Here is a 72089-nt window from a genome sequence, read left to right as displayed (position 1 = left end):
GCTACGTTTTCAATGTTATGGAAAGATGCATATGCTATCCTTCGAGGGACACAAAATCCACATTGTATATATTTTTAAAAAGTCTTAATTTTTGGTGCATCCAAAATTATTATACAGCATTCCCACAAAGAGATAATAATAATGCATGCAGCTGATAATCGTAAATGTAACCTATAGTTTCTAACTCTTGTCTATATAAATGTTTAAAAATGACAAGTTACTAGTTGTCAAATGCACATCCAACAGATGCTAGTATAATTTGTTCTAAGAAATAAGGGATCTTGTGTTTAATAACTTATAATACCTACAATGATCAATTCAAAAATAGATGAAAAATGTGATGCTTTTGCTTAAAAACAAGCGAAGAAGAATGAATCAACATGAAAAATTAATTATTCTCATAACATTTAAACTTGAATGGATGTCATGAAACAAACATATTAGAGTCCCCAGTAAAATACAAGGGACAGTGAAGGTCTTGGAGCTTATATTTTCAATCATCATCTTCATCGTCGTCCTCCTCCTCCTCTTCTTCTTCTTCTTCCTCCTCCTCCTCTTCTTCTTCTTCCTCCTCTTGCACTACCACCTTCTTTGCCTTCTTCTGAGGTGATGCCCCACCAGTTTTCTTTCCAGTTGCTCCTCCTCCTCCTCCTCCACCACCACCACTCTTATATGAAGTCATTTCCTGTGATGATAAAATTAATTCATGAAACAAAAATGTTAAATGCAGATTTAAGTGCGATACAAAGAGAGCTTGTTGACATATTCCTGCAACATTCTCTAGTCCATGCCCAATTATTGCAGTCCTTATTGATAAGAGGATAAAAAATGTACCTATGGGACTCTGCTCTGTTGTCAAACAAAGAAATGCTGCTATTAGTGCCCATGCACCCACATTATGCAAAGTTAAATCAAACTGGGGCCAGAACTACATATCAGTTTCACTCGGACAAGGTGCAACTCAAACAATGCCCCAGTTTTAATCAATCCTTGTACCAAATTTGGCTCTATCCCATGGTGTCCTTCAAAAATTGTCAATGGTGGACTGGATACAAGATACAAGCTGATGAGGGCTATATTATTGGCCTCAATAAACATGATGGAATAAAATACATACAAGCTTTTGGGAATGCCACTTTATACAAATTACACGATACACTCGAGGACCTTGATGAATTTACTTCTAATGAAGCACAATGTTTAATTTCATGTTCACTGCAATGGACACATGATTTGAGATGGCAAGTACACGATATAATTAAAAGCCCATGGCAATGTGCTTAAATAAAAAGAGTTTAATATGGTACACTAGCATGCAGGACATGTTTTCTATGTTATAGCCATTACACTCTGTCTATTCCAAAAAGCGCACTCCTTCTGGATACAAAGAAATTGACATTATATACCTTATGAACTATTCTATTTGATTAGCACAACGAATTTTTTTCACCTACCTTCTCATATCTTAGCTTGTCTGCTCTTGCCATAACCTCATACTTGGATTTATCAGTGCATTTTCCCCATCTAAAGCCCAGTTCTTTTGCTACTTCAGAAACAGTCCAGTTGGGATTTGTTTTGCGCACCTTTTCTCGCTCCTCAGCAGAGAAAAAGAAGAAAGCTGACCTGAAATAACCAAGGAAAATTATTTAAAATCAATAACTGTAAAATATAACAGTAAAACACATTATCAGGGAAGCACACGACTAGTTTGCAAGTATCAATAGCTGCAAAATGTTTTTATTGTTATGCTCTGGTCCATCATACTGATGCAAAATAACAAACATGGTTAGCAAAACAAATTTTTGGGGGTGTTTTCTGCATGAAATGTGAGAAAGGGATATTCGGGCAATTCTTGTTGGAAAATATAAGGTTTTTAAAACAAGTCTGCAGAAGAGGAAAAGAATGGAAAAAAACCAGGGCTGAATGGTTAGGAATCTGTTCAGTATGTACCTGCTACCGTTCTTGATGGTTTAAAAAGTATTAATGCAATTGTTACAACTAAATCATTGATCATCAAATATCCAAATATTGCAACCACACCAGTATATCCGGTCTCCCAATAATGTTATTTTGGGTTGAACACCATTTTCTCAGTGGAATAGACTATAAATGGCCAAGATAACTGGGAAGAACCCACAAAAACAACAAACTCATGGGAAGCTACTAGGAAGCCTTCCCAATGACCCAATTTACCAAGCCAGACTCAAACCTAAACAGAAAGGTACGATGCATGTGCACTGTCCGTATAATGAAATTGTCACATTATTTTGAGCTGCGCAATAAGCATAGGTATTACAAATAATAACTGCACAATTTCAAAGTAAGAAACACTGCCTACAGAGCTCTCTTTGGTGCCCTTGGGTCCTTGGTCTTTTTCCTTTTCTTGCCACCTTCTGCACCCTTGGGAGGATCATAGGTGGACATCTCGGTCTCATATCTCTTCCTGTCTTTATCAGCCATCTCCTCAAACCTTTTCTTTTCACGATCTGACATTTGCTGTATAAAATGTAAATATAAGAACGCTGTGTAGTCCATATATTAAAATCCAGAATTAAAGCATGTATAAAAAGATGCATCTGCTTTTGCATTTCTTTTGAAGATCCATCTGCTGTAAAAAAAATCCATGATATAACATACACAACTTGCACCATAAAACACGGAGCAATTTTCTTAGAAGTATAGACTGGTCTGCTAGCTATCTTGTTAATATAATCAATATGTATAATTCAAATATGAAGAAACCCATCTTGGAAATTGGATCAATATACTCTAGCTATCCTTATGCAGCAATCATTTTAGAAAATTCTCGAGCATAAATGTTGGAAAGTGTCACGATTATGCCAAAAGTGCAATGGATTTTCACATTATGAAATGAAATACCAGTCAATGATAAAGGACAAGAGTCCCAAGTGAGATTGGCTGACAAACAATTACTGCTTCAACAACTAAATGCAACAGCAACTGCAAACCTGTGTTTAGCAGGATGAAATCTTAAAAGTAGACAGGATTTCAAGACATGTATATACTAGAAAAGGGGGTGGGGGTATTAATTCTGCAACTCTTATTTGGCCTTCTGCAAGCATTGAAATTATGTCAGGAACTATTTTGTCATATTTTCATTTCACCAGTTGTTCTTCTAATGGAAAAGTTTTATAAAAGTTTATACACATTAAAATTATTTTTCAACAATGTCTAGTGAGCTTTCTACTAACTGGCCAATAATACTGTACATTTAGCCACTTTTATATTATTATTGTTCAGGTTACAATTCAGGTGGAATTATTCATGCAATCTGTTAACTGTTTGCAATGATAAATAATTCATGGTAGACTTCTGTTCAAGTATGAATCAACAAGCTAATATACAGGGGTCACATTACCAGGCAAAGTGGGCAACTATGTTGCCTAAAAATGTAAACTTTGTTTTCTTCTGTTAGGAAAGCGAAAATAATTTCACCCTGTGATTTTTTTTATGACAGGTACATTGACTGACCATACAGTTGAGGCCAGGTTTGTTCTAGTCCTTGTTTTGTAACAAGACATCATGTAGCTTAGTTTTTATATCAATTACACTGGCAAACATTCACAGACGTGTCTAGATAGCTGATTGACCATTAACCTTTTCCTAAGTTAGCAACCTTCATTACATGATTTCCGTATATTATCCCTTGATAATAAAAACATACTAACTTTTGTTTTGAAATTTTAACAATAATATGTAAACAGCAATTTGTGCTTTAAGAACAGAAAGAGTGATCTGGTTATTGCAACCGCCTTGTACACTATTTCGTCATAAAGTTTGAAACTTTAAGGTAACCAGTAACTGGGAAATTTCTAATGGCAGACTTTTTGTAAATCATCTGGCAAATATATTCAGAAAAATATTCAATTCATTGAAAGCAAAGCCTATGTAATGTGTTATAAAACGAACTTTAAAATGTGCTGTAAGGTAAAAGTTGTTTTCTGACTTGACTCATATTTGGTAAAATATGGAAAAAGCAGATACTGTTTAACCAATGCCCAGAATTACATGAACTATGCAGACAAATGAATAAACCATAAATTGACAAACCTGTCAATGGACCGTTCTAATGAAGCGAGTGATTCAGTTGGAAAGAAGGGTTTAGTTCATATTATCAACTATAAAGGAGTCCTATATGTAATTTTACGCATTTTAGCTAATAAGTTACAGAAATGTTTATTCCGCAAAAAAGAAATTAGGATGAACAGTATCATCTGAAGACACGTGTACAGGGGTTGTTTAAAACGCATTCATAAATCTTTAAAAGTGCAATTATTGTCAACTTTTAGAAAGTATATATATAAAAAAAATTAAAAAATGGATTAAAGGCATTTTTGCTAACAATAATGTAATTCGGTTACTGAGTGAAAATTTGTTACAATGTAGTTTCTATTATTCTCGTTCAGAGTCAAATGGCCAAAAGAACTTTAATTTAATTTTCCACTTGAAAATAAAGTATGGCATAAATCCAATGTTAAATGCAAATATGAATATAGGGTACAATTCAAATATTAGAACACATGCATACACACACACATATTGCATTTCTTGCTTTGCGACCTTTTCTCCCTGTTGAACTCTCACTTCACCCTGTTCTGTCAAAAGGAGAAGTCACATTTGTAACTACACGCTCTGTTCAGGAGCAATGCAAAGATCATAGACATCTATGTGTCAAACTGAAGATGAAAGATACTGCTACCATGTGCTGGTGTGCTAATGAGTGATAAAATTTCAACTTCTTTAAGGGTTAACTGATAAGTAGCCTAAATATGAGGATTATTGTGGCCTCTTACAGACTAATCACCAGCACACTAATATGTACTAGGGATCATGATCATGCACTAATGATGAAATTAAGCTTTTGCTCAAGACAAATGTGGTTTGCAACAAATTGTGCAGTATTGAGACGATAGTAAACTTTTTTGTTGCTCAAACTCGTGTAGCAATACTTTCCAAATGCATAAATTACTCCATTTACAACATATTCATCTTCAAAAATGACCAACAACTTGTTCATGACGAAATGTACCTTCCAGGCTTCAGCACATTTCTTAGTGAACTCGGCAAAGACAACAGTCTCTCCTGGATGTTTCTTCTTGTGTTCCTCTCTGCATGTCTGCACAAAGAAAGCGTAGGAAGACATGCGTCCTCTTGGTTTTCCATCTTTCTTAGGCATGGTTAGAAAATTAAGCTGAAATGAAAGAAAATTAAGTTAAAACCTTTCAACACATTAGCAAAATTGCAAAGCAGTAACCTCACTGAATGCAACAGACAAGACAGAACTACATTGTTGACTAAATACGACGTACTTTCCACTTGCATTGCTGGTCACTTGACTAACAGATCTCCCAACTATTTGTCAATGATATCAGCCATGTGATAATAGTTAAAACCCTTTTCAAATGTATAAAAATGTCATGCAATGATTTGACATCTCTGTCATGGACAGATATTTGTAGTCATGTGACTAACAATGTGACTGGTGAGTACCAAGTCAAATTTCAAACACTAGTTTGGTCTGTTAGCTGATCAAGAAGGTAATGTTATAAAATAGCTATTTCTGTGAAAAGAACTAATTCTATATTGAATACATACCGATAAGACAAGCATCACTGAAATATGCTATGCCCGCTGCTGACAAGTGGTGATGGTTAATTCCACCTTTTGACAGGTTGCACACATGCCAAAGGTATATACATAACTTTTGTTAATGAAAGTGGCAAAAAAGGCATGATATGGACACAGTTGTAATCTACATAGTACAAATCCCTACTTCAGATCATTAAATATGTACATTTACCTTTACTAACATGGATCTGCAGATCAAAACAGACCCAACTTGCACACAATGAGTTCACAAATAGATTGCACTGTAAGGACATGACTGAATCCTAGTTTTACAATCACCTCCATAAGATTGTTACTGAAGAGCTTTTTCTAATGAAGCTGTTTGAGATTTTGTATAAATTCAGTTTATTTTCAAAATGTTAAACATGTGAAAGATCAAGATTAATCCAAGTGGTTCCCAATACAATAGCTGTATTATGTCACCGCTTTTCTTGTTTTGTTGATTAGTCTGGTTCATGTAGAGGTATTTAACATAGTACCGAGTAGGGAGTCACTGTAGCATGTTGATACACCAAACAATACAAATTCCATTTATGCTTTAGAAGAACTAAAACACAAATTTCACGTAATAAAGATTTTTAATTGCCATTAATGCTATGTCTACATTAGGTGTAATATTTTCATTAATAAAAATTTCCTTTCATATCTTTGATTTCAATGTCCTAAGAACGTCATTTGGAAAGCAAATGTTAACACATTACATTATTAAAAGTTGATAAATTTCATAATGTTTATTAAAATTTCCAGGTCATATCTACAGTTTTTGAAAAAAAATGAGCAACATCAGGGTTTCAGTTACCAATTTTGATCGAGAAGTTCAACAAATAAGAATAAATTTCTTGGGTACTTTCTGGTTTAAAAAAACTGGATCCATGCCTGACCAACGTGATAAGCAGGTTCAAGAGTTATCAGAACAAGAGTAATCAAGGGAGTGGAGTACTTGGAACATACTGAAAAATGTATATATTCAACAACAACTAATCAGCATGTCCAACCTTTTCTTGGAATGATCACAAAATCTGCAATGAGTGATGTTGTACTGAATGCAAGTGCAATACTGCATCACTCATTCTTCTTTACAAATCTGTAAGCCGTATCGAGTTGTCTTGTGACCAGTTATGCATGCATATTTAAAAAAAGACCCATATAATGCCCCTCCAAAAAGCCACATGGATCACTGCTGCTTTGTTTGAAAAAAGGTTTCAAAATAATCTGTACCAGTAGTTTGATCCCACTTTAGAAATCTGAAGATGGAACCAAAGGCATTATTATTGGACAATTGCCATGCACACCCACCCAAAGAATCTGGTTAGTAAGGATGAGAAAATGAAAGCCAGCTTCACCCTGAAGAATATACAACTTCCAGGATTCAGAAACTAGACCAGAGCATATCAGTCTTTAAAATGAATTACAGAAGAAAACTAGAGACTAACTGAAATAGGTAACAATGTACCTTTGTGGCAAATCCTGGGATGCCATTAAGCCAAGCTGCATAAAGAATGCTGGGAGAAGGAACTTGGGCAAGCATTTACTTTTACTCAGGATAACAGCTGCAATATCAGTGATGATCATTTTCCCTACTAGATTTTTCGAGAAGGATGCGTCTAAGGCCGAGAGGCATTCAGGAAGCTGATGTAGTTTTTGTATCAACAACGCAAAAATTCACGCACGCAGGAGCAGCAAATTCAAAGGTTTGCCAGTACTGCTTTAACCAAATGTCCTTATAACAGTGCATCAAAAGAACCAGAAAATAGATGTACAACAAATTCAAAGACACTGACAAGCTGCTGAGTGTTGGGAAAATGTGCATTCATGTCAGACCTGCCAGCCCTGAAGAGTCATTCTCAGTAAGGCAGTTTATTTTTTTCCGTAACATTGACCAGTTTTCAGTGTATCCCACAGGGGTGTAAAATTGGGAGGAGGGACCATTTGGTGTCAGAACTGGGGGTCAAAAATGTAGACAAATTTTCATCTCATCCATACCTTTTTCAGCTTGAAATAGATTTTGCAACTTGCACAACATACTCTGTCTCTCGTTAAACATACAAAAAAAAAACAACATGCATTGTCCATTCAAAGAATAAATTTATTGGTTCAATTTTCTTTTAGTTTAAAGTTGTACTTTTAACAGACTCCTTATTGCATCGGCAATAAACATTATGTTCAACTAAAAAAAGTTCGTGAAGTACAAAGACTTTATTTATCACTAGAACAGTTGCACAAACTCTAGTTCCAAACCATATGCAGCCCAATGGCTTGTTGCTTCTTTAAAGTTGACATAATTCATGGAAATTCTTTTCCATTCCACATGACAATGGCAATCGAATCTCCAGCCACAAGCCATTTCAAACTGGCACATGATGTTCAATAAAGGTGATCGTGTCCTTTAAAGCTTTTATTCACAAAAATCTGAATACCCCTTATTATTCTTCTGTGTTGATTATTAACACTTTGCTAGAAGCTTTTTTTCCCTTTCGAGTTAAACATGCATCGCTTTCTGGATGCCATCTTTAAACATTCTATAATCAACAGTTTGATCATGTAGATGCTTGGCATGAACAAATAGGTGCAGCTTAAAGTGTCTGGGGTGCAGCTTTAAAGTTAGTATGGTGCACTGACTAATTTGACTAATTCTAAGATAAACCCAGATCCAAATAAAACATGGATGAACCAATTATCCGGATTTTTTGGCAATGATGACTTATCAGTAGTTTTTTCTAGTAAGTCTGTATTCAAGGGTAATTTTCATAACACGGAAAAATCATAATAGTTGGCAGGTTTGCAATATGAGTGTCAAGATTGGCGGGTGTGTACACATTAATACTCCATGCTAGACATTAGACATGTGTATAGAAACAGTACACACGTGTATGTGTAATGTGTGGTTCTCTAAAATAAAAGAAAAATATTATATACATAATCTGTTTTCACTACAGGTGTATCTCCTCACATGATAAGCATTGATTTAAAATGGTAACTGTGCCAATCAAGCATGCATTTTTGCACCTGCTTTTATCACACACATATGCAAATTTGTTGGTACAGGCATCATTTTCATGATCTAGCTGACCTGGTTGCTTATAACAGTACTGCTTAAAACATGGTCAGGTTCTAAGGCCCCAAACTAGTGTTATAGTAGGATTACACAATGAAAAAGCTAGTGTGGAATTCCTCAAGTGCTGTAAGCAGGATTTACAAATTTAAACATTTCAGGTTTCCTTATCATTTTTCATTCTGTATTTTTAACCTTTTACCTCAGTGTATGGCATTTTAGCCCTCCGATACACATGAAACAAAGTTACCCAGTGCAGTGCGCTATAAATAGAACACCTGTTACTTATTCGACTCCATACAAATAGACCTGCCTGTTGACTGTTAAGCAGTGTAGTGTGTTACATTTAACAGCAATTTTAACCATTTTAAATTTTTTGATACACATCTATTAGGTGTGGAAAAATTTAAGAATAAAATCCAATCGTTATAGCTGTGTAATTATTTTTCATGTAAGAATTTTTTATGTGCTTTAAAATCCTGAGAGAACTTGTTCACCATAAAGTCAGTGAAGCCATGTGACCAACCGTAGCTGCCATCTCATACTTGAAATGTACAAGTTCTTTGTCTGCGTCTACATCACCGAGTCATCTGAATTTGATAATTTATAACAACTAATTGCTACCTAAATCAATATCAGCCTTTACCGAAGTTACTGAAGCTTTCATAGTTGTTATTCTAATTGTGAAAAGTATTGAACAAAATCCACGACCTCCATTTTGGAGAATACGACCCAGTTACTTTAAATAGCAGATTTTGACCATAGTATAAGTAGCGATCATGTGATATGATGTAACTGTCATTCACAGCAATAAATGAGGTATCTAATAGGGGGTTCCTGTAGGTGGCACTATGAAAACCCGCTAAAAATGACATGTTTAGAGCAGATGTCAAAAGGCGCTTCCATAAGGTAAAGGAATAATGTTCAAGCTAGCTAAGTTCAAAACAAGTTTTACTATTGACCATCTTTCTTAAGACCTAATACGTTTCTGGTACATTTCTTGTTCAATCAAGCAAGAATGAAATTTCTGGACATGTAAATCTTCTGCAATTACTTGTCCAGAAAAATGGGTGGAGACAACTTGATCAACTCCACAGAATATCAGCATACAAACCCATGGTAACGGTGGTATTATTAGGAATTTACCCAGCAACTCGGTCACTAGCAACTGCTTATATTCAGTAAATCAGTGTTTATGAAGCCCAAAAATACCACCACCCCCTTTGTGTCAAACCAATGTACTTGTAAAAATTAATGAACACATCAACATTAGCAAAAAATGTTTCAGTTCAACTCCTTGGCCTCTTGAATTTGTAGATTCCACTATTCAAAATGTCATTCACTGAGACAGCATTGTAGCTAACAAATGCAATGGTTCAGCATACAAAATTTAAGTCATGAAAAAAAAGTATTTTGTAATTTATGAATTGAAATTGCAACCGTGCTTAGTTTCAACATTATTTTTTTAGACATTATAATCAACTAAGCTTCTTTGATGGAAAAATGATCTTAAACTGAAACTCTTCTTAGCCTAATTTAAAAAATGTAATAAAAAAAACCAAAGTAAAATTTTTAATTACTGTGACCTATTCCACACAGATGTTCTAATTACATTTCAATAACTTCCTACTGGTACATTCTTTTCAAAATATGAAACTAATTAGTATTTTTTTAAATCTCAAATTTGTTCCAATTTAATTTTTTAAAGAATATTTTTTAATGTTTCAACAATTTTCCTTTTATCCTAAACAAATTCAAATATTATACTTTTATTAGAATAATCTTTATCAAGAACAAGTTTAATTTTCATCTCATATCCATGAAGAGTGAAGCCATTTTACCTCATTTCTTGCAAGTCGCTATTATTTGCATAAATTTGCAGCCTTCCAACAACAACCCGCCATTACTATATTCGCCGGTTCAAACATATTTTAAAAAGACAAAGGAAATCGATAAAATTACCAATGTTCAAAATAAATCAGATTTTCGACCCTAATTCGTGTCTTATATACTGTGGTACTATAACGTGCATTCCACCCATCAAAATCCCCATACCACTGTATTACATGGAATCTATGCATTTTTCAACAAGACGATATGGCCGCTGATCGACACGAAACAACGACCTCAAAATTCACCCCTGAATGTCAAATACCAACCCCATGAATTAAAGTCCCCTTAAAAATCATCCCTCTTTTACCGACAGTAAGGATATTTCACAATAAACTGGGTACAATATAAATCTTTGTTACTTTTCACACCCACTGTACAACTCTATGTTATATAGAGATCGCATAGAGTAAAGGCTTCAACGTTGAATCCATTGCAAACGGCTATGCTACAGCATTGGACTATGGCAGTACATTGAATCTATGTACAACAAAGGCGGCCTATTTTCATCGGCTCGTTCGTATCATCATAAGAAAATTACAAACAAAATATTAACAGTAATACTTTTTCAACGTCAATAAAAATCTAAAAAACGTGACAGAAATAAATGTTAATCAAAACTTACAACATAAAGGGAAAAAAATTGGATCGCCCAAGTCGGCCAATGATAAAGAATATGGCGCTGATAGCCTGTTTGTTTCGACCTACTTTGATCAGTTAAATCTGCTAAATACAATTTGCAGAAAAGATATTACACTATGCAAATAAAAGAAAGATGTATATTCTATTAAAATCCTAATTTCATCGTTATCATAAAATGTACGAAAAATGTGAAATATTTTCAAAACAGGTCTACTCACCACTCAACGTAGAAAGCAAAGGGAATATGCAAGCCCACGCTAACGCTACCAACGACAGTACAAGGAACTTAGGCGGGAATAGAGAGAGTTGATTGGATAGATTTCAGATAAACCGCATAAACTATCCAATCAAATAACAGCAATAGAGTGACGCACTTGCATAATTTGAGCAATAATACTGTCTTTACTGTGATTCGTCATTAGTAGGCACGTGGAAGTAGCACTTGTTTAACATTAGAAAAATACGGACCGTCTTTAATTTTAGTTATTAATTTTTGCATTAGAACATTTGCTTATATCAATTTCACACAGATTTGATTGGCTCTATACTTCATACGCTCGATCTTATATATTATTGTTTACTAGCTCTAGGGGGCGGAGCATAGTATCCTTATATGGTAATTAACGTCATTTGACCTTTGACCTAACATGCTGAAAATTGCAAGCCGCCATTTATTTTCGTTTCGATTTTAAATTACGCTCGCGCGAGTAAGATTTGCAAATATTGTGGTGTACATCAACATTGCTCGTAGACTAGAGGTTAAGGTCACGTCAGCTTGTCCGGTAAGATAGTTTTGTTTCCTGACTTCATGTATTTATTGAGTCATTTAAGACCAGATCAATGATGAACGAAGAGAATGGATCGTGAAGATAACTTGTTCGTAGGTTAACTTAATGTCATCATTTAAGGAACAGTAATCTCATGAGGGAGAAAGGGTGAATAATAAAAGTCCAGTTCAATAATTATACATGCAGCATCCACAGGTGCTTGACGCGTGCTTGATGTTGAGGTAAAAAAAAAAAACAATCTGATGGAAAATAAATCGTACAGTGACAAAAATACTATATCCATGCCCCGTTCTGACATAGGACCCTCTCTGTCATACTATATAACTTATAAGAGAGAAGGTACGTAACTTCATAATACTTGGTTCCACCCATGACCCTCGATTTCCTTCTGCTATTTCCGTCTTTAAAGGCACACGACCATACTCTAAGTTGTTTTACTCCTGAGATATTTTTCTATTCATCAAGCCATCATTGACTTTATGCGTTGTCCCAAACTGAAGTTACGGGCTCCAAAACGTGCGATTTGTGACTGCTGAGACAAGTCCGAGCTCATGTGACAACCCGTGAAAAGAGCTACATGTACCATGTTTGCAACTCTACACTACATCCCTGGTGTCAGGATAATGTGACTGGATGGGACATCATGTTACATATATGCAGCATGATGCCCGTGTGCTAAACTTTAAACTGCCACACTGCAAACATGTTAGCAATGTGACTGAAAAAATTGTGAAAGCTACGTTAAAAAATCCAAATCACACACGCACAGACATTTTAGGGCCAGTAACTCGATCATGATCTGTGCACATTTTACCTTGCTGAGGTATTTTAAACAGCTTGAAATCATTAGATGACTTACCCAACCCTATTTTGCCACTACCCTAAATTGGCATCAGATAGAACCTCCCAACATCAGGAGGCCTTTTCAGCATTAAAAGAGCAACAACAAAATTTGTTCTCATGACCCTTCACAACATGAGCTTGGGAACCAGTGATGTAAATGTGTATTTCCTGTTGGGTTGCAGAATAGAAAAAGGCGAAATGATAATAAATGAAATGATAGCAGTCAGAGAACTGAACTATCAAGATTTGTAAGCATTTATGATATTTCTTGAATATGGCAAGTAACAATGTAGTTGCAATGTAGTGAATTTAATATTTCATAAGAAGTGAATGTTGACTGTGCAGGCAGCTTGAGTGCCATGATCCTTTCAGCAGATTGGCTAGGAAGAGAACTTTTTTGTTGTACTGTAAAAGGTGCCATTCTCTAGGAAATAAGAAAAAGAGGGATAAAAGGGTACATTATACATACATGCCAAAATATATTCATCTGAAAGTCTTTTAATGTGGCCTGACAATAACTATTTGTCGCATTGCTAATAAATACCATGTTGTTTGCACAATAGTATACCATATTAAAATTGTAAAATGCACAAAGTAGGGTTAAGCTGTTTTTATTCTCGTACCTTACATTACGATCGAGGGTATTGCTTTATGTTAAAGTTTCTTGGTTCACAGTAAAATGTTCCCAATGGGGACATAATTTTGTAACATTAACATGATTGACATGTTGAAGGTTTTTTTGGTCTACCAGAAACTTTTTTGTTTGGGGGCTGCAAAGCAAGAATTCTTAAGGACAATCCTGGATAGTGTCTATAAAATAAAAAAGGTCTTTCTTACTAATGATTTTTACTAATCTTCATGCTGCATCTACATACCATTTATCATAACACTAGAGGCAGTAGTGACTATGTAACTGAGCTAAACATAAGGGTTTCTGTATGTCACTGCTTGGAAATAAAGGTCAATGTGACCAAGTTTTTACTATCACTCTTTATGTTACATATTTTATCCAAGTTAATCGCTCAGCAAACAATACTACAAGAAGAAAAAAAACTTTTTAAAACCCAAATCTATAACTTGAGAGACTGAGCCTATGAAAGGCAAATATTGTTCACTAAACCATGCAGCAAGGTCACAGTGATCCAGTTTTCACAGGTTGCTTTAGTACTGCTCATGAAACATTTGCAAACCATGTTATGTGACTCTACAAACAAAAGTACGTTAGACAATTAAGTGTATACAAACCTAACCTCATTGTTGATGTTGGTTGACAGATGAACAGACTGCTTTTCATTCTGGACTAAGATCATCAGATTTTAAAACTGGAACAACAGGGCCATATACATGTATGTTTATATAGACTAATGTGGAACTTTATTAATACTTCATAATCTGATATGTATTTCATTTAGCAGGAGTCATGAATGGATTTAGCACGGAGGAGGATAGTAGAAGTGGAGGACATGATCAAATTTGCTGTCTCATCGAAAGTGGAGATAGGTGCACTCGTCCTGCAGGAAATGCCAGCTACAGCAAGAGAATACAGAAGACTGTTCAACAAAGAAAATTGCGTCTTACACGGGATGACAGTGTAAGTTCAGTATATTGTAATATACACCAAACTATATATAGTATAACAGGTCTTAATAGATTTCAAAAGTAAAGAGTCATTTGACCTTTGACCCCGCAATCTCAAGAGTCAAAATGAAATCTCAAGAGTCAACAATGACATATTAGTAGTCATTCGTTTTTGAGAGTCATGAGCATATAACTGGGATTGTTTCTTACAATTTCTAGTTGTACATGACAGTATATTTCATATAGTAAACAGAAATGGATTATTTTTTACTTTAACATATATTTAACTTCTCAACATATCTTGTTACCCTTTTACATATCCCGTTTTTAACTCCTGAAATCATTTTAAATGCAGAAATATGCCTATACAACTACAAAAGTTATATAGGAATCAGATACATCATTTCTGTATCATAACTTATTCAGTCTGACCACAGGGTTACATCTAGGACGTGCGATCGTGCAAATCCTCACAGATTTTAGATTTCCTGCAAGATTTTTAAATCCTTTGCAGGCAAAATTACACAGAAAATTACAAGTGTGTGCATTTTTTGTAAAGAATGCATTATTTATTTATTTTTTAATATTTGCTGTAAAATTCCCAGTTGTCACTCTCAGCGAATATGTTGTATAGTTGTAAATACATCATGTATTTCTGTGTCACATGCTCAATTCTGATTGGCTAATAAGAAAGGTCAGAAGAGCACTTTGGAAACAGAGGCTGGTTTGGCGGGACAAAGTGTTAAATGGCAAAATCCGTTAAAATTCTTGACACTTTTTCATTATTTTAGCAGTAACGCATCTAATAACAGTCACGATGCAGAAGTTTCTGACAATAGGCACAACTACAGCAAACAAACACTTCCTCAGGTTAATCCCGTATCGGACGATGCTAGTGATGATGTGCTTAAAGATGGCAGCGATGAAACTAAGGGTCCATCATTCAGATGTGAAAATCATACGTATTTTCATGAAATTCTTCCATTATTCTGTAAATTAATCCATTTTCTTCAAATGGAGACAGTGGCCATATATTTTACCCCATAATTTTCATTTCTTGAATAGACCATGCATGGCTGCCTTCCACGCATGTCTAAGAAGTGTAAAGGTTGTTTGTCTTCCTATTGAAATTGTTTTTTTAAACCTATGACTGCCATTTTCTGACTGTATGTTGTAAACGGACACTTTAGACCATGATGTAACGATGGTACATTGAAAAAAAATTGTACTCTTGTGGCTGTAGGTACTTCACATTGTGTATATTTTATGATAATTTATGCGTCCAAAATTGGGAGAAAGAGAGTGAACCGTTCAAAAAATTTATGTTTTTATCTCTGGCTCAGATACAGAGGATACAATAAGGTGCAAGCTGGGCATTTTTAGCTTGAAGGATTATTGGTCCACCTTGTCTATCACATAGTGTGCAGTCTCTTTGACCAGAGTTTGTATTATTAATTACAGTAACAGAGTAAATGGTCTTTCTAAATTTAGTATCAAAATGAAGATCCTGTGGTAAATTATTATGCATAAGGGAGGCAACTCTGGGTAGTTATCTCCCTTGGATAATGTGCTGTTTGTAGAAATGTGCTTATGAAAGGAAATCACTCCAGTAAATTTTCAGTTGTTAATATATATATAATGAAATAAAAAATTAACAGTTTTATTTGATTAATTATAACTGTTTTCACACTAGTTAACAGGACCATGGATAGCAATATTCTGGAGTTATTTTCTTCGTCTGAGTATAACTTCAGATTCTTATGCCAGTTGTGCTCTTTTGTAGGTAAATCACATTTATATATGTGACCATCACAAGAACATGATCCAGAGTGTACGAATAAAACGTAAGCGTAAAGACAGTGAAGATGGAAGTGGATCCCCAGATGGAGAGGAGGAAATGCCAGAGGTAAAATGATTTTAAAGAAATTAAATTTACCATTAAACTAGAAAAGAAAACCATCACAAATATATGCAATTTTTGTTTCACTGTTCCGATCCTCTCCTGCATTCAGGATTCAAAATCTTGTTTTCATCTACAAATCCCTCAGATACATACCAAATATGGTCAGCTGACCATGGTTGGTGTATATGTGGAGCTCATGTTGCAATTTACAGGGAAGAATCTTTGCATATGAACTTATGACCTTTGAACACCTCTTTCTGTGGGGGGTGTATCCAAGATCCAAAACCCTGTACTCCTCTTCATATGTCACCAGATCCAGTTCAGTAGTCTTTACTTGGTGTTAAAGGTCTCATTTAGGAAACAGCCCATTTTTTAAGTTTTCTTCTCTCTTTTAATATGCAAAACGTAACATATTTTGCATACAAATACCAGTCCACCATCAACAGTGGCATCCATTACGAAATTTAGAACAACTCTTGAAGGACTTTTTTAAAAAAAACTGCATTACAGATTTTAAATTTTAACCAAGTTTACGGAAAAGCTTCCAACATGATATATTTTTAATCTGAAAAAAGTGTGCTGATATGCCATCAAATATAGCTACCATTTCTAAAAATTAAAAAGATCTTTAAATATTTCACAAAACAGAATTTGACCAAATTTGTAAGAAAGTAACCTTGCATGAAGGACAGTCAACTTTATACAACAGGTGGTAATTCATCAAATAAGGCTGCCATGATTAAAAAATATTTAAAGTACTTCTTAGAAACTGCCAAACAGAACTTATCAAATTTGACAGAAAGAATCCTGGCGTAAGGGCCTTTCAGTATTCCACAAATGATGCTGATGTGCTTTTAGATATAGATGAAATATCGATGTTTGTGGATAGATTACACTTTTGGTCTTGGTGTATACATTCAGATCATTGGAAAATTGCTGTGCCAAAAAGCAGACATAGTTATCTTGATTTGACAGTAGGGCATTTCATGAATGTTTGTATCATTCTGTACATTCAGCTGCTGTCAAGTGTCATAGATCATCATTCAGTGTCTCACCAATTGTACGCTGATGACACCCAAATATACAAATCTAGCCACCCAACTGAAGTTGATGCTACCATCCGAGATTGGACTGTTGTAACTCAATTCTGTCTGGTTCATCTCAATATCTACTCCAGAAACTTCAAAAAGTTCAAAACACAGCTGCTCGGATCATACTTAGAGTACCACGATCAGAGCATGCCTCCCCACTGCTCTGTACCCTATACTGGCTATCCATTTGATCCAGAATCAAAACAAAATTTGTTGTCTGTGCTACGTTTCACTGTCGGACTCTAGTCCAACATACCTATCCGATCTCACCCATGTGTACACACCAGCCAAAATACTTAGCGCTCCTCTTCTGACAATCATATACTAATTATTCCCACTATGAAAACAAAGTCATATGGACAGCATTCTTTTGCATACCAAGGCCCAACAATGTGGAATGAATTGCCCAATGGACTTAGACACAATGACACAGTGATCACATTCAAGAGGGCTCTCAAAACTCACTTATTTCGACTGCAAGAACAAACTTAAAGATCTAATAATGTTTCCTACCTGAAATATTCTCAGCATGTTTTTTATTTTTTAATGTTTTTTCTAATTTCATGGTGTTTGTTTTTGTAATAATATTATTATATGATTTTTTATCTTATAGGTGTTGTCTAATGTTGTAAAGTGCTTAGAGCTTCTAAAGATTAGGCACTATACAAAGTCCTCATTATTATTATTATTATCAAATGAATTTGTAGTTATTTGACAACTTTCACTATTTATATGACTGATTTTGTTGTTGATAACTTATTTATCTAGGGAAAACACATCATGCACAAATGAACGAAACTTTATTGATGTTCTTAGAAGTATAAACTTGTGACAACTTGTTTTTGTTTTTTTGCAGATTGATTTCTTCCAGATGCCTGTCAACACACTGAGGCGCTACAAACGACATTTCAAACTGCCTGCCCGACCAGGCATGAATAAGGCACAGCTGGCAGATGTAAGTCTTTATTATTATTATACCCAACCTTAAGTAAACTGACAGTGTATAATACTTACTATGTTTGTCAGTCAGTTGTCTGCCCTTTCATCCTCCCTGTTCTGGCTATAAATGTGAAAACACCTTCAAAGACCAAATTTACATTGAGGGTGCATCTTGGGATAAAGTAGTGCTACAGATTTGGACTGGGTTACTGTGATCAGCCTTTTAGGGTTTGTTCAGGATGGTTTAAAAATTGTGCTCAAATTCCAATACCATTTCTTCAGTTGCTACTGGCTGCTCCAGTGGCCTACAGGTTAGAGCATCTGCCTCAGATGCAAGAGGTCATGTATTCGATACCTGGCTGAGTCATACCAAACACTTGTAAAAATGGTACTAACAGCTGCCTTGTTTACACTCAGCATTAAGAGTTTATTGTTAGGGCAGATCAGCCTGGTGTCAAGATAATGTGACTGGGTGGGACATGATTCTGCATGTCCACAGCATGATGCTCCAGTGCTAGACATTACTGTAAAGTGCCACATTGCATACATCGTAGTGATGTGATTGAAAAATTGTTAAAGCTACATTGAAAATACATATCACACACACAAATCAGTACAGAAGAATGAAAAGGAATAATCCGATTGTTGGTGGGGGGGCGGAGCTGGAATGGCAACAGTTAAGTTTATTGGACATCATACGTTGAATTGAGTATGTGTCCTGGCAGGAGAGATAATTGATGTTGCCAAATGAAATTTAAAAAAAAAAATAATAAGGATGTCAATAAGTTCATTAGTCATCCATGCGTGTTGAAGTGATCTTGCAATTGATTGACTGAACTTGTTACCATTACTGGAGGCCATACTTTTGGTCTGATTTAGATCACATTTGGAACATATGTTTATATCATTGAGATTTTAGACAGGATTAATTATGAGTGAAATAAACTTATTTTAATGAGTTGCTTTTTGCGTCAGATTGACTTGTTATATCTCTCAAATTTCTGGTTTAAATTTTGATGAAACTTGGAACATGGTCTATTATCATCGCAATCTCAGATAAGAGTTGAGATCCATGTATATTATTGCTGTGATCTTGTGCGCATTAGACTGTGCTTGTTGCCATTCTCCATTTTTATGATCTGGTTTTGATCAATGGCCTTGTATCATTGAGCTTTATTTTGACTTGAATAATGAGCAATATCCACTCATAATAATGTTGTAATCATCATATTGGTTTGGCTTGCTTCCACACTATCTGATTTTGATCACAGTTTGGAATATGGGCTTCTATTGTCATGACCTTGAACAAAGTTTGATAATGAGCTAGGTCCACACACATGAAGTGAGCTTGCAGATGTTGGGCTGAACTTGTCCATTTTTGAAACAAAAGCTTATATCATAAGAGTATCAGATCATTAATGAGTGAGATCCAAATGTACAGGGATATCTAGCATTTAATAAGCTTCTTGCCACTCTAGAGGCCTTATTTCTGGTCTGATTTTGCTAACAGTGGGAAAATGAGCTTATGTCATGATCTTGAACAAGTTGAGTGAGATCCATGCATAAGAATGCTGAATGACTAAGCCGGTCAACACTCTAGTGTCTCATTTCTTGGTTAGACTGTTCAGTGTTGTTAAATGGTCTTGTGTCATCAAGATGTTGGATGAATTTGATCATGCAAAAATTTATGCATATTTATGAGGTAATTTTGGACTTGGCTGGCTGAGTTTGATACCACCAGAGTCCAAATTAGCTTGGATTTTTCTCAGACTTGGTAAATAAACTTTATCATCATGGTCTTAAATAGGTTTTATAACAAACTAAGCTCTGTCGATATTAATGAGGTGATCTTGAATCTGATTTTTTTTTAGCTTGTTACCCTGACACCCAGAGACTATACTTCTCGTTCATTTCAGATAAAACACGATAAATAGGTTTATATCATCAAGATCTTGGATAATTATGAGCTGGAGTGCTTTATAAATTTGCCTTTATCTTTTTAAATAATTTTTTCTGACTTTAGTAAATTAGGTATTAGGTAATATCAAATAGTATGTTTGCTAGATAGTTTACATAGGATTATGTTCTTACAGTACTATATAGCCTTGTTTTTGTAATGGTAAACTGTTACAGTTTGTAAGATTGGTAAATGATATCAGGCCCACTTGGTTCTCTTGTTCTACTACATGAACAGTTTTCATATATATAGTGAAAATACATATTAGACCCTTTTTTTCTCATGTTATACATGAATGATTTCATTTCAGACTGTTGCAAGACATTTCAAGACGATTCCTGTGGTTGAAAAAGAGGCTTTGACATTCTTTATCTACATGGCAAAAAATTTCAAGTCAAGATTTGATCAGAAGCACATAGACTCTATGACAAGCTGAAACAGTGGGAGCCTTTTTGTTTCTCGTCTGTGATGTATGAGAGGATTTGTAAAAATTAATGGGAGCTGTGGAGGGCAACATGAATGTATCCAGGGTCATCATTGGTTGGTGTGGCAAATCTGATGGGCTTGTGATAGTTGATCCAGTTTTCTATGACAGCTTGGTATAATTGTCAGTATTGTTCAGCATACTAGAGCTTAAATTAAGGATTCTGGGGAAAGGTGGTGGGGGTGCAAAACCTGAGATAAGGTAGGATGGGTTTGCAGACCCTAGAAGCTACTCATGTAAAGAGAAAAACTTGTTGCTTGAAGGTTTACCCCTTACCTCAATATGCTCGTGTTTATATAAAGCAAGGGTATAAAACAGACCCGCTAACCCTTGTGGTTTTGTCATAAGTCTTATGGAAATGACCCTTAAAATATGGACTTACAGAATAAGAGCACAGATTATGAATATACGATTGCAGTAAAATCCAGATACATGCTTAACTCTGATCTGGGTTTTACATTAGATTTGGTGGAGTTGCACAGGGAACCAGAACTACTTAATAGGAGTACCTCAGACATTTTTAACTTCACATATTTTGTGATGCTTATTTGAAAATGGCATCAAGCAATACATTTTCAGAATGAAACGTACTGAATAGTTTAGTATTCAGCACAGAAGAATAAAAGGAAATATTGAGACTCTTTGGGGTCAAAATGGATAACAATGCATTGATTTGAGTATGGCACATGGCAGATAAAATGATTGATGTGGCCATAGGCCATGCCCATGTGAAGTTTCATTTTTTTTTAAGGATTACTTCAAGTTAAGAGTTGACAAGAAGCCATTGAGCTCCAAAGGGTTTGGAACTGCAGTTTGTGAAACTGTACTGAAGGTAATTAAGGTTCAGATAACTTTTTTAAAAATTAGGTCTAGTTGAACACAATGTTTACCATCACTGCATCAGTCTTGAATCACACTTATGGGCTTTTAAATAGATGTTTTCCACTTGACCATAGTACTAAATGATAAATTCTTACACCATACTGAAAACTAGTCTAACTTAAGGTGGAAAAAGATTGCCTTGGTCATGTTAGGGTTGGCAGGTCTGTGTAAATTACAGGATTTAGTAGTCTCTCATCCTTGAATATTTAATTGCATTTGCATATGTAGATGAATCTGCTAGCATTTTATGTTATTCTTGCCCAGTATACTTTACACTTTTGCTTAAAAACTTGCACATCATCTTGGCTCCACACACACAAACATTCACATTTACTGCCTACAGTATGTCATCAGGTTTTGAATGCATGGGGAAAAATAATAAGTTCTATTTTTTTCTTCTTCTTTCTTTTGATATAGATAAATTTAGTATTCTGTTAAAAATGTAGAGAAACCAACCTATATATGTATAGTATTTATTCTTTTGACATCATCCTAGGAATCTTGATCTTATTTTTAATGTATATGTCAGAGCAGAAACCTAGCCACAATGTTTCCCAAATTGTTTCTGATGATCCATATTGATTGACCCTGGCATAGATAGATGTAAAAGCTTTATACATGTACATGGTAATGTCATGAGGTCTAACTTTGTACTGCAATATTTCCGTAAGTCCAGTCAAATATGGCCACCATTTCTGAAAATGGTCGATTCATTTAAACAGTTTCTCAAAAGAATAAATGGAATTGGATCAAATTAGACAGCGTTCTGGATGGAAGACCGATCAAATTTGTACCAATGATGCCTGTCTGCCTTCAGATAAGGTCACAGTTTATTAAAAATATACAACCTTCCCCCAAAAATGAATAGAATTTGATCATATTTGACAGAAAGTATTACCGAATGAAGACCTTTACAATTTTTACAAATAATGCCAATCTGCCAACAAAAATGTGGCTGCAGTTACTAAAATTGAAAAACTTTTAAAGTAGTTTTAAGTTTTTAACAGATACGATTTAAGCATTGATAAAAGTAGTAACCTGGACTCATTTGTCAAAACTCGTAAGTTATCCTATAACTCAGACAAATCCTAACTCCCATTTATCCTTTAATTCAGACTCATTTGTCCAAATTCTCCATTAACTCAGACTCGATCATCCAAACTCTTAGTTATTTATTAACTCAAACTCATTTGTCCAAACAACCATTTATCCATCAACTCAGATTTTTTTTCGTCCATACTCTTATTTCTCCATTAACCCCAACTCATTTGTCCTAACTTTTATAAATCCTTTAACCAGACTTATTCATCTAAAACTCCCATTTATCCTTTACCATTTTTCATGGACCCGGAGAAGATTGGATATATGTGTAAGATTTTCCTGTTAAAAGTTGTTGGAGTTAGTAATGTTTGAGTATATTTTGTACTGTTAATTAACTACTTGGCATCAATAACACTGGTGTTAAGCTATTTTCTACAGAGGAGTAAAAATTTTGTCCACAGACAGTTGGTGCTACATGAGAATGCAGAGTTTATAGTTGGGTTTTTTAGATCATGATTTCTTTTGTCATTGCTTGAAACGAACCTCTATTTTGAATCATTAATGACATATCAGGCCACATGCATGAGCATTGGACTGTGTGCATGTCTGTCATCTACTTGCAGTTACATGTTAATAGGTTTCTGTCATATGGGCCTGTCTGTTGTCTACTTACTGGCATATGTCAGTATAGTTATATATATATAATTGATTTGAATATAAATGCATTTTCATATGCAAAGTACATATATATTTAGCACCAGGAGTGCTATTTGAATCTGTAATAGATTTCAGCACAAATACATGTAGGGTCAATAAATGATTTATTGAGGCATGAATTGTTTGTCTTTTATGTCATCTTACCTTTAAAATCTACCCAAGTCCTTTCAGAATAATCAGTTGTATTTTCTTAATGGGTTTTGATTTCAGAATTTTTCATTTTTATTCTCTATATTTTATATGTTGGTTATTTTAATTGTATTGAATAATATCAAAGAAATGTTAAAATATTTTGTATTTGTCTTAATTGCCTGCTTGTGTGAGAGAAATCCATCCTCCAATCATGGTCATACATCAGAATGCAGTTTTAAAGATTTGTACAAGAGTTTGTACTGGGACCTCAGCATCAATGTCAGAGGGTCTAGACAGCAGTTAAGTTTTTGTACTTAGGTTTGTTCCAGTGTGTGATAATGTTTGCCAGTAGCTATTTGTGAGTTGGTGGTTCTTTCCAGGATTTCCCATGTTCTTCCTCCACCATTTGTACTGGCGGCCACATATAGCCTATCTAGTACTGAAAAATTGCATTAAACCCAAAAACAACAACTGGCGGCTTTTGTTACCTCAGTGAAAATTTGTGAGTCTTCTGCTCTTTGAACAAATGCAACATGGTTATTAAATTCATGCCAAATTCTGTCTTTGTTTTCCTCTCTTGCTTCAACTTTTTTTTTGAATTCACTGGATGAATGTCCCCCAATTTTTGCACGTCCAGTGGGCATAAGCCCCCCAGCATGTCTCATCATGGCCTTTGAGTCTATTGTCCTGGCACATGTGGTTCTTGATGGATTCATTGGATCCATGATTCAATATGATCTTGCCTTCTTACCAGCTCAGTTTGTGATTCTTTTGCTGAAGATCATCTGTCGTGCCATGATTTCGGCTCCATCTGCCTACAACTAAAGGGGTGTTGTTGACATATCTATCCATCTTGCTTTGCAATAACAGGAGATACAGTTGCTCATCAACAAACGGGCGGTAGAAAATCACAATACAGGCTTTTTCTTATCCAGAATGGATACACAGGTTGAGGCTGCTCATCAACATGAAATTACTCAACCAGTGCACTCTGCTACCAAAATTCAAGACAGAGATGGCAAGATTGATACATCTCTTAATCAAAATGGACATATGTGCAGTTTTGATCTAACATATACATCCCTATCCACCCCATGCCACAGAAATTTCTGTACTGCAATATGATTTATTTGTTTCAAGTTCTACATTTTGGTCTAAAAGTCATTCTCTGTTGTTTTTTTTAACCAAAATCGATGCATGCATTGCATCGCCACCCTGTTCCTGTCAACTTTATCCTCAGTAACTGTGGCGTACATGGATATCATCCACTAGAAACTTGGTAAGCTTGAATGTCTTCAAGAGTTAAAAAGACTACTTCTAGATCATGTTTTCTCATGAACTGGGGAAAAGTCCCATCTTCACCCATCCCAGCATTTTGTCCATCTTGGCATTTAGTTTCTCACCAATCTCAATATGGTACAGCTTTCTCACGTTGGCATTGTCTAGATTGTTGAACTCATCGAGTCTGTTCCTAACCAGGCTTGGATTTTCGAGAGAGGGAGAGAGAGGCATAACTCATGGAACAGATTAGATTATTCAATCTCACCCATCTTCATCGTTGAAGTGGGTTATACGCTTGGCATACTTTGAGGTATCAAAAGATCTGAGTCGCCTTATGAAGATTGAAGTTCATAGTTTTCTATGTGAGCCTCATTTTTGAACATAACGTTTTGAAGACATAAGGTGGCACTCTACAGTTTCATATTTTGCATAGGGTTTCCTCACTGGTTATACTGGCTATTTAAAAAAGATCTTGTATATCCTAGGTATTGTTCAATGAAACTTTAATTCCCATTATTTTTATGTATGATCGATGGGTGTTATAGAATATACAACTTGACCTTACTCCAGATGTGCAGCTTTCAAAAAATAATAGCTCCACTTGGTCATTTTCATGACCTGGACTTCAGAGGTAAATTGTATAGCGGATATCTTTTTTTTACATTTTATATATGTAGCAATTCATCCATTGCACTTTCAGAAGCTGGTATTGTCTGTTTGGGTAAAATTCATTCTCCCTATTTTAATAGGTTCAAAAAGATAGTGTCCTTTAGACTAATTCAGGCTGATTTTTTTAGCATCAGGGAGCAGTCATTTTAGTTACCAGTGTGCTTAGATCATTGCCATGAGTAAAATATCCAAAGAAATGTCAGCTACATTACATCAAAGTACCATGGAGGTATGCCAGCATTCTCCCCACTGTGCATGTTTCAAATACAAACAACTTCACCATACATGCGTCATTCTCAAAAGTACATAATAACTGGTGAACACCCCCTAACAGAGTCTGCCTTCTGCAGTTCTTATCTTGAAACTTTTGATATGCGGCAACAAACTTAGAATCTGGTGGGTCCGGTAGCTGTAGCTTAAATAACCATGAAACCCAGTTACAATGAAATTTAGCCTATTATTTTCTCTAGATTCGCCATTGAAATTTTGCCAGTAACAAGATTTAAATTATCAGCATCTTAACTGGTTATAGGGTGTCACTGATCACGTGACCCTTGGATGGGCTGCTTAACAGATGATGATAACGAGTTATCGTTTGCAGTGGGAATCCAGTCACTTTTCCAGCGGTATGGGTTGGGTTCTCATGACTCCCTCTTAATACCTATTGTTCTTTAATGATACTGGTGGATTATTTCAAAGAGATATCAAATTGTTACGTAAATTATGTTTCTCTGAGTGTACATACACCGATTACATTACTTTTTAAAAAAAATCCCAACTAACCCAAAAGCCTCTGTATTGGTATGTCGCACTCTGCAGCACCACCGCTAAGTATAAGCCCCTTCCATCTGATGATTTACTGTCCGATTTTTAATATTGTCCCTACGCCGATCAGCTATGAGGACACATCTGTATGTTACCAGTAACAAAATAGCTCTAAACACTTGGATCCATTACTTTGTTTATGACTTAATTCTAATGTTTATCTTTACTTTAATTTGAAAAAAGTTAAATTAGTCATAATATCTTAATTTGTTTTGAAAATCGGATAAAACCTTTGTATTGGAGCACCTAAGTTGTACAATCTTTAGAAGGTGTATAGTGCATAATTTTGCACATTTTCAAGTTCTGTTGCATGTAGTCCGCATTCCCATTATGCCTAACTAGAAGTTATGTATTGAAAAGCACCAAAAACTTGCTAAGTTCGGTATATCGATCAGCTTATAAACTAGTGGCACGGGGAGGAAATCCGAGTTATTGTCCATTGTTTATGATAAGCTATACAGTTTCGTTTCTTTAGCAGGGCTCAATTCAGGAGGTATCGAACATAATCCCTGACATTAATATGATTCGGTAAGTATTCTCGGAGAAGTATAATTTGCTTTTCATCCCTTAATTCCGTATAATCTTCAGTGTGGTTGGTACCACATCTAATGATGAATAAATAATATAATTAATGTAAATCTTGGGACGCAAAATTACAGACGTAGTATAAGTCTTGGGATGCCTTATACATTTTTTCTACTTGCCAATTTGTATATTGGTGACTGTGATTGATAAGGGTCTACTGTTGTGGTGTAATAAATAAGACTGTTCTGATATAACTTGTATTGACTACCAGTTAAAATTTAGCATTACTACGATGTTGTACCCATGTTAACAATACTTCTCTCTTTTATGCCCTAGTAGTTTACTATTGTCAGTTTGTGCATTCTTGAAAGTCACCAGTAGTTCGCCTTGAAAATTTAAATGCCTATATCTATTTAAAGTGGGGGTGGATAGCAGTGTTACAAAAGGGAGAATTGTGCAAGGGTTGGGTTCATTACTCACATTGAGTAATCTAGCTAATATGATGCCACCGCATACACATTGAAGATTTTATAACTTTTACTGAAATGAGGTACTTAATTATGAGCACAACTACACTAAATTAAATTATCGTTTCTAAAAATACAACAAAAAATGCCCAGAAAATAATTGGTGGTAGTTTGCTTTGGAGTAAGTGATCTTAAGTACACGTTTGACTGGCCACAGCAAGCATGCTCGATTGGAACATCGCTGGCCATGTGAAATAACATCGGAAGTGGTTGTAAAGAACACACATCAGTTTTGATGTGTCTAGTCATTCGCCTCTGTCGGAGTGATTTGCATACGTTAGGACAACAAAGATAATTCAAATTGTAACTTTGTCTCTTTCTCTGCTATAGTTTTTCTGGGAACGAAAGTAGTTCGAAACATTGACAATTTCGACGTGACATCATCCCTGGCATTCAACCAATCAAACATCGCTATCAGATTCATTCGAGTAGGTGATTGTCTCCGTTTTTATCCATTTGGACGTTTGTCTTATTAGCAAAGAAAATCCTTCTAGCCTGATAATTTTGTTTTTAACCCTATATGTTTATAACCAATAATATGTTGAAACGTATTCCAAAGATTTTCCTAGATTAATTTTGAGAAATTCTATGATGACACAATTAGACATTTGCAAAGCAAGATGAAGGATAATCGTAAGACCTGAGATAATCACATGTCTTCCCCTACCGGAACCGAGTGTCAAGCGTGTATGTCGAAAAATTATCAATAGTTCTGAATGGTGATCAATTACATTCGATGTTTCTTTCTCGATTTGACCATAAATGCCAAGGATGCTACGATTGTAATCGTGCTAATATTGCATAATAGGGACGGATACACATAAAAAACTACACCACTATAGATATTACATAATTTAAAATTGGCTTAAATTAATGTTGTACAAAAAATGAGTACTGGTATTGCACCCTTATAAAATTCCGTCCTAACCCAAGTCAGTATTAGGATTTAAACAGTTAACTGACTTGGATTGCTTTCGGAAAATGAAAAACATATAACCACCGGACAAATCCACCAATTATAAACAAAGGCAAATGCTGAAACAACAAGCATGCCAAAAATTAACAGTGCAATGAATCGTGTGTATAATGTAAGATTTGTTAAGCCGAAACATAAAACTAAAATGGATCAACGATGTAGTATATTTTTCTCGCATTTGAACTTATGTTAATTCTTTATGAAGAAAATGACGGCTTTGGGAACATATGATCGTTATGTGTGTGATCAATTTATAAATATACATCGAACATTTATGATTTTAGCTGTACTTGTCACAGACCAGAAGAGCTTATGGGGTGGTCGGTCGACGTCGGTACGTTCGCACAAGTTTGTTAGCTCTTCTTCTAAATGACTCGGAGGAATATGTATTTTATCTCGTTGTTTAATTAGTATTAATTGAAAATTGAACCGTATGAACGTCAAATATGGATACGATAGTGGCCAGCTTGAAAATATTGCTATCTCTACTCCTGAATGGATGGTCACATCATCATTGGGTTTTCAATAAAAGACCTCGTTATGAACAAAAAGCCAAATTGACATTTGGTCAAAACGACTTCTTGTGTCTAGTTGGCCCTAAACAAAAACGGTGTTGATCTGATTATAATATGGCAGCCATCTTGAAAATATATAGGATGTCTGGTTGGTCCACAGTGAAAATGGTCGCGCTCTAAAGTCCAGTGGCACCACAGCGGCCATCTTGATAATCTTATTATCACTACTCATAATCTTATTATCACTACTCCTCCTGAATGGAAAATTATATTGACATGGTGTTTTCACCAGAAATCGTTTTATGGTGTCTAGTTATTCATATGACCGCTCCGGTGACCTAGTGGTTAGAGCTTCCGTCTCGGATGCGGGAGGTCGTGGGTTCGATCCCAGGCCAAGTCATACCAAAGACTTACAAAAATTGTACTAACCGCAGCCTCGCTCGGCGCTCAGCATTAAGAGGTTAGTGTTAGGAATAGTAGGCCTGGTGTCAGGATAATGTGACTGGGTGGGACATCATGCTACATGTCTGCGGCATGATGCCCCAGTGCTAGACATCACTATAAACTGCCACATTGCAGACATCGTAGCGATATGACTGAAAGATTGTTAAAGCTACTTTAAAAATCCACAACACAACAACACCAGTTATTCATACTCCTTCCATATGTATCATATATCAACATGTTTTTTTTATCATTAGACTACTTCTGATACTTAGTTGGTCCTAAATAAAAATGGTGCCAGTCATACGTCTAATATGGCTCCCATGACGGCTGTCTTGAAAACCATGGTGTCACTATTTCCCCCTGAATGAATGATCAGTATAACATGGGCTTTGACCAAGAGGCTTTAAATCATGTCTAATTTGTCCTAAATGAAACAAAATGTTGCCATTCTGACGTCACTCACTTTGTGGGACCCTTGTTTATATGGATTACATAACTCTGAATCATCGCTTTTATTGACGAAAAACAAACCTCTCGAGCTCATAAAAGAAAGTAAACAGAAGAGCAATGGACATTGGCCTCATATATGACATGGAAGAAGGATGTATGCTAAAATGGGTGAAGAAAGCAAAATATTCTCTCAATATTTATTAGAATTTTTTTTTTAAAAAAAAAAAAGGATATAAGGGCAATTACACTGAATATGTACTATACACTATATGGGTCAATTTGCACTGAATATGTACCGTACACTATATGGGTCAAGTTGGTGCCGGATTGTCCTAGTAGAAAAAGTAGCATATGCTACGGGCCCCGCGCTAAATGCTTTCAAGCTGTCAATTACCTACATGTAAATAAAATTATTACTGAAATGTCAGACATATTTGTCGTATTATCTGGCTGTATAGCAATTGAAAAAAAAGTGTTTTAATATTTTTTTTTTAAATATTTAATTTAGGGCCCCTTTATAACATATGATACAGGCCCGGCACTAGATCAAGTTCAGTCTCAAGTTAAGAACCAAGCCACACACGAATTGTGAAGTCTTTAATTACATTATTTCATGATGGAGAAATCAGAAAACATGCACTTAAAACATAATAATAATAATATAAAAACAATCTTATATTTCAATCACATCGTAACCAAACAAGCGCTGGTCAGTGATGTGTCGGTCTTGTCGATTAGGTATTTAAATTTTGTCTGTGAGAGTTGGGGCGCGGAATAAAGTTATATTTTGTATCATGTATGTCTTGCAACACAAAAGTTACTACATTTTCATGTCCCAAGACGAACGCTCATGAGAGAGATGGGGGTTCCAATTTCAAGCCTAAATCTCAAAGAGCACAAATTTTACAAAGTGGAGTAGGAGGTGTGACGGAAGACTTGTGCTGATAAATGGTGATTTTGACATTGAAACATGGACCCAAGTTAATGTGTAGCATGCCATGTAACGGTAAATTATAAATATACATAGTTTCATCGCTTTATCTCTTAAACAGCTCAGAAGTTACAGGATGGAACGAAACATGTGAGGTAAAACTTAATATCTTAAGCAAAGACCTTGAAAAACGGTCTCCCCAACCCCTATTAAGGTTCACAATACATTCTAATCATTATATATAAACGAGACAAACATTTTCTTCCATAAATCTCTAAGAGTTTAAAAGTTGTAGAGTAGAAAGATAAGTGTGAAGAAAAACTTAAAATGTTGAATTCTGACTTTGACTTTCAAGACAGAACCCTACTGTGATAAGTGAAACACATGATGGTGATGTGTATCACGTGTCATTCCCTAATCTCAACTGACTAGAGAACTATATCGCGTAAATGATTTGCGATTTTTTGTGTGGTTTAGCGCCATTTTAGCACATGACAGGATATATATATATATATATATATATATATATATATATATATATATATATATATATATATATATATATGGTAGAGGAAGAACCAATGATACATGGGAAGCTACTGCTAGTTATCTTCCACCACCACCCCATGATATCTGGTTGACGACCCAAGCCGAATGTTATTTTGTACTGAACTCTTTTGTTAACGTGTTAAAATAGAAGACAATATGCGTTGTCACCAAAGTTGGTATTTTGGAGCTTTTAAGGAGTATCACAAACGGTGTAAATACTTGTTGGAAAGAAATAAAAGGGGCACGAAATATACTTCTTCTGAATTCCGGCAACTTGGTTCTGACCAGTCAAGTTTCAGCCCATTTGACGGACTTGTTTAAACTAATTAAACTAAATTAAAAGGGTACCGTTCACACATTTAATATCGCAGCCACCTTGACCACCTTTAAAATCTTATTACTATTCTGTCCGAATGGATGGTCGTATCGACATGGGTTCTTTTACTAAAATACTTTTTATGTCTTGTTGGTCGTAAAGTGAGGTGGTGCTGACTTGATGTCTAAATGAAAAGTCATTTTGACATTGCGTTGTCATCGGAAGAATTCTTATGGTGTCTAGTTGGTCTAAAATGAAAATAATGCAAAACTGACCCTCAATATTCCTCCTCCTAAATTTATGACTTTATATCAACGTGGGGGTTTGACCAGTTGACCTCGTGAGCTCAGATTTGAAAGGGAGGTAATTTGTGTCATTAGGATAGTGTCCAAGTAAATTGTTTGTTGGATGGTGTGTAAAGTTGTCATGTTATCGCAGCAGAAAAGAAAGTTGCATCTGCCAGTGTGACTGGAACAGTTTTGATATCTTCGTCTACTTTTCCGTGAAATAAAGCTATCTCTGATGAAAAAAAATGTCATTTGAGAAGATATATATATTACCAGTGGCGTCGCTAATGGGGTGCGGACCTCACCGGGAGACACCATCTCAGAGGGGTGACACCAAAATGAAAAATTGCAAATTTTACAGAGCACACACTGCTCGGTCTAGTCGGATTTCATAAGCGGATAACCGATCATAGTTAAATACATGACTAGCAGGCACAGCAGTGGCGTCGCTAGGGGGATGCGGACTGCACCGGGTGACATCATCAGAGGGGGTGACACCAAAATGACATTACTAAGGATTCTATATGCTCTGTTACGGAAGGAGGACCATGGGGGTGACACCATGAGCTACCGCACTGGGTGACACCAACCCGAGTGACGCCACTGTGTATTACATTTGTTTTTATTGGGATGGGGGGTCATTCAAAATTTTCTTTCAAAACTTCTTTATAAAAGTAGGCGAAGTTTCAGTTCATCAATCACAACAGAGCATTAAAATGCTTCTTTTTATTTTCTATTCATCATAGGCCTCTCACATAAGCCAACCATTTTTTGATCTCGGTGATTTTAGTAACTGACAAATAAGCCCAGATATTGTTTTATAAGTGTGAGCAGCTGTTTCCAAGCCTAATTTTTATAACTGTCAACCAAATTGTCTGTCCTGTTATAGTCTTTTTTAAGCTGTCAATCTGAAGTGAACTTAATGTTTTGTCACGGTGAACAAAACAAAGTTTGGTGATTATTTTAAGTCCATGATTATTTATTTTACTGGCTGAATTAAAGTGAGTGGGATATGGTAAACTTGTGCAACATAAATTTGGAGATGTGCATAATTGTGTTGAATACTTCCTATAAAGCAATCTTGAAAACAATAATAGTAATAAAAAAATGATGATATTTATTACATATTATTCATTTCAATACCAATTCTGAATGGTGAACCTGTGCACAAACGTCGCCCGTGTACAAAGGCCTGTTTTGTCTTTTGTCATGGGTGTCAACTATCAACAGGTTTGATTGTATAATCTGCTGCAGATTATATATAATGCCTGGTCACCATTCAGAAATCGGTTTCAGCAGACTTGCCTACTTTTTCTGCCTTTTCATTACCCTTAATTCCGCTCTGACTAGGCAACAGTACATAAATGGTTGTTCAAAGATTATTATATTTAAGTTACGATGGCCATAGCTGATGATGGCTCAACATTACTGATATAATTTTGAAAGGCCTTCACACAACGATTCTTTGTCAAATTTTGTCGAATTCTATTCTGCGGATGTTGAGAAGTCATCATTGAAAGGTTTTTCCATTTATAGCCATGGCATCCATATTAGATGGTGGATCAGCATCATTCATATAAACTATGCTAAGATGCTCTGTGCCAGTTGCTTTTGAAAAGATGGCTATTGCTGACATATAACTGAAACTGCATAATGGACACAGGACTATAGAAAATAATCACTTGGCTTTATGTGAGCTAAACAATATGCAGAATACACAGAAATATATGCTAAAGCAGTTAAGTGACATATTAATACATGTTTTAGATGTGGGCAGTATTACTAGTATACTGGTTTACTGCATTTCCCCCCCCCCCCCCCCCACCACCACATGCATGTACCAAAACACTTTTTCACTCTACCAGTTCTTCGGTGTTTCAATCAGTAAGGAATTATGGTAATTCTTAAGTAACTTTGTTACAACTTTAATGATCTTAACAGCCTGTTTTCATTATTCATGACAACTAATTGAAAAACCTTTCTTTTACAAAACCATTTTATGTAAAAAAAAATTGATCATGAATATTACAAATATTATATTTCAGTTTAATCACATGTTTGACATGTGTCATAAATGCCAATGCTGTGGCCAAATGGAATGTTACAAAAGAAATACAAGCCAAATCCAACCTTTGGTATTTTTTTAGATTACCCCTCTTCCCCATTAACTCATGTCATGTTTTAGTCATCTACTATTATATGTGAATCTGTTAAGTGCATGTATTCCTTTTAATACTGCAAATCATCCCATGATTTGAAGAGTACAGTAGCTTTATGTCTGAACTTGATGTAATTTCTCAAGTCCACTAAATATTTTCTTTTTTGTTAGGTGTGTTGTATGTTTACCAGCCTTTTCTAATATATATCTTGCTGGGTGTTAACATCACACGCAAAGCTTCCCTGCCAATAATATTAATAGGGAGCCGGGGGGGGGGGGTATGATTTTCTTTTGAGCTGAAACATTTTCTTTTATCTCAAGATAATTTATTTTCTTCCAAATTACATGGATAAAATGTTTTGTGGTGCTGCTTTAAATTAGCAAGATATTTTTTCTAGCTATTGACAGATGTAAACTAAATAAAACAGTGTCAGACCCATGCCCAAGAACATTGAATTGTTGGTCCCTAATATAATTGTGGTATCTTGAGGTCTGTATCATGACAGTGTAACCCCATTATAGCACACTCCATTATAACATGAATTCGGATATAACACGATTTTGGCATGGCCCCCAAAATTTCATATATTTTTCTCATAACCAAATTTATTTGTTTTCTTTCTTAAAAGATCAAAAAGTAATGTGTAAGAAATGTATTATCATTTTGGGGAAGAGATCGTGTATGAATTCTACCACAAGACGATCGTGGCGTGGCTCGTGCAATTTCTAATATGTGTATTTTTCTCAAACATGGAAAATATAATTAAACTCAAAAGTACAAAAAATAATGTGTAAAAAGTTTATTCAGTGATCATGTTGGCCTCACCAATGTCCCAAATTGCAATTTATTTTCCTTACTGGGGTCAAAATATACCATCTGGCAAGTTTTTCTGTGATATTGTTGGCCATTTAAACTTCTATATACAACCTCGGGTTTGGAGTAATGAAATTCAGAGGCACCATGAAGGAATCCACAAACTTGATATAAAATGCACTGAAATTAATTATTTATTGTTAGATAAACAAATTCTTTTTTCATATTGACAAACCATATTAACAGTGCATTGTTAAATCATAATCTGCTTATTCTGACATCTGGCCTGAGTACTGTTTGCTGTGATATCTCTTTTTTTTTAAAAGGGGGGGGGGGCATTTCTTGTACTGGAGATCAACTGGACAAAGCACTATCTCATAATGGATCTTTCTGACAAAATAGTGTCAGACTACTGGCTGCTTGCTAATAATTAATATATTTATTTAGACCAAACGACGGTTAATTCCTTTTGTTTTTAAGATGTTCACAGAAAAAGAAAAAAGTTTTGCTGAAACTAAAAAGAAACCTTATTACCTTTGAAGCACCGAACGTTCTGTATAAATACTAAGCAAATGAAAAAAAATTCAGTCTCAGGTGTTCTACAATTATTTAACGTTTCCATGGCAATAAGAAACAAACATCCAAAGCTCTCTTTTAGCAATAGCTTTTAGCAATAGCTTCAATAACACATGCACTCTTAATCAAAGAAAGCCGACTACAATCTTCAATGAGAACAAAAAAATAAATCCCCCCAAAACCCCCATAACAAACTTTCATCAAAGGAAGTCAGAACCTAATTTAAATAAAAGCAATGTAACTTGATGGATTGTTGCATTTTCCAAAGTGACTGGAACATGTTTAATGTGTCATGAAAGTTTCATTTTTGAAGGAAAAACATGATTTTGGTGAATACCAACAGTGGTATAAAACACAAATTAAATTTGCAATCTTTTGAAACTATAGATATTTGGCTGTCAAGTTAACTTGATGACGTATCTCAAAAAGACGTTTTATAAACTTTTTAATTTCCCTATGAAGAGCCTCATCCCCTGAGTAGTCATGGCAAGTTTAATGGACAATATAAGCACATGTACATGTAAACAACTATAGCCACATGCTATTTGCGACAGTTGTAGTGAACTGTTTTGTGACAATTGGATATAGATCAAAACTAGGACTACCAATTTTTATACGTGTGTTATTTGTGTTTTCTAATGGGATGTGAGTCATACATTAATTTTACAACATGTGATCGGTACTAGAATTCATGAATTTCTTATATACAAGTACAGTACTTAATAGATTATGGAGTATACTACACAAATAAAAGCTGTCAATATACAAGTGTTTTTCAGACTAGTCATTTTATCAAAAGCCCATATTTTAGTGCCCTCTTTTATTACCCTCATTTTCTTCAGCTAACAGCCTTGGTTGGTTAAAACATGGTTTGGTCTACAACACAGTTGGGTTCTATGGACCGTGTTATAGTGGGGTCACACTGTATGTTCAGAAATGCTGTAGTACAAACTTTTTCACAGTACCCAGCTCAAATGTGTTAGTACATGTAGTAGAACACAAGGAATGTAAAGTAATTAACACACTTGCATTGCAAATCTCAGTACCAAAGTCCATTAATCAAGCCATCATTTGCAAGCAGTACTCTTTCATACCTGGTCAACAAATTTCTCTAGATAATCCACACCTATTTTATATTGTTTTAAAGTTGGCATGTTTTATGTTTCTACAATGTGATAATTAAAAAGTCACCCATTACATTTTGACATAACAATTTCAGGCCTAACAAAGTTTGTTTCGGCCTAAGAGATTCTAGTTTCTGAAAATATTTGTTCTCAGTTTTCCTAAATTAAACTAAATACATTTTTAACACAATATCTTTCAACATATCTGCATGTTCTCTTTTATTGAAAGTGTACAATGTTCAAATATACTCCATTTTCCTCCACTGATTACTTTATCCAACAGCTTGATCTTTGAGAGTACATAATCAAGTTTTCTCGCTGAAGTAAAAGTGTGTTTTTAGTACATGAATGTTCTACCTCACCACTTTCTTTGACCTAAACACATGGCTTTAACTGGTGACAAAGGGACAGAAAAATGGAAAGTTTGACTAGTGTAGCATTATCTGCTCATTCCACATTCATGAAGAGGCATAACTTTAATGACATTGATCTATAAGAAGTGAAAATAATTTTCAAAACAAAATTTTACAAGCCTAAATCTTTGGACCAATTTTAATTCAATATAAAACTGAAAATCCTGCCTAGTCCTACCTCGTCGGAGTATTCTGCATTCTTAGAAATGTTTGCTCAAAATATAGATTATGACAGATGACTACTCAGTTCTCAAGCTTACTGTCCTATATCCATTTGGTTTTTGTCCCCTTAATGAACAGCCCCAACACGCTATGCTGTGCTTTCTCTTCTGTATTAATAAGAAAAGCACCATGATAACATATATTTTTATTTCATTTCCAGAACAGAGAAGCCCTTTTCTTTTCAAAATTATATATAGAAGTTGAAATTACCACTGTTATGAGGGGCTATCATCTCTGCTGATAGATGAATTTGTCATTATATGTATTCATATGATCAAATTTAGAATACGGAACACCAATTACAATCTTGGAATGAGCATCTCCATGGTGATTAGCTTTATTTCTTTAACACTGATGTTAGGTAACCATCACCATCTTCATTAACATAAATAGTTCTGAAAATATTAATTAAAATTAGTCTAAATGAAATGACACAGAAAAATGAAGTTTTCCCTAAGCAGAATATTCCAAGCTGGAACAGAAGAAGACTATATAAGTCTCCCTAGGTTTCTTTCCATCTCATTCAAGGCACTCTAGGTTCAAGACATAATGCTCAATTTTTCATTAAGAGCAAGCTGTGTTCTTGTGAGGTTTGCCAGGTAAACTACCATCAGAAGATCCTGCAAGAAAGAAGATAAAAAAGAATATTATACTGAGAAGACTCTAAAAAACTAAAAATCTGTGAATCCTATTCATCAAATGTAATTTTTTGATCAGTTTATTTTCAAGGACTGCCGACTTTTAAAGAAAGCTTATTTTCAAGTAAAAATATCATCTGAAAATAAGAAAATGGTTGATGTGCATCTAAAACTACTAATGAACACAAGTGCTATAAAAATGATATGTATACTGCAAAAGCATGCACTTGTTTGGCAGGACCTCACAAAAGTAGTGATGTTTGAAAACTAAAGTTTGGAGAATATGGGCATTAAGGCATTCAAAGGCATCTTAGAATGTGGGAATCTAATTCTTCAAGATCTCATCAGTATAAAGCTGCATGATAAATAGTACTGAATTCAACTTGCCTAAGGAAAGTTATTCTTCATAAAGCTAAAATTATACGGGCACGCAATAAAGGGCCAGAACTCCAGTTTAAACAATAACATGGAACAGTTGAAATTAAGTCTCATAAATATAAAGCTTCATGCCAAATCTGACTGAAATCCAATGAAGCTAACAAAAGCTATCCTGCTTAACCAAAATCAGGAGGATGGTCAATCTGGGCCATAACTCCTGTAGTGGATGTTGTGAAATCAAGTTCATTAATAAAAAGCTAATGCCAAATAAAGCTATGCTATGAAAACCAAAGACAGGAAAATGGCAGGTGCCATAACTCTATAAATGGTGTGAGATGCTAGAAATCAAAACCACTCATGGTCTCATTACTATGAATCAACATACCAGATTTAGATAAATGTAACAAAGTTTCAAAAATTGCACCGTGGAAGTAAAAAGAAAGACAATGGACACCAGGAGCCATAACTCCTGTAAATGACCTTGAGAAATGCCAGTTTAAATGCAACAATAATTGATAGTTATGCTGGGGAAACCAAAGTCAGGAGGATGGGCAATCAGAAGCTATCACAGGTGAAATGATGGAAATCAAACTTATGCACAGTCTCATCAATATAACTGAATGCTAATTTTGGTGGAATCCAATAATTTCTTAATAGAGTTAGAGTTATTTTGCAAAAAAGCAAAGTGAGATTTTTTTTAGGAAATCAGGGGCCAAAATTCTTGCACATGTTGTGGAACACAAGAAATCAATATCATTCATGGTTTTATAAAATAAGACTTCACGCCAAATCTGGCTGAAGAAAAAAAAATTGCTCAATCAATGAAATTTTCAGCCACACTTAATACATGCTTTTATAGCCTGGTCAAGAGTAAATTACTATTCTGAAGTGGCTTAGAGGCTGATTGCTTGATAAACAAGTTTATTTTCATATTTCTTCCTGTAAAAGTAGAAGATGGGGATTTGTACCTCAACATCTCTCACCTATAGCTGCCAACCCCCAAATAAAAAAATACTGACTTCTTGTGACAAAAATACTGATTTTCAGGAACAAATACTGATTTTTAAAATTTTAATGCATATGTAACTATTTACAACTTATACAACCATCAGTAAAGTAGGACAGTGCTTTACATAATTATTTAATGTCAAAGATGTATGTGTTGTACCATGTTCCATTCGGGTGCCCATTCAGAAGGTGCAAGAGTGCAACACGCTCAGACACAGGCTGTTTATAATAGCCTTTTCCACACCTTATTTTTTTCCAATCATTATCGATTTGAATGTATCAACTTTCATTGATGATCTCAATTCTGTGTGATTTTCTTATTGAACTGTTTTTGTTTTAGCATATGAGTAACCCTTTGCGAGTTTAATGTCTGGAAAACGCATGCGAAATAAATCGCTAGCAACACTAGTAACTGAAAGAGGAAGGTTAATTCCCAAAAGAAATTTAATAAACCAAATTTCGATCAAATTACATCAAGGTTCTCTCTGGTATTTATTTACATCATAATTTCAGGCTGAGCTGTTTATGATGAAGCAGCAAGCTGATGTTTATTAGCTTTTTCATGCTCTTTATTTCATAGGCGCCCAATAGCGAAATCACGTTATATAACTTGCAAAACATAGAGTTTTCTCCTTTACTAGATGGTTTCACAAATCTAAACAAGACAGCATAATTGTCCTTCTAGTTCTGTTTTTTTGTCTTTCCTGGAGAAAATTCAAATATTCTGCTTTCCTATTCAACATGATTAGAAGTTGAATATTACGAAAATGAGATAGTGACAGCGGTAACTGTTTGCGAAATCCAATATGGAGGATAAAGACAGTCATTGTAGCCTCGAATTCGAATGAACCAATCATACTGTATAACTGTATTCCTATATACATGTGATACATTTCTATCCGAATGGAACTGAGTGCCCGTTCTAAACTGAAAATTGCAATGAATTTTTTTAAACATTTTTAAAAAATAAAAAACGTATATTTTGCAAAAAAAAACATACACCCATATTCAGGTCCAAAATATGAAAAAAATGGGACACTTGGCAGCTATGCTCACCCATTGTTTTTTTATAGGAACCTATTTTTTAGGTTACCATCTTCTGCCACAATGAAGTCATGAAACAAACATGCTACATCAAATAAAGAGAAATTTAATATTGTTTCTTTGCATAACATTTGTCTCAAGAATTTAGTAAAATGGCTGTTTTAAGTGACAATTTTAAACAGTCTAAATCTGTACTGCTCTACACCTACTTCTTCCCATTTTCCTTAACTTCTCTCTATTCTAGTGCAAGAGAAGTCACTTCACCCAAAATATGGACTTCTGTACATGATGTTGTAGAACCCTGGAAATGAAACCCATTCAAGGTCTCTTTAATACAAAGCTACAAGCCAAATTTGCTTTAACTCAAACTACTGTTGGTACCGTTAAACTGCAGAAATGAATATTCGAAGGACAGACAACCGGGGGCCATAACTCCTCTAAATAATAAGACAGAGGGTTGCAAGGTCAGCAGAATACAGCTACATTTTACAAATCTGGTTAAAATTCAACTATTCCCTTGAAAGTTATGTGTAGAAACCAAATTATTAACAAAAAGATGAGTAAACAGACGAATGTGATTAACTCTAGGGTCAGTCTTTTTTCAAGCATGGCTGTAGCTAGATATACATTCATGGAACACAAATGTCCCACCAAAGAGACTGAGAAAATGATGAAAACATTAATCAGATGGGCAGATTGACAAGGATAATGCTATCTGCTCTAACCACTTTTGTAGAACTGCATAAAAACACAACATCAGTTAAAATTATTCTAAACATCTCCACCAATTAGGAATCACAATGTTGGGTCATGGAACAGTTTGCAAAATACAAAACAACTGACACCCTGACACAACAGCATACCTACCAACCTATATGCCTACCCACCTTCATATCTACATGTGCTACAATTAAACATGCATTATAGATGAAACTTATGGACATAACTGAAATAAACATTTAATTCATCTTAAACCTTTTCTTAAAACTTTCCTTGCTATTCTGCACAAGAAAATCTTACATGCAATCTTTGTTCACCAATCACTGGAAACTTAAATCTTACTCACTGTATTTAAAACTAATCTGCCTTATATGGTCCAAATTCAACTTTTCACAATTATATTTTTAACTAATTCCTTATGTAATAAATAGATTCTGTAATGTAGGCCTTTAGTTTGGAATATTGTGAATTTATTGGACTCATAATCCAAAGGTCTAAAATTTCATACCAGCACTGGCCAACCTGAGTTAGCTGCCTCGATGTGTTCTTGGTAAAGACACTTACCTCTTATTTCCTCAACACGATATAGATAATAATGTGCTAAAATAGCCATAAGAATACCGCAACCAACCTCAGTTAACATTGAATCCTTTGGTGAAAGCAGCTGAGTCCCTTTCCTAAAAAAATAATTCAAGGACCAACCAAAGAAATTTTTCCCACAACTACACAGACCAATACCCACAAAAATTAATGAATTCAGATTTCTATATAATTTACCTTCATGCTGGAATTTAACATAGCCTCAAATTCTTCCTTTTCAATCTGTGGCACATTGCTGACTAGATCCATGAGGAATCTACCAATGGTGGTATCTGCTGGAACTCGGCCACTCTGGAAAGAAAAATCATCATTAATACATCACCTGCCTTCACCTTCACAGTAAGGCAGCTGATATTTTACTGTAAGTTAGACTACTGTCAAGTTGGGTCACATACACCTCAAAAGTTCAGAAGTATGATCTGAGATTGATGCTGCAATGGTAAACATTATATTCAATTAAAAAAATATATAAATATCTCCTGAACAGTTTTGCAAACTACAGTTCCAAACCCTATGGAGCTACTTGACTCAACTCTCAACTCGATTTAATCCTTGGCTTTGCTTTTAATTTCACATGGCAACGGCAAGCATCTATCCCACCATAAGACAAACTCAAATCAACTTGTGATGTCCAATAAACATAACTGCTGCCCTCCCTGCGTTTTACTCCAAGAGCCAAAAATTCCTTGTAACTCTTCTGTGCTGTCTATTTAAACTGTATAAGTGGCTTAGTAACTATTCTCAGGTAATTCTGGCATAAAAAGTATATGTGCAGTTTACAGTATCTGAAGTATTCCTGACAAACTCCACTGAATCTAACATGAAACCCGGATCCAAATCAAACACAGAAAAGCCAGTATCTGGATTTTAAGGCCAGTATTCAGATTTTACTGCAGCAGCTGAATTTCCATAATTTTTGTTATCATTTTGTAAGTATATATTTTTATGGTAATTTCAGCAAGACCTGTGGTCAAATCACACGGATTGGCAGGTCTGTCATTAGGCAATAAAATCCCTTTTTGACCAAACCCTAACGGAAGAGTTCATTCTTGAAAAGCAGAAACTTTCCCTGACTAATTTTATTTAATGTTTGAGACCTATTCACTAAAAAATCAGACCATTCAAATCATAACTTCAGCCAACCTTTGTCAGTCCAATTAGTGGCCTTAATTGTAAAACTGAAGTCTACAAAAGAAATTTGTCAGCTGAGCTGCCCTTGTAACAAAGATAAGGCTACCCTTGCTGCATAAAAAATGGACTCGAGACAGGTGGTCTCCCAAAAGAGGTCACTATATAATGCATCAAAATTATTTAAGGTATTAACAATATAGTATAAATTACACGATCTCAGCAAACTTTTAAAGTTCTTTTAAAGTTGGGTTTTACTGAACAAAACCTAGATATTACAGAACCAAACTGGTAATTATGCACACATATACATGCCAACTGAATCTATCCTTATAGACACAGTTATGCATATTTAATCCCCCGTTTCATGAGCACTGCCATTAACCAATCGTGATGCATCAGTTATGATGATTATGCATTATCGTGTAACAAACATTTAATAACACAAATGCTGCAATCAAAACAATATCAATCTTTTGTTTACATTTGTTCAAATAATCATCGCAAACTGAATTTATGGAAGCCATAAATTGGAAAACGACTTTTTGGAAAGTATATTAAACATTTTTGTAGGCTGTGAGGCTCAATGTAGTTTAAATTATTTCTTACAAGTTAATTGTTTTTATTTGATAAAAGATGAAACATGATCTGACACATATCATGACAAAATTTTATTTCTCCAAATCTTTAATAAATAATGTATTCTGTAAGATCATACCTTGATTAAAACTTCAGAACCAATAAATGTAAAGTCACAGAAGCATAAATGTTTTGAAAGTCCTACTAAGCAATCAGTGGTCTTTAATTTTGGGAACTATGTGTGAACAAATTTGTCAGCATAAAATGTACGCAGATCTATAGCATGGCCATTTATGTAACTGTCATCATACTTTACAACCATGCCCTTGGGGTCATCTGCAAAACACAATTATCTGTATCTGCATACAGAACCATCTATTCTCATTTTAGGAATTGAGACTCTCATTTGGACATAAGATATCTTGCTTGAAAAAAGTTCATCCAATCTGGTCCAGTTAGGATGCACTTGACTTTTTCAGCAGCATGTCTTCATTTGAAATTCCATCTTAACTTCTGATAACCAGTTTCCCTACACAGAAACATGTTTTCCTTTTTCAATAACAGAATATCCATTAAATTGTGTGTTAATGTTGGTGGCATTACAAGGGATGTTACTCTGCATCAGTGTGGATTTCTGGGTATGTTCTTATCCCCCTTAGGTAATGCCACAGGAATCATAAGTTGGACACCATTGAGATTACCACCCAAGGGAGCTGCAGCAGCTAAATGGTTAATGCACGAGACTCATGACCTAAATGTTTCAGGTTCGATTCCTGCCATCAGATCATTCTGGAAGGTAGTTAATTCAGTTTGTGTCCGAATACCTGGATAAAGCCAGCTTAGCACAGTCTGATTTAATTAAATTTAGACATTAATTCCGATAAAGCAAAACCTTTGAAAATCGGTACAATATATTGGAATGAAATGAGAACATATGATGAAAACAAACTTGATGGCTGGCTTTTCCCTTTAAGCACCCCAGTGAACCAGCTAGTGTTATAACCACTACAGCTCTGGTATGAATCTGATCTTGCAACCTGTTGTAATCCACCTGCCAAATGGCATTGTTACTAACACTATGAACTTAACTTGTGGAGTTCACAGGTTCAAATCCTGATGCTGTTACAACAGCATCCATGAGCAAGGTGTTAACCCACCTTCATCCAGCATAAACCACTTGTAAACAGGATCCAGCATCAGCTGTGAGTGAAAAGTCTAATACCCCATTCAGATGGATTTGTATGCTTGGTAGCTGCATGCTACAGAGAATGTTGCAAGCTTCAGCTGGAAGCTGGAGCAGCATCTGCCGGGAGTTGCGCTGCAATTTACTGGTCCAGGTAGAGACCTGCAATTTGTGGCTTCAGGCCATGAAAAACGGGATTAACTCAAACTCCAATCAGCCACTTTAGGGCTTGGGAAACTTTAAATTGATCTACTTACCAGAACATCTTCCACAAATTCCAGGACCATGGACAGTTTCTCTTGCAACTGACCACATGCCTTGTCCACTTGGGTCAGATCTTTCACCATGGACACACTTCGCTTGGTGGTATTAAACTTACCAAGCTGAATCATGTTCACTGAAAAATGAGCGTTCACTTAAGTTATTGAGGAAAACAACGTACATAAATCAGTCCATTTATCTAGTGTTCTGTATACTCAAAAACAAATATACAGACTTATGCCACAAGTTATGCATGTATAGTAAAACATGTCAATAGCAAAAGTTGATTCAACCAAAATTACCAAAATAATGTGAAGAAAGCCACAACATTGCTTTAGTAGTCCTCTTGGACTGAATTGTGATAGAGCATGTCATAAGACACATTCCTACCAAGATAAAATGGTTCAGCTATTCTAGAGTCAATGATAGTTCTTACACCCTGATGTTAGAGTAGCCATCCTGGACACAGTTTTGATAAAATAGGTTGTGAGAAAGATTCCTACCGAGTCTGCTCAAAACTGAACCAATCATTTTGGAAAACAAATAAACAAGTAGGTTTTCTATTTTGTTTCTCTGGAAGCCACACAAAATATATTTTGTTGGATCATGACCCTAGAAACATTCCCACCAAGTTTGGTTCAAATTGGCTAAGCAGTTCAAAAGAACTTTAAAATAGCAATGGTGACATACAAGATATAACAGACATGAGACGTTGCCCACCAGATACAGCGTAATAACACCAGCTTACAACTAGGCCTAAATGTGAGAGGAACAAACAAAAAAAAATATAATTGTAAAAATCTATTAGTGTTTATGCCAGGTCATTTTACAATGGTGCCATAGCATGTTATTCTCTTCTGGTACTAGGTCATTTTTATCATGCCAGTCTATTCTTTACACAGTTTTAAGGCCCCCCCCCCCACAATGAACTGTTGCCACCAAAACTTGCAATTTCTGGTTGCAAAATGCCTCATTTTTGTTTAACATGAGCGTAAACAGTCAATTGTGTGCTGAATTTAATTACAACATCTTTTAGCATCATAAGCAGCAATCTACCTGTGTCAAAAGACTAGGCTATTCATTTTATAATAGGTCAACATAACACAGTAATGCATAACAATATTCTTTGTTCACTGAAAGTGATCTGCATGTACTCACTGGACATTGGTTTGATACTTTTCCAACATAAATTCAGACAATGGTTATTTTTATTCTGTTAAAAGGCATATGTAACAAACAAAGAGATCCTGACTTTCAATAAAAATGATCACAGTTCAACCAAGGAATTTAAAGGAATGCATGAAAGAAAATGAAACATAAAGCCTAATTAAATTAGAAAATTTCATATATGTCACCTATATTAACAGTAATTAGTGATTATTACTATTGGTAAAAAGTTTAATTTGTGCACGTAACTAACCATGCATTCAATTTACTTTCAAAGCACAACTGTCACAAGTATCTTTTGCAAAGGAGAGATTAAAAAATGAGAAGAAAAACACTGTCAAAGACTATCAAGGATTTTACTCCTGCAACCTGGGTAGAATACATCTGAAACATGATTTCTACAACACTGCAAGTTAATTGATGTTGTAATTTCCTCGTTTTTTACAATACTAATATCAGATATGCAGTTAAAGTTCCCTTTTTGAAGCCTGAAGTGCCCTTTCTGGAGAATAATTACCATTCCCCTTTTAGATTCTTATGAAAACTCTAACCTATGCAGAGTGAAACCTGTCCTATGACACACCTGTATATAAAGGCACCTGTAAAAGTGTTTTAATGTTCATTTATCAACCCATTTATTAATTTCACATTATCTACCTCTAATGAAAGTATATCTGTCCATTTAAAAAAATTAATTGGTCTCTCATGTGTCTTTTTAAAACTGGCTTTGCTGTATTTGTCTTTATATTTTTTTAATAAATTTTCTGCTACAACTATTGTTGATGATCATCAGAATCATCATCAATACTGAACCAATCTAGAACAAAGACAATTACTGTAAAATATTGAAGAATTATGTCTGTATAACACATCTGCCAGAGATTTTGGATAAAGCCATTTGAAAATCATGTCACAAATTATGAGGTAGGGGGCAAGCTTATAATTTCAGTTTGCATATATTTTCCCAATGCTACTAAGTGGGCATATTTTCATGATATTCTGTTGTTGTTGTTGTTGTCATTTTACAGCACAAGATAGGCTATATACAGCGGCCAGTATTAATGGCGGATAAAGAACCCAGGAAAACCCCAGAAAGAACCACTGACCCACGAGAAGCTACAGGCAAACTTTCTCACATATCCACATTGACTGAACCTGAGACTCGAACCCACAAAGACAGAGGTGAGATGGCAATGATCCGTAACAGTGAGCACTTTAGACCACTCAGGGTCCCATGATATTCTGTAAGAGATATCTAGTTATCACTATTCATGGAAATCAGTTATGCTGAGGCAAAACTGAAAAGAATCTATCACATGTATTTATCACATAACATTCCTATTTGGTGATGTCATAGCATCATGTCGTCATTAATAAGATAAGCTGCACTGTAACATAATATCTAGTAATGTCACGTATTACTCTGTTCTACAAAAGTCTCTCCAACCATATGATAAGTACAACCTCCAGCTTACAACTTACCTCCGACCTTTTCTGGCACATAACTTATAATTTCCACAGGAACCGGTGTAAACATTGTACCAACTGTTTTGCCAGGTACACCTAGAGATGTACTGGAATGAAAAAGAAACAAGAGTTAAAGTGACTAATGATCAACTAGTTGAAATGAACTTCCAAGATAAGTCCATTTCCAAGATAAGTCCATTTCTTCCTTTTACCTGTAGAGTACTGAAACCATATCATATTCTTCAGTGATAACAAAATTTTCAAATTAGCTGCTGGGATGGACATATTACTTGTCAGATTTGTACCATTTTGATTTAGGAGTGAGTAGACATTATTATTAGTCTTAGTCTGAGCTGCAACATTTTGATTTTGGGGTGAGTAGATATCATTATTTGTCTTTGAGCTGCACCACTTTGATTTTGGGGTGAGTAGACATCATCAGTCTTTATCTGAGCAGCACCATTTTCATTTAGGACCAACTGAGATCAGAATAAATCTTTTAAGTTTTAGTAGAAATCACATGTTGATATAACCATAAATTCAGAAATAATGATAACAAGATTTTCAAAAAGGTCACAGTGGTGGCCATAATGAATGTGCAAGGAATGTAGTCATGGTAAAAAACCCGTGTTGATATGACTTTTCAATCAGGAGGAGTAGAAATAACAAGATTTTCATGATGGCTGCTGTGGTGGACATATTGGACATCAGAATCATTTGCATTTAAGACCAAATGGACACCTTAAGAAGTCTTTCATTGAAACCTGCATGTTGATATGACCATCCAATCAGGAAAAACCATATCAAGATTTTCTAGATGTCCACTGTCATAGCCATGCTGGATATCTGACTGGCACCATTTCCAAACTGGCCACTGAGATTAATACGTGTTTAATGTTTGGCAGCAATCCTCCAGGTTATTTAGGAGTATCAATAACAAATGTGTTAACAAACAAATGGACAGACGATGGGCAACAAACCAACCCAAAAGCTCTCCTGGTCTATTACCAGTAGAATCTTAAAAAAATCAGCTTTTACACATATTTACATTCAACAACATAAGAGGAATTCTGTGCACCTTTTAAAATCTCTGTCCATACTTATCTGAGAAACAAACAATACATTAATAGGTAGAAAATAGTTTTGTGGTGACTTTGAACAGCAAGATATCATCTGTCATTAAGTAAGTCCATTCTTTATGGGTCTAGTTAAAAACTAAGGTTTACAGGCCACTCTGTCTTTTGTAAAGTATAGATTTTTATTGAACAGACCAGTAAATTTTGTTTGTTCTTTCGAACATCTGCAATGTCTTGTAATTTAAAAAAAAAAATTATGACTTTCATATCTTCCATTACAATGGATTCCAATATAAGATGCAAAACAGACTTCCCAATTCATGTTTTTTAAAAAAATGTGAAAACTACATATATTTAGGCCCAACATACATTGGTAAAGTTTTAACAGCAAGCAATCAGCCTACCTACCTACTGTGACAGAACATGTGAGACATCAAATAATATATAAACCATTCTAGGATCTCAAAGAAGAGGTACTATTATGAGTTGAGAATGTAAAAGTCATCAAAACTTTGGTGACATCACATGGTCAATAACTGAAATTTTTGTGCAGAAATCATTGATGTCTTGTAGGAGGACAATGCTAAGCATTAATGCCACCCAGACTATGAGGATGAAAACAAAAGCGAAAGCTATTATGCAGCAATGCCAGATGTTGACATGCAACTTTTCAAGAGTGATGATGAGAAATTTCAAGATTCTGATACAAGTAACAACTGACAGAACTCCATCAACAAGGTGAAATCTAGATCAGCTCTTTTAAGAACCAACCTTAAAATCGGAAAGATATTCATTCAATATTGCTATTTTTCATTTTTTCCTTTACAATATCTGCAAAACAAAATGTGGTCCAGATTGAGTGCCGTGTACAGACAGACAGGGAAGACTGAGAATCAGTCAAGCACTGGTTTATTATCAAGAACTGAAATGTCTTTTAACAAATGAGGGTAAGTGCACTACACAAATGGCAGACTATTGTCACACTATGAACAGTGAGTAAAATTATCAGGATTTTAAAATGTATTATATTATGTGCATGTTATATGGTAGAATTAAGTTTTCCCACTAATTTTGGGTCAAAAATTGTGATTTTGTGCATTATACAAAATTACACTATATTACAGAAAATAAAAAGTCTAACTAGATCCAATCAGTTCTGCAATAGGCTAATTTGGACTAAGTTTATAACTGTATAATATGTATGAATTCATGTAAACAGCATAGACTAAATCTACAGTCAGATAAACACAACCAGATATGGGTCTAAAATGTCCATTCTACTCAGTATACACCTGAGTGCATTATGTTGTGGAAGGTCATTTGTCCATTAGGCACATGTGACACACCTACAATTTCATTACCTGATGTAAGCCTTTATGCCCATCTTGCTGCCTCGAAGGGTTGTGTCAACTGTCATATGTACAGGATTCTTTGATTCTCGGGAGTAATATTCATGAATCAATACGGAGTGTTCTGACACATCTGGACCCGTTGAGTACCTAGAACATTGCTTAGACATCATTATTTGAATAACACATATACAACCAATTAACACAAACATATTCAAACACTGATTTACCATATCATCCATAAATTTTCATATCCTCAAATTGTAAAGCTATGCATAACATAATTATTAAAAACCAAGGAACTTGCCAAATATATTTATCACAAAGAATCCATTGAAGGGACTGGCACACTAATGGCTCAATATAAGACCATGTTAACTGTTGACACCGTTTCTGATATTCAACAAGATTTTCAAAAATTTAGCTGCAGTGTTGGACATATTAGCACCATTTTCATGTGGGACAAAGATAAGACATCATAATAAGAAATTTTCTGCTTAAAACCCAATGTTGATATGATCTTCAAGATGGGCACCATGACGGCCATACTTGTTATCAGATTGGCACAATTTCCATTTCCAATTTCAATCTGGATTTCCATGACTGTTGTTATGTGGGGAAAAAGCCCATGCTGATAGACAATTTTAGAGCATTTACATTCTAATACTAACAAATCAATCATTGTGAGGTGTGTATACATACCATCCTACAATAACCTCTGCTGAATTAACTTTTTTGTGGAGTTCAAACATATTCCTAGCATACTCCAGATCTGCAGCCACCTGAGAAAAAAATATAACAATATTGATTATGTGAGTTGCTCTAATATCTATCTCAAGAGTGCACCTTAGATATTACAGGTATGATTCAATAATAACATTTTTGGACCCCAATTCCAAGAATTGGACATTTGTATCGTAAAACTTTAACATGTAGGATTCTAGTTTCTAATCACCTGTACTTCATCACTCATTTACTCTTTGATTCAATTTCTTTCAGACTTCTCTTTATAGAAGATTTTAAAAGCTTAACATAATAAAGGTAATATGGAACAAAAAGTCTATTTTGTTCCATATGATAGGAATCCTTTACTGCATTATGTATATAACACAAGTTAAAAAATCAGAATATGAATTGTATTTATAAAGTTCTGAATAATAGTGCTTTATACAACAAAGTTCTTTGTTAGTTAATAGTAAATCAGTGCTCAGTCTCACTACCCAGTTATTAATAAATGTCACTTTGTATTCACCTTTTGGTATATGTTTCATATACTGGAAAACTGTGATGGCTTTCAAACTGTCTGCCACTCAGTGAAGTTTTGATAATGGGATTCATCCAAGAATCACCTGGAGCAAAATCACCTCTATGGAGATGTGGCAAAATATGAAAACTGTGCTCAATCAGGAAATCTGTCACAACAGCAGATTTATGTAAGGTGTGTTGTCATGGAGTAGATAGACAACTTGGGTACAGGTGTGTAGATGGTCCACATCTTGTGCCAACACTTTTTGAGGCGTAAAATGCCCTGTGACAATAGCAGATTCATGCACACGTACCTGGATGACTGGGCCTTATGCATAAAAATATAATGCATATACAACTCATTTCACAGTCTGACCACATCAAGCAACATATTGCCTTTAATCATTTTCTAAATCCAAACTATCATTTTCCTGCAAGTCATGTTCAAAAACATAAATTAATGCTTCATCACCTATGACATTCTCATTCATATATCTCCAGTCACTCTTTTCACATTGTGCAAAATTCTATTTTTTTAGACGCCAACAAATGTAGAACCCATCTTACACAAACCTATTATTAGCTTCAAATGATTCTTCAATATATTAAAAACAGCTGATGAATTAATGACTGTGATAACAGAAATCTCTTTCACCCTGTATTGAGCACCTTCACAACAGACACTTCCAGCCATTCACTAGTTGCTTGACCATGCATGCATACATACTGTATGCAAATCATAAGCAGATTAAAGTATCTGAGGTACTCCTGCAAAGTTTGCCTGACTGCATGACTAACTGCACTGAAACAAATAAGAAAACCCAAATCGGGTCAAACACCCGGACAATCCAATATCTGGGTTTGACCACAACCGCATTTTTGTATCGTTTGCTATTTTTCCACAAGCCCATAATTTAGGGGTTATTTTATTAAGACTTGCTGTGAAACTGTAAGGGTTCACAGGTCTGTTGCAGGTATGCAAGACTGTCTGATTGAATCATGGTCCCCTGAGAGTTGTTTTTTAAGGACTCCCAAAAAGTTTTCTATTAGTAATTTTGCATTCAAAAACTGAAATTTTTCCATATGTTGTTTTGTTTATCACCACATAGATAGGTGGAATGTAAAAAGGAAAAAGATGTACTGAAAGTAAGTAATTACTGTAATACTAGAGCAGAGGGACACTACTCCAACTAGTAATCACCTGTGTCATGGATGATTTGATCCACTCACTTTTATCTAATTTTATTTATTTACTTTAATTTATTTATTTATTTATTTATTCATTCATCATCTTTGAAAAATAAGTAAATAACAAACTTTTTTTAAATATAAAAAGTGATGTATTTTATTTAGTTTTAACTTTCTGTTTTCCCTCAGATATATTCAAGGTATTCTGGGAGATATTCATGGAGTTTTCAACAAATTCAAAAACTGTGTAAGGTTAAAACCAAATTCTTAAAATTCAAGGAGTTTTTAAGACAACTACCCAAAATTAAAAGCTTTTCTAGATTGTGTGAACCAGACTCAATGGCATGTCCTCACACAGCAATTTTCATCATGTTCAACAAATTCTTGCATCCAAGTTGCCATATTTAAATTTTTCTCATTTTTCAACCATGCTCATCAATGATTAACCCTGTATAAAAATTACAAGTTTCAATTAGCAGGTTTCCAAGTGGGTGAAATCAGATATGTTTGCTGCAAGATAATGCTCTCAAATGCAAGCTGTCAGTTTGCACCAGTCTCTAAAAGTTAGTACAACAGAAGTAGTACACAACAGCTACAAAGCAGGGGTCACACTACCAGGGATGGTCCTGGCTTTTAAAAAGCTGTCGCCAAAAAAATCGCCAACCTCAATATTTTGTCGCCAATTTTCAAAAAGTGTCGCCAAAAAAAGTAGTGTACATTTTTCCAAGTGTTAATTTAGTCTATTAATGTAACAGGCAATGAAAATTACAAAAGATGGATTAGTTAATACTTTAATTACAAGAAGCATTAACAAAATGTTACAAAGTCTTACATGAAGATCCGTCGCGATTTTAGGGCTGCCCACTTGTTGAATGCAGTTTCAAAGTCTAATTTTTCACATCTGTACATGTTGATTCTCATTAAATTCTCGAGAGATGAGATGCAGAGCTTATTTCTGATGTCAGTTTTTATGAAGTTCATCTTACTGAATCCACGTTCACAGTGTACAGTGCTGACAGGTGACACCAGTAGTCTCTCAGCAGCCCCCCCCATTTATGGCTAGCTTCACAAAGCTTGTAGCGAATTGCTTCCTAAATCCCAAGAATGATCACTGAATGCTGTATAAATTTTCTCGACAAGAAAAATAGGATCTCCATTCCCACGAATGAAACTTACACGAGTCAACACCTGGCAATATTGGACCGTATATATAAGCACAAATTCACACCCAACTTAGGGATTCGTTCACTCCTGTATTTTGAGAAATAAATAATTATTATTAATTATGCAAAACTGTTCTCTTTTTTTTGCTATTTCTTGTTGCGGAGTTTAAGTCTCTGCAGCCGTAACACAGGACTGATGGCAAAAGGAAAAGATCAATGAGTAAAATGCTGCACTGGCAACAGATGTAATTGTGATTTAGATTGTTTCCATTTGCTTTGTAGTTATACACAGTTGTCGGTACTTCAAAGCTTATCAGTTTTCTGTGAAGGTTCAGCAAAACTATTGTATTCGTATATGTATAAAAAAACAGAAGGATTAGCCATTCAATTAATTGTATCTGTTCTATTCGCGTCTTCAGAAGTCGGTCAGTTGTAGGTATAGTGCGGTAGCATGATTGACTGTATCGCAGCATACAGTACTCAGCCCAGATGTCAGCATAAGCAGATTATGATGTAACAATGCACTGTAAAGATGGGGTTGTCAATAAGAACAAAGGATTGTTTGTGTAACAGATTGATACCAATGCATTGCTTAGTCAAGTTTGTGGCTTCCTTTTGTTCTGCCTTTTAATTTATCCAGTCCAAATCCGTGATTGTATGTACAAATTAAATAACTAAAAAGTATGTCGCCAAAAAAATCACCAGATGGGATATTTTTGTCGCCAATAAGGAAAAAAAATCGCAATTTGCGACATTGGCGAAGCCCAGGACGATCCCTGCACTACCAGGCAAACTGGGTGACCAAGTCACCTAAAAAATGTAAACTTCCTGCCTTTTTCTGTTGGGACAGCAAAAATAACTTCACCTTGTGATTTTTTAAAAACAATCATTAGCTGACTATACTTTTGGAGATGCTGCCTTGCCTTAGCCAGGTTAGTTCTAGTGTTGTGTTGTTGTGAAATGTATTTATCAAGCCATCAGTAGCTAGGCCTAGTTTTGATATCAATTACACTGACAAACAAACTCTTCCACATTCACAGGGATGTGTTTGGATAGCTGACTGACCACTGACCCTTTCCTATGTAAGTTAGCAACTATCACTGCCTGATTTCCACGTTATCCGTTGATGATAAAAAAAATTTAAAAACTTGTTTCAAAACTTTAACAATAATATGTAAAGTAGCAGTTTGTGTTTTAAGAACAGAATCAGTGATCTGGATATTTTAGCTGCCTCCTGTACACTATTTCGTAATAAAATTAGTTTGAAAATATAAGTGTACCAGTAACGGGGAAATAATGGCCGACATCACTGTGCCTGGGAAGTACCAGTTTATTAGATTGTGTTTTCATAAATCATCGGGCAAATATATTCAGCAAATATACAATTCATAAAACGCAAAGCCTAGGTATTATGTTATTTAAGATTTGGGGTTTGCTTATGAACTCGTTATAAATTTCCTATTTTTTATAAAAATATTTTATCGTCATGGAAAAGCAAGTTCACAAACACAATTCATTCTCTGCACTTTGCGCCAAAAAAGTGTATTATCATTTTGGGGAAGAGATCATGTATGAATTTGAATACAATACAATACATAATACGATTGTGGCATGGTTATTGAAATTTTAAATACATGTACGTGTATTTTTCTCACACCCGGAAAAATACTTTTTATAAAGTACGAGAAAAAGTATGTAAAATGTTTATTATCATTTTGGGGAAGAATTTGCATTCAAATCTAATACGATCATGGCTTCCGAAATTTAACAACAGGTTCTTGAAGTGTTATGCCAAAATAAACATTATCAGAAATGTTACTTATTACTGATCCATGAGTAAAGCCAGTAAGTCATCTTTGTGACTGTCTTCGATTAATTCTGTATACAATCATTGCTCAAACAATAGCCAACATGTGTTTCTTCTTTAACTGCATAAACAACCAAGCAGCAGACGATGCGGTGGTTGACAAAAGATTCTCACAATTTAATAAACATCAAAAAACGAAAGCCGCCAACATGTTTGCTTTTGTTGTTGTTGTTGTTGTTCTAGGGTTTAACGCCATTTTTCAGCACAAGATAGGCTATACATGGCGGCCAGTATAACTGGTGGAGGAAGAACCCTGGAAAATCCAGGGAAGAACCACCGACCCACAAGAAGCTACTGGCAGGCTTTCCCATGTACCCACGCTAGCCGAGCCTTGGACTCGAACCCACGCAGACAGAGGTGAGATGGTAGTGATCCGGAACGGTGAGCGCTTTAGACCACTCGGCCACTCGGGGCCCCAACATGTTTGCTGGACATGGTGGTGTTGTTAGACGCAATCAGTTGACCAATAAATAATGTCCACTTTATTAGCTGGAAATTGAAAGGGTATGACATTGTACATGAGTTCAGCTTAATTTTTTAAAATAAAAGTGACTTGTGACCACTGTAGGCCTACTGCACTTAGTTCTCTGGTTTTACATGGGTATGGTGTTTGCTTATGAACTCGTTATTAATTTCCTATTTTTATAAAAATATTTTACCGTTATGGAAAAGCAAGTTCACAAACGCAAGTCATTCTCTGCACTTTGTGCAATGATTAGTATAGTAGTTTTCAAACGTTTCTTTCGATATTCATAAAATCTGAAGTAAAAGTTATAGGCCTGCTGAAAGCATGTGTTGATTGTTAATTATTCCTGCTGTAGTCGTTCAAATGAAGAAGCATACAAGCGTTAATTATTGGAAATTTACAATGGATAAATGTACATGGAAACGCATATGAGAAAATTTTAGCAGTATGAAATTTATACAGACACCATTCATAAACCCTGGAATGTGCTTCGTCTTTCTTAAACTAATTTTGCTGCTAATTTTTCCCATTGAATTCAGACACATAATGATGTGACAAAATTATTTAATAGTTTAAATATGTATGCAAATTTTGCAATGGATTTACATATATAGTGGATTAAATGCAAGCGCCGATGGTACGATATCAGACAGCAAGTAAACGGTGTTGACACTCTTTTCATGTTGTATATTAGACGTTCAATTCAGACACAATGATCTGGGGAAAAAATTAGTGAATAATGTATATCTGTGTGCAATTTGTCAATGGAATTACATGCATTATAAACGAACTGCATGCCACAACAGCACAATAGTAAATGGTGTTGATTTGATACCCTATTCATCATATACATTAGACATGAATACACTTATATGTGCCAATGAGTTCTCTGAAAAAAGGTTAAATACTGTAAAACCCCGCATTAACACGATCCAATTTTTGGGACCCCAATTATTGTGGGGTTCCTCTGTATGTGTGTGTGTGTGTGTCTATATATATCTATTGATATTGCACTTCTCGCTTTGCATCCACTTCTCCCTGTTCAGGTCTCACTTTTCCCTGTTCTGTCAAATAGTCACTTCTCCCTAAATTTCAAGTTTAGCTTGAGCCCTACCAATGAACATAAAACATAATTATAGCTCCAGAACCATCATTCTGATAGACGATGAGGGCAGATTAGCCCATAATTTTATCAACCTTGAGAAAACCTTGCAAGAAGGATGCCAAAACTTTCAGAGGAAGATCATTTGACTTCCATACGGTCTGAATTCTAATTCACCCCCAAAAGGTATAAAGCTGCCATATGCATTGTATAACTAAACATTTTACAATCAATAGTCTTTTTTTCTTACCATATCCATGGTAAACGTTTAAAAGCTAATTTACACTCGATATGGATTTGGTCTGACACCTACCTCGTCTTCTGACTCATTGTGGGGGACAGCAAAGCAATTGGTCACTTCTACTGCATTTTTGTCATATGAACCTGTAGGAAAACATTGAAAATAGAGACAAATGTGAATCAACAAAACTAGTTGTATCTGTATCTCGGACTCCCCAGTTTTGATGTATTTCAGCACTTCCTTTCACCTCATTAGAAATAAATGCATTACATAGTGATACCTCTCATTACTTTAGAAACATTAGCTATTTTAGCAAAGTAAGGATAACAATTTACATGCATATAATCTTCTTAACATGCTTTCAACAAAACAACCTCTTGTTTAATTTTGAAGCACTTCACAGAAAATCTATTTCTTCCTGTGTCACTACTGTACATGCACTCCATAAAAAATAATATCTTGCTGAGCAACATTAATAGCATACAACACAGTCAAATTTATAGGAAAAATCGCATAAAGAAATTGACTTATTTTAATTTTGTACTTAATTTCTTACATTTATCACAATTTTCATTTTGGATCAGATATAACTGCAAAAGCTAAAAGAATCAAATTGGGAAAAATCATGATGGTTTCATAATAAAATTAATTATTTAATTACAATTAAAACGAATTAGATTTAGTGCATGACTATTTCCAATACTTATTTGACATTGTGATCATGCAGAACATCAGTTCCTGAATGTGCCATTTTTTAAACTTTAATCAGATACTGAAAACATAATGTAGGAGAAGGTTTTATTTTCATTCATTATAATTCTTACCAGTATCAAACAAATGTTAGGACTGATCGGCCTTGTGTTAGGATAATGTGACTGGGTGGGAATTGATGCTACATGTCTGCAGCATGATGCCCAAGAGCTAGACATCACCATAAACTGTCCCACTGCAGATACTGTAGTGACATTACTGAAATTTGTCACACACACAGTGAAATGGAGTTTTTTTTTCATGGTATGTATCTTTCACAACCAATAACTATAGGATTTTCAAACAAGTTACATCTGCAGGACTCTATGACAATCACTGTAAACAAATATTGTGGTTCTGATGTCACTGAGAGATGTTCTCTCATGAACTGCGAGTTTATGATAGAATAAAAATAGACTAGCATCAAAATATGGCATTGGAATTAGGATGATAAAATAAAGCAGAGCATCACCTAATATACCTGAATGACTTTTCATATCTATAATTTGGAGGCTGGTTTGATGCCATATTTTGCCCAGTAAAAATACTGATTTGTTTGTATATTTCTGGTGTACTAATAAAGAACTGCACAATAATCCTTCTATTCCAGATCTTGTGGATATTTTTCTTCAGTTAATCTGCTCATTGTCTATATTATTACCTGTAGAGCTTTAAAAATAAAACTTTTTTTGAACTAATTTTCATTTAATTCATTACTAACTTGTACATTTGTTCACCAATTTTTCTCAAGAAATTGAGTCCATTCTATCTGGGCTGTTCACCTTTTCTTTTTCTAGCCACCAACAATTAACTTTGGAAAAGTGACTTCACCTGACCAATTTTGTTTTTCTTGCATCTTATGTATAAGTTAGAAATATAAAAAGGTAGCTTATATGCTATTTATAGATCTTCATGTAACATCACTATAATGTGCATAGCTTTTTGTAAGCTGTAATTCATAAATGTATATTCTGGGCTGGAAAAATGCAGGAATAATTACCTCACAAGAAATATGGATCCATGAGGATTAAAATAAAGTGAATAGTTACCATTTAAAAGTATATGCAATCAAATGTTAAAAATGAAACCCGTTACTAAAATAGTACTGAATGCCTACATGACCTTTATGATCTGTAGTACATGTATATGAATAGCAAAACATCATAATGTTAAGCAGTTTTCGAAAGGCAACACTGAACCCAGAGTCCAAAATAGATCTATTTTTGGCACCATACCATGTGCTCACCTGATAACTTCTTGCATGGAATTTTTGATATTTATACCAAGCAAAAACCTTGCATATCTGGCCTCATTATAATTTTAGTGCATGTTTTAATTCGAGTCTTCCTGTAGAAACAGCCATGTAAAGTTTTGTAAACATAACCGGGTTTTTTTTGTTTGTTTGTCTGTGTTTTGTATTTGCCTTTGAAAAAACTCAATAAAGAGCCGAGAGCGCTCAGGCTAGTTAGATATTAGCTTCCCACTGTTTATTGTCAGTTTATTGCATTTATCTTAATTTCTGACAAATGTGATCCCTTGCTGGATCCAGTGCACTTGAAAGGATTGTTATTTGCCATACGATTTGCACTGAAATTGGTTCCCATGACAGGTGTTAATCCCCTTTCAAGAGCATTTCATTGCTGACTCATAACATTCTACAGGGGTATGCTGTTGAGATTATCATACTCAGCCCTAAACTGATTAGCTTTTTCATTGCCCCACTCTCTTCTGTCAAATCCAATTTGGTGCTTCCTCAGCCTGTCTGCCAACCTTGGTGACTAACTTCCTGTAATTCCAATGACTCCCATGGCATGCCAAAAGGTCTGTGACGCAAAGCCATGGCATCCTATTTGGACTGGTAGATTCCAGGCCTTCCATCCATTCTGTTGTCACTCATGCCAATTTCCTCTCATGTGCCTCCTCTATTCTAGCATCCCATGGCACTGTCAGTTCTAACAAAATCACCAACTTGGTACCTCCTGACAGAGTGCAGCATCAGGTCTGAAGTTGGTTTTACTGATGTCTCTTGGGAATTTTAGCTGTCCTTAACAACTGCCTGCATTTCCCAACCTTTAACATATGCCTGCGTTTCCCATTCTTTAGCATCTGCCTGCATTTCCCAATCCTGTGCTGCTGTCAAGATTCCTCTTGGTTCAGATTTTTGTTTCATGTCTGACTGCTTTTCACAAAGCTGATAAGTTTTGACCACTTTTCACTTGCTGTTTCTTATATTATAGTAATATATATATTAAACTTTGGAATATGGAAATGATCAGTGAACGACAATTCAAAATGTTGGTACAAATTACAAGTGATCATTTAAAACGTGGTGGTGATTCTATGGTTTCTTATTTTCATTCTTAGACGTAAAATTATATTATTATTATTCATTGTAATAATTGCAGTCTTTTTAGGTGTTATTATGTGTTCAGGGTAAATATCTGGACCACAATGTGCACATGGTATAACATTTACCACTAAACCGGTGTAGTAACTAAACACATTCAGAATGACATAAATCATAGTATGCATGTACTGGCATAAAGAAATTAAGTACAATGTTGTAACAGAACATTAATTTGCGCTTGTCACTGTATATTTTGTGGCACTGTATATTTGCTAGTGCCTTTTTAGTGCTCTTAATGCCTTCTTAATGCTCTTAGTGACTTAAGGACCCAAGAAAAGAGCATGTCAGGTCTAATGGTAGTATGACAACCTAGTTTTGCCATAGATGTGTTTGTTGTTGGAAGCATGTAAATAATTACATGTACCACCAAAGGAATATGGATGTATGAGGATGCAAATAAAGTGAATAATCATCATTTAAAGGTAAGTGTAATCAAATTAAAAACAAGGACACCTGTTACTAAAATAATCGGTATTAAACACATAGATGACCTGAATGACTGTTAATATAATGAATGATCATGCAGGTAATTCGGACTATGCCAGGGTTCATACAGAATTCTGAATCATAAATTCAAAGACTTTTCCCAAACTTTCAAAGACTACAAACATCAATTTCCTAGGCCTTTTTTCGCTAATATTTTGTATATAAGTTATATGAGAAAACAATGAATGCAAAATACTACAATATTGTTTAATGATGAAATTCAAACTATAATTAATCAAAAGAAAGAAACCAGGAAATCCTGACTACATGTGAATCTAACAACCATGAACAATTTTATTTGTGATAATGGAAAGAAATTAAAATGTTTGGGTTTATTTCAATTTTTGAAGGCTTTTAAAGATCTCAGGGTAATCTGCTCGATTTTCCCAAACTTTCAAGGCCTTGAAAATGCTACCTCATTTTTCCCAATCTGTCAAAGACCTTCAAAGACTGTATGAACCCTGTATACTCTATGTACCTGTGTGCAGTAGACCGACAAGTAGATCTCCACATTTTTTTCTATCTTTTTCTGACATTACTGGCAGCAGAGACCAACCATACTGGGCAACATTTCACAATGAAGCTTTTACCCATCAATCAGATTTGACTATTGGATGCTCACTAGTAATTAATAAATTTATTTTGACTAACGTTTATAAGCAGATGGTAAGTAAAATCCCTCTTCTTTCAACCCACATCATTAAATCCTTCAGAACACATTTTTAGTATTAATCCCAGTCAGAACAGAACACCCATGTATCATCATTTACTGACTAATTTCTAAATTGCTGACGCATGCATGGAAAGCAGCATCATATACAGGCAGTAGTAACCTGGATACATTTTAGTGAGGACTATACAACTAGGAAATGACTAATGCTTCCAACAGAACTGCGGTTAAGTTGTGCAATTACTCATGCCTTGTGGTGATGCTGCCTTCCACGCATGCATCAGCAATGTAAAAAAAGGTCAGTAAATGCTGTATATACAGTGTTCTATTCTGACAGGGATTAATATTAAAAAAAGTTGGTGTTTGGAAGATTTAATGTCTGGCCTGGTACATCTGGTCTTAGTCCTACAATATAAGACCTCGAACCTGATATTTTTGTTACGAGCAATAAGGTCTTACTGCCCAAATAACAGTGCTGTGTAGCATGTTCCAATGCCGATTAACAGTGGAATGATAAGTCAAATTTTCAGGAATATCTCACACTCTTTGTAGCTAGTACTAGCGCTTTTCTACAAATTAAAGATATGTGTATAACGTTTTATTCCAACTTTAGTTACTCTGATGTCTTTTTCCTAATAAATTCAAATTCCTGCGCAAGCAAATGGACCTGTTTTCAAGTTCTGTTGGCATACATTTCAGTTGGCTGGAATGCGTTAGAAGCTGGGAATACCGAAATTGGTTGAAAGGATTATAAAGTCTTGAACAAAATGATAAATATTATTATTTGTTTCATTAAAGAAGCAGGGATCATCCTGGGCTTCGCCAATGTCGCAAATTGTGATTTTTTTCCTTTATTGGTGATAAAATATACCATCTGGTGATTTTTTTTTTGCTGTTTAATTTGTACATACAATCATGGATTTGGAGTGGAGACATTCAAAGGGACCACAAACTTGGATACACAATGCACTGGAATCTATCTGTTTTATAAACAAATCCTATGTTCGTAATGACAAACCCATCTTTACAGTGCATTGATACATCATAATCCACTTATGTTGACATCTGGCCTGAGTACTGTATGCTGTGATACACTCAGTCATGCTACTGGACTATACCTACAATCGACCGACCTCTGAAGATGCGAACAGAAACAGCTACAATTAATTGAATGACGGCTAATCCTTCTGGTTTTTTTTTTTAAATGTACCAATAAAATAGTTTTGCTGAAACTTCAGAGAAAACTGATTACCTTACCGATTGCTGCATATAAATACAAAGCAAATGGAAAAAATCTCAATCAGAATTATATACTGTCAACAGTGCAACTTTATGACGGGTATCTGTAAGTCAGACATTGCATGTTCATCGTCTCATCCTAAAAGCAAGTTAACAAAATTAACAGTATATGGATTTAGTGCAAATTCATCTGACAACACATTCACCGAACCTAATGTTACATCTGACAGTCCAACATCATCTATATGTAGTGATGGTAGTAATGCTTCAAGTGCAACACCACATCATGACGAACGGGTCAAAAGTTCCCGAAAATTTCTTGACAGCTGGAAACTTGGGTGTCTGTGGCTGAGATATGATACAAAGTTAAAGCAGATATTCTGTGATATATGTATCAAGTCACAAGTTGTCAATTCATTTACAAGTGGTTGTGATATTTTGAAGGAGTGTCTCACTAAACATGAATCCAGGCGGGGTTAAGTAATATATGTTAATTTTGCTCATTGATCTTTTCCCCTTGCCATCAATCCTGTGTTATGATTCCAGGGACTTAAACTACTCAACAAGAAATAGCAAAACAAACAAGTTTTGCATAATTGAAAATAATTTATTTCTCAAAATACAGTAGTGAAAGTTATTTAAATTAACTTACAGAATGGTGAATTAATTTCTATTTCCTAAAAGTCCTTTCAATTCCAGTAGTTCCAAGAAATCTGAATACATTCCAATGAAAAATGCCCCTTCTGTGTTGAAGTTTCAAATGTACAGAAAGATTTCCAAAGAATTCTAATAGTCATTGAATGAATTTAGTTAATACTGATCAGTTATTCTAGTGTGTCATGCAAAAAATAAATCTTATCAAAAACCAAGTTGGGAGATTGAATCCAAAAAAACGCAGACTGGGACCTACCATTGGGAAATTTTTGGTGGCATATTTAAGCATCATTTTCATTAAATATTCATGGATTTTTCGTGTCCAATAGATGTGAAATTCTCAAAAGACAAGCCGTTTCGTGGAGTATGTTATTCACCCCCAACCCACGTGGTCAGCTGTACCCAAACTGTCAACGGCTAAAGGTGAAAGCACTAGCATTTGACTGACAAATAAACAATGCCCTGTTTTTGTTATCATAAAATGGGTGCAAATTTATGTTAACAGTTAAAATGTGGTGCATGTAACAATGCTTACTAACACATTTATTCCGAATTATTTTAATGATGGTACTCAATGCTTATATATAGGGCATAACCGACTTTTGATCCGGAAATCGGATTCCACCGGATAGTATGAACTTCCGATTAATCGGAGTCGGACAAGGCAGGAACGACCGATTCGGATAATAAAAATAATAAAGTTGAATTTCTATAGCACCGTGTCTAACACTGCGTGTCATTCAATAGTGCGTTAATAAAGTTAAATAAGAAGTCAGAAAAGTCCAATATGGTCAACACAACGGGGTGAAACGATAATACTTGAGTTAGACCGAAAGATTTAAATTTATTAAAATATATAATACAGTCCTACCCGTTTATGTCAACATCCTCAATAATGAAGGCATAATATTGAATACATTGACACATGCTAATGAGGTATTAAAAGAAAATGATTCCGCAAGAGGCCAACTTTATAGGACCAAACAAAAGCCTGTTTTATTTTTATTTGACCGCGACATTAAAGCATGGCGGCAAGATCAACTAATTGTTGAATAAAGTACAGGATGGAACTGGCCGCTTTGCCGACATAAATGATTAAGGCGGGAAAATAAAAGCCTGGCGGCAAGATCAACTAATTGTTGAACAAAGAATGGGTCGGAACTGGCAAAAAAATAAAAAATTTCATGGATTCTTTGTGGCTTTGAACTTCGTTGCATTTTGCTATAGTCCTGCCATATCCTTCCCCTTGTGACATCGGTGTGATATGCAAAACGTGTGTAACACGGTTTAAAAAGTTAATTTGAAAAACCTTTTAATTTAGCATTTCCGATTAATTGAATCGTATCCGGAATCGGAAGAATTTCATGCCCAAAATCCGGAATCGGAAATCAGTAGAAAAATGCTAATCGGTTATGCCCTACTTATATATATATGGTACATTAATGCCAGGTGTTGACTCCTGTAAGTTTCATTGGTGGGAATGGAGATCCTAGTTTGCTTGTAGAGAAAAAAAATCTAGAGCATTCAGTGATCATTCTTGGGACTTTGGAAGCAATTCACTATAAGCAAAGCATGTAAAGCATGGCAAAAATAAATTTCTGAACTCCTGGTTGACAGAGATGTACTTTGTGAAGCTAGCCATGGGGGGGGGGGGGATTAAATTCCTGAATGCATTAAATCTACCGTCACATTATACGTCACTTATCTTACACTGCAAAGTATGATTATAAGGTTTTAGAATAAAAAAATGTCATTAACTAAAGTTCCTTACAAAACTATTATTTGGAAAATTATATACATAATGTAGATTTGCTTAATACCTGATGTTTTTATTAAAAAAAGAGAGAGAGGCTGTAGATGTCAGGAAAGTAGATATTTTACATTTGATAATGCATTTATTTCAGGTGACAACAGTTATACCTTGCACTAACAGTGATGTGGGATACAAAGACCATGGAAGTAGTGCATAATAGTCATGTAAGGAATTTTATTAATATTATCGCTGTATTGGTTGTTGTCAATAAAGTAATAACTATCCCAACTTTTTCAATTTTCATTGCCTATTATATTAATAGCCTTGGAAAAATATTCACTACTTGTTCTGGCAACATTTTTTGAAAACTGGCGACAAAATATTGAGGCTGTCAATTTTTTGCCAACAACTTTTTAAAAGCCAGGACAATTCCTGAAGAAGTACACTTCGACTTAACTCGATTTCTGCATTAACGGCTTCCTTTGCTTCCCAGCCATATGCTTGTGTGAGAATTTAAATTTGTTAGAAAAAAGACAAGTGAGTAAGTAAAGTCTCACTAAAACATTATGACTTTAATTTGTAGAAAGCGGTGTTATGGGCAGCCAAGTTTGTGAGATATTCCTGAAAATTTGACTTTCATCCCAATGTTAGTTGACATCAAAACATGCTACAAAGCGCCATTATTTAGACAGTAAGACCTTGATGCCCAAAACATAAATATCAGGGTCAAGGTCTTACACTGTAGGACTAGGTTGGTCTCAGTCCTACAATGTAAGACATAGCACATTAGTTTTGTTTTAATGCTATGTCTTATTACCCAAATAATGTGCTTGTATAGCGTTTTCTGATGTTGGTTGTTATTGGAATGAGTAATCAAAGTTTCAAGAATATCTCACACACTTTGCAGCCCATATCAACACTCTTCCACAAATTGGTATGTATTTAATATACTTACTGTGCTGTTTTTATCCTGGTGGAATTAAAATCTGACACTAGCAAATGGACCCATTTTTATGTTCCATTGACAAACATTTAAATTTGCTGAAATGCGACAGTAGTCGAGGTATGCCAAAGTATGTTTAAGCAGGTTCATGTGTTGGAAATGTTTCTTCAACAAAACGAAACATTGCTTACAGTTCCAATAGGCATAATATATTTTGTATTCATTTTGTTAAAGAATAATATTTGAACTTAACCTAATTTCTGCAATCCCCGCTCTAATCGCTTTCCAAGCAACTGAAATGTAGGCCAATGAAACTTAGAGAAAATACATAGGGGTAAGTAAAGCCTGACTAAAACATTATGACTTTACTTTCTAGAAAAGCTTCATTATTTTAGCTGCCAGTTGTGTAAGATATTCCTGAACATCTGACTTTCATTATAATGTTAGTCGACAAGCTACACAGTGCCATTAGTTAGGCAGTAAGACCCTGACCCACACAACATAAATATCAGTGTCGAGGTCTTACATGTATGATGAGGTTGGTCTCTCCTACCAGTAGTCCTACAATGTAAGACATAGCACATGTTGTTTTCGTTTCAGTGTTATGCTTACTACCCAAATAGCATGTTCTGATGTTGATATTGGAACGATTAGTCAAAGTTTCAGGAATATCTCATATTTGGCAGCCTATATCGACAGTCTTCCACTAATTTATGTGTAATTAATATACTTACTGTGCTGTCTTTATCCTGGCAGAATGAAAATATGACACTAGCAAATGGACAAATTTTTATGTTCTGTTTCAGTAGGTTCATGTGGGGGATATGTTTCTCGAATGAAATGAAACGTTGCTTTACAGTTCCAATAGGCATAATATACTTTTATTTGGTCATTAAAGAATAATATTTCAACTTAACCAGATTTCGGCATTCACGACTTTCATCACTTTCCAGTCAACTGAAATGTAGGCAAACGAAACTTAAAAACAGGTCCATTTCTATGGTGAGAACTTGAATTATTAGAGAAAAGACATCAGAGTAGGTAAAGTCTGACTAAAACATTATGACTTTACTTTGTAGAAAGGCGCCGTTATTTTAGTTGCCAGTTGTGTGAAATATTCCTGAAAATTTTAATTTCGTTACGATGTTAGTCAACATCAAAACACACTACACAGCGCTGTTAGTTAGGCAGTAAGACCCTGACGCCCAAAACATAAATATCAGCGTCAAGGTCTTACCTTTACTACAGGCTGTAGGACTAACGTCAGAAGTAAAAACAAAAAAGAAACGGCTATCTACTTGTTCGTCTACAGTGTACAGTAACTTACTCACAGCACATCTGGCAAATACACAGTATCTGACACATATCACTGGCCTGTACAATGCAGCAGGATTCAAGTTTAATTACCTACAATGGAGACTAACTGCCCCATATTGTAATACAGATCATTCAATGTTAAACTTAGCCACGTGAATAACACATGGGCACCAGATTTATGAACCATATGATTTTCTCCGTTTAAATATTTCTTTCAAAGCTTATAATACCTAACAATGTTCCGATTACACGTTTTGCATCTTCATTTCTTCTTTCATATGAGTCCACGATTGCAAACAATACAACCGGGTGAACTCGGCACTCTAAATTGCACGCCATATTGAAAATAAAAGAACTTCTAATGCTCTAGTAAAATTGTCGAAACGGAAATATGCCAACATTGCCGGAATTGGAATGAGAGATCACGTGAACAAAATCAAGGGAAACAAAAAGAGAAAAAAGACGAATAAATAAATTAAGAACGATCAGAATAAAATACATCTGTAATACCTGTACAATTTAATAATATGCTTTATTCCTCTTGAACTTTATTGGTGCTTATTGAGATTGTAATCTACATGTCAGGTATTCTTCAGCGAGGTCTTTTTTTATATTATCTTCATCTGTACTTGCCTGACTCTCGAAACCCTCTTGACATTATTTTACTTGAAGTATGTCATCAGTGAACGCATTGTTTTCTTTCTTTTGTTTGGAAAATGAATGAATAACCGGAAGAGGACAATGTAAGCCACAATTGTGGAAGTGATAGGAACCTTGAAGTCGGGAACGAGATGAGGGATGCTTCATTTGTATAAAGTTGGGAAAATGAGTGAATGAGAAGATTGTTGAACTGTATGCAAGATGAATAATGGGTGAAATAAAAACTGACGAATTTGATGATTATCGGCTGGTCACGTTGCAAACCGACCCTGAAAATGTGTATGCTCTATTTCACTCAGTCCAGGAAAAATGATTCAATTAAGGTTTATTCTGTTGCTGATTGTTTTCCTTTGCAGATAAAAAAAAAGTTATTGAATATACTGTCATAAATTAAATTTCAAATGAAAGTTATGGTATTTATTAATTAATTAAACTCTGCAAATAGGACATTTGCTGCCTGTTGAATAAGTAACTACAGCACTTCAGCTTCAAGCATATTTAAATTGCATGCTCTTTAAGTCTGTTCGACATTTGATTTGAATGTTGTTTCTTTTATCTTTATTTTGATTTTTTGTATATTTCTCTTAATAAATGTTAGTGCGATATTTGTTGATGTGTGGTTTGTTTTTTTTTGTTTTTTTTTTTTTGTTTGTTTCCAAGACAGGTCTTTGGGAGATAGTTTTTCACTGATGCTTTACTTTGTACGATGACATCATGATGATATCGTGTACATCATAGTTAGATATGGTTGGATGCTTCTTTAGTGGATTCTAATAACCTTAGATTTGCCTAACCAAATGTCACCAGGGTATGTGTATTGTTTTATTTTTGTTTCCATCTCATGTGCCTATATCAGTTTGTAAGCGTTTCCAGTCAGTATTTTTTGAAACATACAATCACGCCATCAGCAAATAGTCGAATGTTACTAACGATGGTAGAGGAATGTTATTTATGGAGGACCAGAAATTAATATGGTCTTAAATCTAAGCACTGCGGGACTCCAAATTGAAATGGCTTTTCTTGAGAACAGTCAACATCAAGCTCTTTGAGCTCTTCCTGACAGGAAGACCATTCCCCAAGTGATGACTTTAGTTAAAACAGCATCCTCTAATGCTCCTTTTTGACAAAATATGTACTAAGTCCACTACAATGACATCAGTTTGCCCCCACCCCACTCCCCCTGGTTTAGAGGTTCTCGAGACAACTCCGTGAGCCGAGTCCCACATTTGAGTTGGATTCTAAAATCCATGCCTGTCAATGCATCATCCTGAATTATTGTTATTTGTTGGGGGATATATGAAGGCGTGTTTTCCCGGGAAAAGTTATGTTCCACAAAGAAGTGAGGAGTTTATGACCACCATTTAAAACTTCTTCCTTAAGCATGATGATAGAAATCCACATACCAAATTATCGAAGCTCTGGTCTTCATAGTGCAGAGAAGAAGATTTTAAAGCATTTTCCTGTATAGAACACAATCGAGACCATGTAATCCACAAAGGATTATGGGGTGGGTCCTTTCTGGCAGCATAGACATCGTTCGAATAAACTTGGTAAAGCATGGTGTTATGTATTTATTTAATAGTGTGAAAATCATGATTGCAACAAGATAAAACGTTTTATTTACAGTTCTATTGCCAGTAATGCAGTATTTTCCATTGTCATGAACTTATTTTTCGATTTAATTACAAGAGCTTCCCTTAGTCGACGCAAAAAAACTCTGAATAGGAAAAGAAAGAAAGAAAGAACAACTTTTGTCGCTTCAGCATATACAGCAACAGCTCACGACAGTCAACATTATATATGCGTACTTTTCAGATGACGTTGATTTCACTTCTTTTAATGCATGGGCATCGGGGGGGGGGGGGGGAGGTGTTGACCCAACACCCTGAATTTTATTTTGTCAAAAATCCATTGTTCAGTATTCGCATGGTCCAGTTGAATTTGTCCCCCACACCCCGATAAAATCCTGCGGACGCCATGTTTATATATGCATATTGAAATAAACCTAAGGTATGTGCTATATGTACTTCGGTTTCCGTTTCAAATCTTGTTACATTTTTTGTAATTTAATTATTTGTTGACTATGGGCAGTTTGAGTTGGGAAGATATTTCTCAGTCTTAGTAATTAGTCAAGCTCCAGGAGCAGACGCTATAATGTACAGTATTCACGAGACTTTTATGATAGCATGAATTAATATCGTAACATGAATCCGCCTTACTTTCATAATGTAGGGAATTTTCTTGAAATTTTGCATGTATACATGCTTAGTAATTTGAGGTACGAATAATTCTTTGCGTTTGGTGGCTGGTTCGTGTCTCATCGTGTATGGCATGAAGTGATATCTTCAGGTAGGAAACGTTTAATGATGTGTCATAAACATGTGAAACAATAAATAAATGAAAAAACATGCAAGTGTGAAATTATAGTTTCCCGCTACGTACTCATTAGGTGATTAGAGAAAAATTATTTGTGGCATTTGCGCGTGCGTGTTTTTCAACCCTTCTGCTAAAAGAAATTGTTGTCTTCAGATCCTAAAAAACAGGGAAAACAATAGGCGTCAAAACTAGACTCACGCAGAAATTGCTTGATTCGCTCGGTAACGAGTCTCCTTGCGTGTACAAATATAAATGCAGCGTAAATTTTTACGTGTAAATATGTTTGCAGAAATAACATTCATTTTATATTTTAATGAATGAAATAATAATAATAATAATAATAATAATAATAATAAATGATGATCATGATGATATATATCAGATATAATGAAGTGTTTACCTTTTACAGGTGATTCACAAAACTGAAATGTATGTGTGCTTTCTCTATTTTGGAATGAAAATCGAGCTAACATATTCAAAACTGATTTCACTATTCAGTGTCATTTTTGGAGAAGAAATGCCAAATTATCAGGGTAGTTTGTTGAAAATAAAAGCAAATACGTGCTTTACATAGGCAAAAATTGGAACTGTAACAAGTCGATGACCCGCCATCGCATATTCCACTCTAGGTGTTTGTGCAAGACCGGGAAAGAAGTTGATTGCGTATCGGAATTCGTCATCTCAAGACAATAAAGTCCACGCACAGATTAACATAGATTGGTGTGGTGGTAACAGAGGGTATACTCAGGGGCAAATAGTTTTTATGTTGTCACTCAGGGGCCGCATCCAAATAATCTCCAAAAGGATTAGAAAAGACGCAGGATCCAACGTGGCAGTGTAAATGTAGTTTTCGTTTCAAAACCGTTAAGTGTATATATAGTTGTAGGGTGGGAATATTACAAAGTTGTGAATCAGAGGACAAATAAATCTAGGCCCCTGTGGATTAGGCAAGACACGGGGCAGAAACTGATTGCAAATTTTCCTGTCTCCTTGTGACCAGTAGGCGTATAAATGAATATAGGATGGGATCTCATTAGTTTCTAAGTTGAGACCCAAGGGTTAAGTTCGCCATATTTGGGCTTGACCCCGCGGCAACTGCGCAAGACAAGCATTATTACGTGTATATTATGATGCACCTGAATGCAATGGCAACACATTCCAATTTTCAGATGGCTACATCATATACTTTGCATGTACGTACAGACGTAAGAACGAACATATGGACTTTTAAAAAAAAAAAAAACACTTCTTTTGCGTTCTGTCAATAGTCCAAAAGGTATAAACTCATTTATGGATATTAATTTTCTTAGCTTCGCGAAGAAAGCAATGGTCAATGAAAAGCTTTTACTGACGATCATGTGGAATATTTATTATAAAAAAAGACTTGTCAATTGGAAGAAAAAGACATAAATGATGTTGCTAACTTTCAGCATTTGTTTATCTGATCTCTCCATGTACATCATAAATTTCATCGAATTCATTCTTTTGAAATAAGTACAGTTTGTTGAAAATTCGTTTATCCAGTAAAGAACGAAATCAGGTTGTCAGTAATAAACTATTTATATCCATTTAATCATTGCTCCTACATTCTCATTAAAACAGTACAAACAAAAATAAACGTCCTCTTGTCTTCTAATGGAAATAGTCACTTGCAGCATGACATAACGTATTATTAACAGCTCACTGGTCTTACTGCTGAAATTGTTGTGAAGTCTAATGTTAGACGACATAAATGAAGATACAACACGTGTTGCTATTTCTTTTAAATATG

General features: G+C 35.0%; 3 protein-coding genes across 4 annotated transcripts in view; 1 reads left to right on the top strand and 2 right to left on the bottom strand.

Annotated features, from left to right (window-relative positions):
* The window catches only part of LOC149798326 (high mobility group protein DSP1-like), a 12655-nt gene extending 1053 nt beyond the window's left edge, over nucleotides 1–11602 (bottom strand). Inside the window, exons 1-5 of the mRNA XM_089963465.1 lie at nucleotides 11452–11602; nucleotides 5051–5212; nucleotides 2339–2496; nucleotides 1455–1623; nucleotides 1–685 (exon numbers count right to left, since the gene is read on the bottom strand). The exon at nucleotides 1–685 is cut by the window's left edge and continues 1053 nt beyond it. Coding sequence (XP_089819591.1) covers nucleotides 494–685; nucleotides 1455–1623; nucleotides 2339–2496; nucleotides 5051–5197 — 666 coding nt within the window. The 5' untranslated portion in view covers nucleotides 5198–5212; nucleotides 11452–11602 and the 3' untranslated portion in view covers nucleotides 1–493. The remainder of the gene's footprint in view (nucleotides 686–1454; nucleotides 1624–2338; nucleotides 2497–5050; nucleotides 5213–11451) is intronic.
* A 262-nt stretch (nucleotides 11603–11864) lies between these two features.
* On the top strand, nucleotides 11865–23571 carry LOC149798325 (histone deacetylase complex subunit SAP30L-like). Of its 2 annotated transcripts, none has more exons than XM_089963467.1 (5): nucleotides 11865–12015; nucleotides 14280–14455; nucleotides 16226–16348; nucleotides 18293–18391; nucleotides 20643–23571. In XM_089963467.1, the coding sequence occupies exons 2-5, from the start codon at nucleotides 14285–14287 to the stop codon at nucleotides 20766–20768; spliced, it is 519 nt and encodes a 172-aa protein (XP_089819593.1). In that variant the 5' UTR covers nucleotides 11865–12015; nucleotides 14280–14284; the 3' UTR covers nucleotides 20769–23571. The 2 variants fall into 2 exon arrangements, with proteins under 2 accessions (XP_089819593.1, XP_089819592.1); XM_089963466.1 differs by having other exon boundaries at nucleotides 14277–14455.
* Nucleotides 23572–37323: 13752 nt separating this feature from the next.
* LOC149798324 (eukaryotic translation initiation factor 3 subunit F-like) lies at nucleotides 37324–67666 on the bottom strand. Its single transcript, XM_089963464.1, has 8 exons — nucleotides 67513–67666; nucleotides 57136–57206; nucleotides 50494–50573; nucleotides 49804–49941; nucleotides 47382–47473; nucleotides 44729–44868; nucleotides 41759–41872; nucleotides 37324–37813 (listed from the first exon to the last, which is right to left on the bottom strand). The coding sequence occupies exons 1-8, from the start codon at nucleotides 67619–67621 to the stop codon at nucleotides 37733–37735; spliced, it is 825 nt and encodes a 274-aa protein (XP_089819590.1). The 5' UTR covers nucleotides 67622–67666; the 3' UTR covers nucleotides 37324–37732.
* Nucleotides 67667–72089: the final 4423 nt, after the last annotated feature.

The sequence above is a fragment of the Sinohyriopsis cumingii genome, chromosome 6 (assembly GCF_028554795.1).
Source record: "Sinohyriopsis cumingii isolate HCF-2022 chromosome 6, ASM2855479v2, whole genome shotgun sequence".
NCBI lineage: Eukaryota > Metazoa > Mollusca > Bivalvia > Unionida > Unionidae > Sinohyriopsis > Sinohyriopsis cumingii.
Note: the sequence above shows the minus strand (reverse complement) of the source record. Positions and strands in the feature narration are given on the sequence as shown.

What these genes read in the sequence shown, in the direction of transcription:
- LOC149798324 (XM_089963464.1), bottom strand. Translation starts at nt 67,621, where the DNA reads ATGGCGTGCAATTTAGAGTGCCGAGTTCACCCGGTTGTATTGTTTGCA. An exon ending in GGCATAAAGGCTTACATCAG is followed by an intron (nt 47,474 to 49,803) that starts GTAATGAAATTG and finishes TTTTCATTCCAG; the next exon opens with TACATCTCTAGGTGTACCTG. An exon ending in TGTGCCAGAAAAGGTCGGAG is followed by an intron (nt 44,869 to 47,381) that starts GTAAGTTGTAAG and finishes CTCATTTTTCAG; the next exon opens with TGAACATGATTCAGCTTGGT.
- LOC149798325 (XM_089963467.1), top strand. Translation starts at nt 14,285, where the DNA reads ATGAATGGATTTAGCACGGAGGAGGATAGTAGAAGTGGAGGACATGAT. An exon ending in GTCTTACACGGGATGACAGT is followed by an intron (nt 14,456 to 16,225) that starts GTAAGTTCAGTA and finishes GCTCTTTTGTAG; the next exon opens with GTAAATCACATTTATATATG. An exon ending in ATAAGGCACAGCTGGCAGAT is followed by an intron (nt 18,392 to 20,642) that starts GTAAGTCTTTAT and finishes ATTTCATTTCAG; the next exon opens with ACTGTTGCAAGACATTTCAA.